A 72,089-nucleotide genomic window follows, 5' to 3' on the forward strand; every position below is an offset into this window, starting at 1 on the left:
TTCTTTTTTTTTTAGATTTTGACTTATAAAGTAAACATAACTTTAATGAAATTGATTGTATTTCAACCTAAAAACGAGCTTGAATAATCGTACCTGAATTTTTTTTCTAAGCCTAAACTATTGTTAACAAAATACAAGCAAATCACATCAAGTCAATTTTATACCGTATTTATAGATTCAAAGACAAAAGTTTCTTTCATGATATATATTTGTTGTGTAACTATGTATCCGTCCCATCGAGACTTTTTCGGCCAACTTATAGACCTAAACCACAATTGCACATGATGTTTGGTATTTGTTATTTAGACCCAGCATGAGTTGGTTATGATGCTTGTTAAAAGAGTAGGTTAAAATTACCTATCGAGAGTAAAAAGTTCTAATGAGATGCTAACAAAATTTGACTGGCATATCAATTTTGTGAAACACAAAACCGAACCCATGTCATTTATTCAGTTGGTTCAATATTTTTGTAATTATAAATGAAAATATGATTATCGGGTGAAAATGAACCTTTTTACAGATTTAGGGTTTATACTCATATCATAAATGTTCAACTTCAGTGATGTTTCGAGTAATAATTTTGCATCGAAACGGTATCGGTTTTTTTCGATTTTTGTTTCGTTGGACTCGTTAACTAAGATACTACTAGTTGGAATGAAAATTTCAAGTTTTTATTTGAAGCATTGTCCTAAAATTTGCCCTAAACCACAATAGCATCATGATAAACCCTAGTCATGACCATTCCACATTCAAAATCAAATATCTCTTCAATTTCTTAACCAAATGACATGAATAAATATTCATTAGAAAGCTAATGTAATAAGCTACGAAATGAAAAAAATCCCATTTAAATCTATTAAGTGTAGCCTAAGTTATGCTCATATTAATCAAGCTTAAAAGCACACTCAATTCATCTCAAACACCTCCCCATCCAAACTCCTCCATCAAAGCCACCCAAATCTAGCGCTATCAGCCGTCGATGACGTTTGATCGAACGACCATAATTTAAACTTGGAAAAGGTAGCGATCCGCGTGATAGGCGCATTGGCCAATCAGATCTCAGCTTCCTTGCGATGAACATGACAAGCCGACTATTTAAGCCTAAACATTTTAGCCAAATCCCTCAACGAAATTACCAGTAACATTTCATATAGCTCTCTCGTTTCTCTAGATCCCAATTTTTGTTCCGATCATCTTTCCATTTCCAAATTCTACTTCTGGTTTGTGGAATTTGATCTTGTTTCTACATCAATGGCTACTGAGGAGCCAGTTGTGGCGGTGGAGTCTGCGGCAGAGCCGGCCAACGCTGAACCAGCCGGAGAAAGTCCTGTGAAAAAGGCCGGGAAGTCGAAGAAATCCAAAGAATCTAAAGAGAAGAAGCCTGCTGCGCCTAAAAGATCTAGAAATCCCCCAACTCATCCTCCATATGAAGAGGTGTGTTGCTGAATTGAGTTTGGAGTTTAGAACAGAATTTTCTTTTGGATTCATGTCTGGTGTAATGGATCTGTTTTGTTGATTTGGTTTGATGTTTTGATTTCAGATGATTAAGGATGCGATTGTCACGTTGAAGGAGAGGACTGGTTCGAGTCAGTATGCGATTACGAAATTCATTGAGGAGAAGCAGAAGCAACTTCCTCCGAACTTTAAGAAGCTTTTGTTATTCCATTTGAAGAAACTTGTTGCTTCCGGGAAGCTGGTGAAGGTTAAGAGCTCGTTCAAGCTTCTGCCAGCGAAATTGGCAGCTTCGAAGCCTGCTTCTCCTGCGAAGAAGAAGCCAGTTGCTGCCAAGCCGAAACCTAAAGCGGCGGTGAAGACCAAGGCTGTGGCTAAACCAGCAGCAAAGCCGAAACCGGCAGCGAAGCCGAAGCCCAAGACGGCTGCTAAACCCAAGGCTGCTCCTAAACCTAAACCTAAACCTGCTCCCGCCAAGGCAAAGAGCAGTGCGGTTGCGAAGCCGAAAGCTGCAGCGAAGACTAAAGCTGCTCCCAAGCCGAAAGCCAAGGAGAATCCCGCCAAGGTAGCTAGGACATCCACGAGATCCTCACCAGGGAATAAGGCACCTGTTCCGAAACCGGCGGTGAAGAAAGCACCGGTGGCCAAGAAGGCTCTGGCGAAAAGTGTTAAGTCTAAGAAAGTGAAATCGCCGGCGAGAAAGGCTCCGGCAAGAAGAGGAAGGAAGTAAATGAGATAGAAGGAAACTAGCGGCGGTCCTGTAAATCCGTTATCCTTGTGTGGGTGTACAGAGCCTTACATCCCATGCTATAGAGGAATTTACTTCAGACTTTTCGAGTTTCTTTTACTTGTTTACTTGTAGACCTTTTTCCCAAGTTGATGTATCACTCAGCTTAGTTTTTAATGGAAATTCTGTGATCAATTAGGAGCGTCCATTTCGGTTTTCAACCCATGATTTCTACGGCCAGTCCAACTGCACCAATTATCTGGAAACGTTTCGTTTCTCTTACGCTAGAAATGGATATGGATTGCTTAATCGAAGTTTGAAGCTTGGTTGCTAAGCTTGGTAAATCTCGATCTTTTTTGTGCTTCTCGCCCTCATATCTGTCTGCGATGATTTCAAAGCGTATTTAATTCATTAGCTAGCTGTATTTGGTCATTGCTTAGATAGGTTGATTGGTTGATAGAGTTTGATCATACCAGTTCATCCCTTTTGCGATATGATTTATCATCTTTCTCATAATGTTTGGTATAATCTACTGATGTTTGCATTATTTCTCCCTTACAGATTGTTAGGTTTTTCGTGCTTGGATAGGTCACTGAGTGAGAAGCTATCATTATCGTATAAAATCATGAAGGTTATAAGACTGCTTAATAAATCTATCTGGGTATTTGTTGGGGTACAAGTTTATAAATAAGGAATATGTCTCCATTGGTCTCACGCCTTTTGGGAAAATCAAAAGCAAGGCCACGAGAGTTTATGCTCAAAGTGGACAATACATTGGTCTCACGCCTTTTGGGAAAATCAAAAGCAAGGCCATAAGAGTTTATGCACAAAGTGGACAATACCACGAGGCTTTTTGGGAAAACCAAAAGCAAAGCCATGAGAGTTTATGCTCAAAGTGTACAATATCATACTATTGTGGAGAGTCGTTATTCCTAACATGGTATCGATTTTGGTCTTATTCAAGTTAGTCTAGCACCAATGAGAGTTTATGCTCAAAGTGGACAATATCATATTATTGTGGAGAGTCGTTATTTCTAACATGATATAGAGTTATGCCCTTAACTTAGTCATGTCGAAAGAATCTTCAAATGTTGAACAAAGAAATTGTGAGCCTCGAAGGTATAGTCAAAAGTAACTTAAGTGTTGAACAAATGGTGTACTTTATTCGAGGACTCCAGAGAAGGAGTCGAGCCTCGATTAAGGGGAGGTTGTTTGAGGGCTCCATAGGTCTCAAGGAAGGTTCTATAATGTACTTTGTTCGAAGGGAGGATTGTTGGAAGAGAGTCCAGCTAATTTAGGGAATGATCATAGGTGGTAAGAAATACATTTCCATTGGTCCTTTTGGGGAAACCAAAAGCAAATCATGGGAGTTTATGTTTAAAGTGGACAATACTATACCATTGTGAAGAGTTGTTATTCCTAACGATATTTGTGAATTAGAGATTTAGGGCGATCTGTGAACGTTAATTATGGCATAAGATGTGACTAGTTGATAAACACTAGGTGTACGGAAATATGCAGAAACCAGCATAATTGTGAAAAACAAAGCTAGATGGTTATGGCTTTAGTTACTATTTTTCTATGCGATTCAACTATTGGTTACAAGATTTATTTGGTTTTCTAATTATACACTTGATTTTTGTTTGGACCAATTTTCATGTAACTCAATAGACTAACATCTCTTGCTGCTTGCTTGTATAGGTAGATGTCACTATGGCTTGAATTCATTCCTTCCTAAACTGTATATTTATTAGAATTTTCTGGATAATCTGTCAAGTTTATGTTTTTATTTCCTCTAGGACTTTCTGTTAGGATATTTGTCGGGTACAAGTTGACTACATATTGTCTTTTTGCTCGGAGTAGTATCAAATTAGGAGAGGGAACTTATCATTTAGTAACAAATTTCCTGCATACAGTAAAGGGGGAAATTCTAGGGAGTCAGTGGCTTACATGTATAAGGTATTTAAGAGAACGAATGTACTAATGAATCAGAAGGAATTGTTAATGGGTGGAGAATTCTGCTGTATATTCTACCTCGAATCTCTTCAATTCATGTGTGAGAACAAATTTGGGTAGAAAGATTTTTGTATGAAAACCAATTTGGTATGTAGGAGGAGAATCCATTAACCAGAACTTTTGCTATCTTTTCTGTTATCTATTCCAAATGGATGTCGACCCAACCTGTCAAGACTTGATTCCTAGAAACATATGAAGTTAGAAAAGAATCAGAAGAAAAGATGTAGGTGTAGGTTAGCAAGGTTGATTCGTTCTATAACTACTCATGCAGGTCACCTACTAGGATATCTATGGATTACTAGGATTTCAATAACTTAGCTGCTATCAATGTTATTACTCCTGAGTTGTTCTGAAGGCTCAAAGAAAATTAATCAAGTCTTCTGTACTTTCTCATTGGCCTTAGTACATGTGATTGAATTGAAAAGAAGATCCGTCTTGCTTTCTCTCTCTCTTTCTCCCTCTGGGTTGGATTTGTGTGTGCAGGGATGTCGAGGATTCAGATCGTTTTATTTTGTTTTGGCGTCCTTTTGATATCCTTAGTCTGAGGAAGCTCCATATTAAGCTTATGATATGTCTCTTTGGAACCATACTTTTCGATATACAGGTGCACTAGGAAAATAATAATATTATCAGTTGGCGATGTTTCTGGATATATCAGCGCCATCCTGTAAGATTAGGAGGTGATATATGTGATTAATTTGTTAAATCATGGTCACTCTTTTAAGAGGATATTATGAATTGGTGGATTTGCTACTGATTGAAGAGCATGGTTGGGAGATGTGCTTTATTTTTGGCTAAATCACTAGGAATGCTCAGGTTAGATCGTTCTTTGCTGTGTTGAGCAAGTCCTTCAGGCTTTAAGACCTCGGTTTGATTTGGTGCAGTCATCTGTAACTATTAGGTTCTAACTAGGATGATTTAAAGTTACATAATCGTTTTAGCTTGCATCATCCTTCTTCAGTCTGTTGTTAGGAATCACGAACCTCCATAATGAAATGTTATTGTCCACTTTGAGCATAAGCTCTTATAGCTTTGCTTTTGGTTTCCTCAAAAGGTCTCGTACTAATGGAGATGTATTCCTTATTTATAAACTTGTGATCAACCTCCCAACAATCTCTACAATCCTCCCCTCGAACAAAGTACAACATAGAGCTTTCCCTGAGGCCTATGGAGCTCTCAAATAGTCTCCCCTTAATCGAGGCTCGACTCTTTCTCTGGAGCCCTCGAACAAAGTACACTGTCTGTTCGACACTTGAGTCACTTTTGACTACACATTTGAGTTACACAATTTCTTTGTTTGACACTTGAAGATTCTATTGACATGACTAAGTTAAGGGCATGACTATGATACCATATTAGGAACCACGAACCTCACAATGGTATGATATTGTCCACTTTAAGCTTAAGCTTTCCTGGCGTTTGCTTTTAATTTCTCTAAAAGGCCTCGTACCAATGAAGATGTATTCCTTACTTATAAACCCTAACCCTTAGCCAACGTGGGACTTCTCTCCCAACAATCCTCAACACTTGCTCCCTCCCTCCATCCATCATTTCCTCGTCTCCCTTCCCCTTCAAGTGATGTGCAGACACGTGTAGCTGCAATATTTTGTATGTGTTCGTGATTTGTACAAAGCAATAATTGAACAGATCGACCATTTCTTATTTGGCACAATTCAGTAAATAATAAAAGTTTATTTATTCATTTTTTGTTTTGAATCCCTTTTAACTTCCTACATGGGTTTAACATTGTTATAATTTCTGCTGCCACCGTGAACATCAAAATGGTAAAGAACTCATGCTTGTTCACAGTGTCATATAATGTACGCCGGCATGTTTGCTTTTGCTATCTGTACATTTATGACAACCTTGCATCCTCTTTGTTGGCAACTGTGTGTGTCTATTTCTCTTGTACGGCACGGCGTTCAGCCCCTTCGATTTCCTTAATTGTGTTGTGGTATTTATATTCCACCTCTGCAAACTGTTTTAACCTTGAGAAGCATCGGTAATTATATTTGAATTGATTACACAATTTTCCTCTTTCCTTCAGAGTCCGATAAATTGAAGCTAGAATTTCTCCATCGAAATACTACATTGTCCATGTGGCCAAGATGCAACAGTAGCAAACCCCAGAATGTTTGAGGAGGGCCTATCATCCTACAACCTTGGCAGGGAGCTGCTTCATATTCCCCATGTTTCTGCTACTTCCATGGAAAATATGTCGTAAGTTCATATTCTCATTTACTTTAGTTATTAACTCTCATTTAGTTTATAACCATTTTGATTCCTACTTTTATTCATGTATGAGCATTAATATTGCTATGCTTATATAAAAGTTTGTTTAGCATTGTTTTGAGATGTGGACCCATTACTATTTTGTATTTGTCTAGAGACAATTGGGATAAACTTTGTTGGGATGTAGGAGAATTTTTTTCTCTCAACCATATAAATCTTTTTATCTGTTTGTGGGTGTGTGAGTGCGATCGATCTTGCTTCAGCTTTTGCTACAACAATTGGGTATTAGAGCATGGAAGGGTGTGGCATTACAGTATAGATACTGAAATCTTTCCAGGTCTGCAATTAAGTTTTAGGAGGAAAATGTTTTCTTTAGCCATTGAATTCTCTATTTGCTTTGCGGATGGTTTTCATATGAGCCATCATGATAAATAATATCACATGAGGATGATGGTTTGAATTGTTATCTAGTTATTACCAGTGTTCAATAGTTTCAAGCGGTACACGCATCACCTATGGTCGCCCGATGTTACGGGTTGTCTAGGTAGATTGCAAGCTGCCATATGGATTGCTTAGAGATTGTGTTATTTACTTCCTCATCATTGAAACCAGTTGGTAGTTAAGGTCTCATGGACATGTTTTTTTGAGTCTCAAAAGTTTGCTAGCTTCTTGTGATTGGTTTAGTCGGTATTTCTCCTTGCGTATTCTCTCTTTTATTCTTCATGCTTTTCATTTAGATCGATCATGCAAGTTATTTGATCCTCGATCCTATCAGTTTTGGAATGATTTTAGTTTTTTCAAAACTACTCCAAACAATAATATTTTCAGATCTCTATTGTTGTTCGACGATATGCCTAAAATGATATGGAGGGGACAAGAAGTTTGATGTTCATGGTAACCTTTCATGATTTTCATTGCTCTCAATCATTAATTTTGAATCTGTTCTCTAGAGAAAAAACATGAACATGAAGCATTTTGTCTTCTGCAGGAGAGAGAAAAAAAAAAAAAAAAAAAAAAAAAATTTCTGTATTGTTTTCTTGTAGGAAAAAATGGAGAAGAAACTATTATTTTCAGATGAGATGGGATGATGTCAAACTTCAAATGATGAAAAAGTTTGGTTCACAAAATGCCACGAATTCTGTTAGGGTTCGTAGATTCATGCGTGCAATTGTACTAATTGATCTACGATGATAGAGATCTTTTTGGTAGGTATGTACTAGTCTGGTCATCCTATTCATAGCGACTTAATTTCTACCCAATTTGTATCATTGCATTTGTTCAGTCAGTTTATCATATTCAGTCAAGCACATGTGATTGAGTTGCCTATATTTGAGCTCGAGAAAGATTCTTTATACAGATCGTGTTTGCTTCAACGTCACTCGTCACTCGTCACTCGTCACTTGTGTCATGTAGCATACTAAGGCTGCAAGTCAAATCTCAACAAGGAAGATTTTGAGCCCCAACGACGAAGGAATGGACATTTTCGGGGACTAGTCCGCTTCCCATTACCTGGCGAGGGGAATTCCTCACACATAATTAAGGGAGCCATTAAAAGGTGATTGAAACACTAGAAACGACAACCTTAGATAACCTTTTCTTATTTTTGCAACCTTCAAGTGACCTTCCACATCATATACTCCAATTTCATTGGAAATTCAAACATGGCCCGACTCTTAAATTCATTAGCACCCTAAGCACTAAACACAGTTTTTTCGATATTTTGCACCATTTCAAAATAAAACTAATTCAGATTCTTATATTGACGTAAATTTAAAAGTTTACGGTCTAAATTTATAACTTATTTTTTTTTTCGGCCCTCGAGCAATCCATATGCAAGGTAAGGTGTTAGGTGTTAGTTTCTAGGGTCACTATTGAGTCATGAGTGTGTTAAATGCTGGCTGGCTGAAAGAGCCATTGTTTCTTAGCATCCCAACATTACATGGAGTTTATGACCCACCTCTATTTATGACCTTCACATGTTACCTCTTTCTTATTTATTTTTATCATTATTTTCTTCTCAACCATACCATTTAATTTCCCGACCCTTTCACCCGACAACCTTACAAAAGCAACGACTGGAGCGGGGGAGTTAAGAGCTCAAATAGGGGATCCCCATGTCTTTTTCTCATTCAAAATCGTGCACGAGGCTTTCATCTAGCACGGCTCCTAAGCTCGAAGTCTAGTTATTAATGGACCACACTGACATTCATCCTCCTCTTTCTGCATACCCTGTAGTTAACTTCAGTTGTATTATAGTTTACATTATAGCCAATTTACACCATACCCATGTGACCATACCCTATTCATTATTGGCCCACAACAATTATATCAAAATTTTGTACTCGTAGAGCGCGCCATCACCTACAATCTTTTCTTTTTTTTGACCGGGGACTTCCACGAAATAAAATGGGCGGCATCATCGTATGCTCGAAATTTGTTGCCCTAGTGTATAATATTGGAGTACTACTATGGCCGATTTGTCACCCAATCTACTTAAACAGCCTAAAGGTTTTGCCCCGCAACGTTTGGAGAATGAGCGTATATATATATGCATGACTTAGTCAATTATTCTCGCAATTCAAATAAGATTCAGATCAGGGGTTGAGTTAAGTCTCTGAAAGCATGGTTCATACCTCCCTCCTTGGAGCTCGTCCATTCCTTGGGTGATCCCTTGCTCTCATGTTTGAGGGTTTGCTCGTCATTTAGGCCGGTGAGTGAGTTTTCTACTCATTACAGTCACCCGTGATTCTTCGCACCTGAATAGTATCAGGACCCTTGTGCTCCGACCCTTGATCAAATAAACCCCCCTATGACCCACTACTCGAAATGAACCTTGCAACAAGACGCTACATTACTCTTAGATCAAATGCGCATACGTATGTATCTATGTATTATATGCTTTTTACGAATAAATTTGGGACGGGGTTTTTGAACCTCCAACAAAGAATAAATGTCTTAACTAATGAACTATGTTTATATTCATGTATTTCTTTCACATGTCAGATGAAATTTGTGAATCAAACATAAATCGCCATGCAAAAAAAAAAAAAAAAAAAAAAAAATACACATTCAAATTCGTTCCTAAGAGGAAAAAAATCGAATTTACGCAATCTATTTGCTTAAGCTTCTATTAGCGATAGTAATTCAACGGGTATAGTTCATGAGATAAACGAACCAAAATCTACTATTAATCGTCAAGGGGGAAAAGTTGAGTTTCTCAACAAGAAGAAACTTGAGAAAAAACAAAGCAAGATTTTACCTTATTTCTTTCGAACTTCTCCAACACAACAGAAATACCTCACAAAATAGTAAAAGTTGGTGAATTAGAACAACCTTTCACAGACCTACATATATGTATGTGTCTGTAATCAACGCCGAAGACTCGTCGAGACGGGCCAATGGAACAACAAACCCGAGCTTTAGATTGAGAAAGAAAGCTAAGTTTCGACATCGAGACAAAGGATTTAACATGACGGGTGTTGAGGGGAATGAAGCCTGGTCCGAGATCATTCAAAAGTTGACGAGTTTGATTCCCGAGAGGTTGAAATTCAAAGAGATGAACGTTCTCGCACCAGACAACATTTCCCACAACTGTTCATGAGGAGAGAGAAACACAAAAATAGAGAGAAAAACAATAAATTGTAAACTTTCTTGGGGTCTTTTTATACTCATCGAATGATCTCTTTGTGCAAACTTTTCATACTCATTTTGTGAACAAAGAAACAATACATTGATTTAGTCATTTATGTTTGGTTTTTTTAATGTAACATTTTTGTTTTAAAAATTGGTTTTTTTTTTTTAAGAATAAAATGTTTAAAACAAATATAAAATAAAACGTAAAAGAAAATATAATTATTTTATTCTTATTCCTATCAAAAGGCACTGAGTCTTCATAAAATGATTAAACTTAGCTACAAACGACCCCATGACCTTCTCAACAGATACTATCAATTGTCTAGGATCTCGTCCTCATTACCTAAAAAAAAAACGTAGTTTGAAATTTTAGGAATCACGACTGTTTACAATGATATGATATTATCCACTTTGAGCATAAACTCTCATGGGATTCTCAAGAAGGTCTTATACCAACAGAGATTTATTCCTTGCTTATAAACACATTATCATTCCCTAAGTTAGCCAACGTGGAATTCCCTTCCAACAATCTTCAATATAAAAATGTTGAGTATTTAAAAGTACGAGCAAGTGACTTTACTATAGGAGTCGAAAAAGGCAACCATGTACAACATGTCTGATTATCATGACCATGGGATCTAAACTCATGACTAGACTTAGGCCCTACATGGCCGATGTATATGCACACAAAGTCACTAGGCGAGTATGAGTCCTATCCATACCTAACTATGGGTGTACACATGCTCATGCATACTATACCCATTGAAAATAATGAGATGCCTAAGGTACCACAAGAGAAAATTATAATTCACATCACAGTAATTCATAATCTTTAATTTATTCACACGTGACTCATTTTTCGAAACTCATAACAAATCATCGTAATAGAATAAAATGTGTTCACATATCATACAACTGTTGGCCTCAATAACTCATGATCAATATGGTAATGACACATACTGAACATATCTAATTAATACTTTAAGACGTTCTAATAATAAGTTTACTTACTTTAATGGGCCAAATTCAACCGTTTTATGCTCCTTTTAGCTAACGGCAGCGTAGGTTCAATCTCTAATCTCGAAGGAAAATCAATTTAAAATGCAATGAACCGAAGAAAAAAACTAGAGAAAAACCTTGAACCTTACTGAATCGAGCTTAGTCGAACAAAAATGTACTAATTTGTGGAACCAAGTTTTATGTAGGCAATGATCTCATTCATCTAAGCAAGATTTATGTTAAGTGGGATGAAATAAACCTAGGCCGTTAGAACAAGACCCACGTCGTCGACCTGCATCATTCGCAAGAGGAATGAAACTAAAATGATGAGTTATCATGGAAAAAAATGTTAAACCCAATTGATAGATTCAACCCAATTCGATCTTACAATATTTTATTAAGAAAAATAAGTTTGAATTAATCGTGTTAATTTTTTAAACAAACTACATCGACCTAACTCAGAATCAATTCAAATAAATTTACAATTTGACCTAAACCATTTGAATGATGAATTATTAGGCCATTGGTTGAATTTTGTTCCATTTTGTTCATCGAGATGCAATCTTTCCTTAGGTTCGTTCTCCTGTCTAAATCTATAGGCATCTTTTCCTAACTTGTTCTAATTTTTGTTTTTAAGCGGAAAATATGAGAAAAATTTCTTTTAAGTTAGGCTATTTGCCATAATTTGAGTGCATTATTCATACAATTTGATAAGGACCTTCCATTATTCCCATTAAAATATTAGGCCACCAACGAGCACGAGTAGCCAATTCGAGAAATTTGATTCTCAAGTTTGTGATTCGTACTCATCTTGTTATCCCATCAGCTACACCATTTTACGAGATCAATTAAATGAAAAACTTCAATCATTATTGACTTATCATCTACAAGAGCCCAAACTCATGTAAAAAAGATATTGTCTACTTTGACCCATTACATATCGTCGTCAACCTCATAGTTTTAAAATGCGTCTATTAGAGAGAGGTTTTCACACTCTTAAATTTCTTGTTCCTCTCTCCAGTGGATGTGAGATCTCGCAATAGTATCTCCAAAAGTAGAACATTATAATATTTGAACATAGATTTCTTGAATGATCACTAATGATCCAACTCACTCACAACATAATTATTCTCTCTCCATGTAACATCACACATAAAAACGTCAACAGTTGTTAAAAGGAGGCAATCGTCGAGGAGCTGAAATTGAATAGACGATTACTCCTTTTTCATGGAGGGTTGTCATTGAGGTAAAAATACTTCTACATTATTATAGCTATGTCGGGCACTAATAAAAGCAACCTTCAAATTCCCTAATTTGTAATACTTAATAATTAATATATAATAAAAAAAAAACCGCGGAATCGTAAGCCCCGTTCTGTTAACCATTTATGGCTAAGTGAATATCTGTGAACTCGGCCAGTAATATCTTCGATCCATCGGGGCTCTAAGGCTCCACACGTGTCTCAGCCCCCCGCATGGTGCAATGCGACGGCCTCGATGGAATCGTAGCTTACCCCGTTACCGGGTCTGCATCTCTGCAGTGAGTGGCCCGGGGACTTTCCTGAGCCCATTAAACCTTATCGGAACAACTGGCCCAATCACTTCGTTCCACGGTTGGTTGCACTTTACTTTGGAAACAGCACTTATATAGTAGCGCACATTCGCCAACCTTTCCGATGTGGTACAACCTAAGATAACAATTTAACCAATTTAATCCCTTATTCTTTATATTTGTGTTTATTTTATTTTTAAATTTTAAAAATTATATGATACGTTATTAAATTTTATACTCGATGATGGTCATAGATATATTTACATAAAATTCTAAATTTCAAATTTTATATTTAGTATTTCCATCAACTTTAAAATTTATTAAATAAGTTAAAAAAAGTACTTATTAAAAATACCTTTAAATTAATTTTTTTTTAAAAATATTTTTATTATTAGTATAAGATGAAAATTGCTAATGAAAAAAAAAAAATTGCTAATTATTTTTAACATTTATAAAAAAAAATTTACTAATGAAAATTGATTTTCTCATTTTTTTAATTAAAGTATTAATACTGTCCTTATTTGGCCACTCCGTACGAAGGAAATACAGTTTTCTCCTCCAACGGTTTTAGCCAAACGCTTCTTTCTAATTCCAATTCCATTGGAATCTGTCGTCCCAAATCAATTTTATCTCTCCTTTTCGTTGCTTCCCGATCATCCTCCACCTTCAAACAAGGTAACTATATTTCCATTACATACCATTTCATCATCAAAATTTGTATTGATTCATATAGCATTTGAGCTTTCTTCTGGGTTCTATTGCTTCTGATTTTTGTTTGGTGGGTTGCGATTCTTCTGATTACTCTCCCCAGTTTCATTGATTTTCTTCAATGTTCATACAAATTGGTATTTGGGTTTCTGTTGGATCAGGAAATCTTATGCATTGTCGTATTCAATCTGGTTTTTTCTGTTCTTTCTTGTTAACTTAATCGTTGGTTGATTCATGGCCTAATATCGAACGTTTTGAGATTGGGGTTGCCCTTTTTTCTTCTCATTTTGCTTTCAGATTACCTGCTGCATTCTAGCATGATTTGGAGGTCTGTATTGCCGTATTGTTCTTCAATCCACTTTTAGAGCGTTACATCTAGAACAACTTTAAATCAATTTCCTCTCTCTCCCACGAAGAAAAGAAAATTCTCTATGAGAACTCATTCTTCTGTTTTAGGTGTAATGAATATATTGTAATTTTTCTCCAATACCCACATGAATGAGGAGTCGGTTTGATTTGTGTTCTTGAAAATCTCTGTTTTCTTACTAGTTTTCCTTGCATTCATCTTATTTTTCCCCCTATTCTTTTTCTTGTAATGTATTCCATGGTAGGTGGATTTTTTCTGTAATGGTCTAAGACCATTACTAGCAGATATTGTTAGTTTTTAGCTTTCCTTTCTGAGATTTCGATTTCCCTTTTCTACTAGGGAGAGGTTTCTAGACCTTTATAAGAAATGTTTCGTTTCCCTCTCCAACGATGTGGGATCTCACAATCCGCCCCCCTTGGTGGCCTAGCGTCCTAACTGGCACATCGCTCGGTGTCTGGCTCTGATACCATTTGTAACAGCCCAAGCTCATCGTTAGCAGCTATTGTCCGCTTTGGTCTGTTACGTATCGTTGTCAGCCTCATGGTTTTAAAACCCGTCTACTATGGAGAGAGTCTAGCCCTACTTCGACTAGTGCATCGCACCGTTTGGTGACTGGTTCTAATACCATTTGTGCCAGTGAGGATGCCGAGTCTCGAAGGGGGTGGATTTGTTAGAAATCATGAACCTCCGCAATGGTATGATATTGTCCACTTTGAGCATAGTTTCTCAGGGCTTTGCTTTGGGCTTTTCCAGAAGACCTCATACCAATGGAGATGTATTCCTTACATATAAACCCATGATCATTCCCTAAATTAGCCAACGTGGGACTCCCTCCTAACAATCCTCAACAGGATTGTGAGATCCCACATCGATTGGAGAGAAGAACAAAACATTCTTTATAAGGGTGTGGAAACCTTTCCCCAGAGGACACACATTAAAACTTTGAGGGAAAGTCTGGAAGGAAAAATCTAAAGAGGACAATATTTGCTAGCGGTGGACTTGAACTATTACATTGTCCACTTCATTGCAATAATAGTGATCAGGATAAGCCATCCATTACTTTTGTTGATTCAAGGTCTTCACCTTTAGAACCATATGCTGTGCAGGTTGATGTGCAAAAGCCCCATGACGTGATATCTCTTGCTTGTGATGCTGCTACTTTTCATGGACTGAACAAGTTGAATTGGCTGCCTTGGCCAGCCAATCCGACTGCCAACCCTTCTACATGGGCTGAACTTATTTAGCTGAATGATGCATCTTCCCCTGCATCGCCTTGGAACTTTCTCGTGCGGATTCAATGGAGAAAAGCGAGCTTACAGATTCTCTCAACCAGGGGTCCATTCTTTCCCGCTCTCCTTGGTTCATCACATCACAACACGACCCTAAAATTGCGGGAAAGTTAACGACATGTAAGTATCTATCTCTATTCTTGTCTCTCCCCATGTGGTAATTCCTCCCATTCTTGCCTGATTGCTTGCTTTAACCCTGTTTATGTATGGCAGCTGAGACGACCGAAACAAACGACATGGAAATTCCATCTTCCAATGAGCTCGAGGATCATTCGACATTGAGAAACACTAACAATGATACAAATCATAGCAGTGATAGTGAGTCTTCTGAAAGTGACAAAGAAAACAAAGTTACTTCTGGAAACAAGAATGATGATTCAGATCGTAATAGTGACAGTGATTCTTCTGAGAGTGATAAGGAACATAAAGTCGGCTTTTCTGGAAAGACTAATGATGATTCGAATCATAATAGCGATAGTGAGTCCTCTTCTGACAATGAAAAGGAACATGATATCAATTTTGCCTCAAGACACCCTTTGGAGAAGGAAGCTGATATAGTTTCTAATGATTTGAAGCCACCTCCATTGATTAGTACTAAGGATGTGGTCTATGAATCTGCTATGAAGAACACGAATGATGATATGGATCATAACGGTGTTAGCAAGTCGTTCGAGAGTGATAACGAACAAGAAGTCATCAAGATCAACACAACAATTGAAGAGTGTCCTAAAATAGATGAGGTGGTTTATGTATCTGGTAATAGGAACACGGTAAATGATAGTGTAAGTGAGTCCTCCTTCGAGAGCGATAAGGAACGAGACTCTGATTTTGCTATAGGAAAGTTTTTGGAGAAGGAAATTGATATAGTTAATGATGATTTGAAGCAGTCTCCATTGATGAACACAGTAGTTGAAGAGTGTTCCAAAACTGATATCACTGCCTATGAATCTGCTATTAAGAACATTAATGATGATATCGACAATGCTAACGAGTCCTCCAAGAGTAATAAGGAACATGATATCTCTATTGAGCAATCTTTGAAGAAGGAAACAGATCTAGTTGAAAATGATTTGAAGCTGTCTCCATTGATTAGCACCATAGTGGATCCCTATGAATCTGATATTAAGAACATTAACGATGATATCGACGTTGTTAGCGAGTCGACCGAGAGTGATAAGGAACCAGCAATCTTCAATTCTTCTGTAGGACAGTCTTTAGAGAAGGAAACTGATCTAGTTACCAATGATCTGAAGCAATCTCTATTGATTAGCACAACAATTGATAAGTGTCCCATAGATGAGGTTGTCTATGAATATGCTGTTATGAACACTAATAATGATATGGATCATAGAAGCATTAGCAGGTCTCCTGTGAGTGATAAGGAACACGTCTTCAACTTTGATGAACCTGATATTGAACTTGTTAATCAATCATCCTCGAACGATGAAGGCCACAATTATAGCATTTCGTATGACGATTTACAGGAAGAATTTGTGTCGGGATTCGACGTAATACCGGAGTTTCATCGGTCGGTCTCAATGGAATCAGTAGAATCAGTTGATGGAAGCAATGTAAGTGAGATCGAAGGCGAAAGTATTGTGGATAGATTAAAACGGCAAGTCGAATACGATAAGAAATGCATTAATTCTTTGTATAACGAGCTGGAAGAAGAACGAAGCGCTTCCGAGGTTGCGGTTAGTCAAGCCATGGCTATGATTACAAGGTTGCAAGAGGAGAAGGCAACAATGAACATGGATGCTTTTCATTACTTGAGAATGATGGAAGAACAAGCAGAATATGATGTAGAAGCTTTAGAGAAAGCAAACGAACTCTTGAATGAAAAGGATCGAGACATCCAAGAGTTAGAAGCCGAGCTCGAATACTATAGGTCGATTTACACGGTCGACATGATAGTCGAGGATGAACATGAAAATAGTGATGATTCAAATGAAGAACACCATGAATATGATGGGAATCATTCCTTTAAATCAAGAATTTTAAAGGCATCAAAAGAAAGCTACAGATCTTTGAATAATCCAAATTTATGTTTAGAATTTGAAGATGAAAAACACTACATTCAGCTATGTTTGAAGAGCTTAGAGGATAAGATCAGCAGAATATTCACTAATGGACAACAAGAAGGGGAAGAGAGTATTGAAGAAAATGGCTCATCCATGCACATAGACCAAAGCAACTGTAATGGAACAGCTACACCAGAAGGAGAGCTGGCTAATGTTGAGAAAAATGGTCATTTTGGCTGTGAAGAAAGCTTTTATGAGGTGAAAGATCCAATAAGTTGTGCAAATAAACTAGAGGAGGTTGACTTCCTTGCTCTTGAACATAAGATTTCAGAGCTTACTGGCAGGTTGGAAGCACTACAAGCTGATCATGATTTTCTTGAACACTCTCTTAATTCTCTTCGATACGGTGAGGAGGGGCTGCAATTTGCTCGGAATATCGTTAATCAACTACAAGAATTGTGTAAAATCGGCATTCGGCTCGATCGTCGACCTCGCTCCAAAGTTCATGCAGCATGATATGGTAAGCATTACTAACAAAGCATGGTATGAGCTCTAAATTTCTCATATGAACATGAATGTCGGTAGATATAATTAGTGATTCTCATGCACAATCTCTAATTTGAATCTATAGCCATTGGACGTTGCCCAGCAGAATTGGTAGAAATCAAGTAGTGGATAACTTGTTGAAGTAATTTCAAGCTTAAATCATTGAAACTTCAACCTCATAACCTCATAACCTCATATGTGTGAGATCCCATAATGTTGGAGAGGAGAACGAAGGATTCCTTATAAGGATATGGAAACCTCTCTCTAGCAGACGTGTTTGAAAACCATGTGGCTGACGGCGATATATAACGAACCAAAATGGATAATATCTGTTAGCTGTGGGCTTGGGGTGTTACAAATGATATCAGAGACAGACACTGGGTGGTGTGCCAGCGAGGACGTTGGTCCCCAAAAGGGGGTGGATTGTGAGATCCCACATCGGGTTAGAGAGGAGAACGAAACATTCCTTATAAGGATGTGCAAACCTCTCCCTAGCAGACGCGTTTTAAAACCATTAGCTTGACGGCAACACGTAATCGATAATATTTGCTAGTTGTGGGCTTGGACTATTACAAATGGTATCAGAGACAAACATCGGGTGGTGTGCCAGCGAGGATGTTAGTCTCCCAAGGGGGGGGGGGGNGGGGGGGGGGGGGGGGGGGGGGGGTGGATTGTGAGATCCCACATCAGTTGGAGAGGAAAACGAAACATTCCTTATAAGCGTGTGGAAACCTCTCCCTAGCAGACGTTTTAAAACTATGAGGCTGTGAGGTTGACGACAATATGTAACGGGCTAAAACAGACAATAACTTCTAGCAGTGGGCTTGAGCCGTTAGAAATTATATCAAAGCTGGACACTGGATGGTGTGCCAGCGAGGGACGCTAGACCCCCAAAGGGGGTGAATTGTGAGATCCCACATCGGTTGGAGATGAGAACGGAGCATTCCTTATAACAGTGTGGAAACCTCTCCCTTGAAGACACATTTTAAAATCGTGAGGCTGACGACGACACGTAACAGGCCAAAGTGGACAATATCTGATAACGGTGGGCTTGGGCTCTTACAAATGGTATCAGAGCCAGTCACCCGGTAGTGTGCTTGCGAGGATGTTGGTCCTCCAAAGGGGTGGATTGTGAGATCTCACATCAGTTGGAGAGAAGAACTAAATATTTCTTACAAGAGTGTAGAAACTTCTCCTTAGCAGACATGTTTTAAAACCGTGAGGCTGACGGTAATACGTAACGGGTCAAAACAAATAATATATGCTAGCGAGGGCTTGGGGTGTTGTCAATGTTTAAATGTGGCAAGTACCCTGGTCGTGTGCTGTTGTTCCTTAACCATTTATTGGTCTTGCTTATGCAGATATGCACAACTTTAAGTGGAAGAAGGTATCTTAAAATGGGAATCAGCCGTCAGTTTGAACCATGGTTCATTCCTTTTTGTTGGGCTGCAAGGAATAAGCTTGAGCATGGCCATAGCAGAGAAGGTTCAGATTAGAGGAAAAAATATGATATGTTAGTACAAAATTGTACCATCAAATCAACCATGGAAGCTGAGTCTTCCACCTATTTAGCTTTTCATTTTTGTGAGGGTCAGTGAGAGTTTTACTTAGACAGGGAGCTCATGATTCTTGTACCTATATATATATATATATAGACACACACATCCATTGGCCTTTCTAAAACCAAATAAATTATTCGTTCATGGCACGTGTCAATGTCTCGTAAGTCGGTTGAAAACGAGGGAAATGATCAGCAACGGCCCAGCAATGGCCAATTAATGTACAAATTAATATACAAAGTTCATGACATCGTCTTTAAATATTTTAAAAGATTTGTTCGCAATTGTCATGAATACGGTAGCAACTTTATTAAAGTAAGAAAATGAGGTTGCAAAGCCTTCGATTCAATCTGTTTGATAGTTCTATATTGTTGAATAATGCCCCACAAAAAGTTAAAAGTTGAAAATTAATAAGAAAAGAATGTTTACGCATACCAAACATGTTTATGCTAAATATTTATATCTTTTTCTTATCTTAACTTTTGTGATGTCCCTATTATCTCCTTAGAGTTTATTTAATATTCTATTAGATTCGATAAGGTCGTAATCGTCAATCAAGACAAAATTATCTATTGTCTCATAATATCGTCTTCATCGTAGGAGGGAATGTTTGTCGTCTCTGCCAACTATTATATTTACTTGTGTGAACCATTACTCTTATTAAACAAGTTTATGATTAAGAGACACTTGTAGATATCCTAATTGGTTCTATGCACAATGATCTTATGGCATCATAAAACTTATGCATATAAGGCATGATATTATCCATACCAACTAAAAAAAAAAAAAAAGCTTAATTTTAAGCTTGAATAGTAATCGAAAGGGAGTGACCTTACGATCCTAGTCAGTTACTAAAAGAACTATCGATGGCTAAAAGAAATCTACCTCGAACAAAAACCGATGGCAACCAAAAGGAATCTTCCTCGAACAAAAAGAATAACGGAAAAAGAGAGAGAATATTTGATTAATACCGGTGATTATTTCTCATGTTGAATACTTCAAATAACAAATATTTGACTTTTAATATGGGAAGTAGTGGGTGCAAACTTGCACTCAAAAATTACGCTCTTCCAAAAATTACGCTCTTCCACTAAACCGTAAGTGTTGATTCAGATTTTGAAATGGGAAAAAACAAGAGGAAACTATAGCTTTTATCTAACAGAACAACTAGGAGGAAGTGTTGGATATTGATATGCTCTATCGTATCGGACTTCGATGTATTACAAGCTTACGTGCAACTTCGGGAGCAGTCTCGAGGCGTCGTACAATGCTGGTAAGACTATATGGGCTTCGGATTCGTCGAGTTGTATGCGTAATTACTAATCGAGAGGGTTCTTAGCTAAAGTGGCTGGTTTGCAGACGCTGATCTTTGTACCTGTAAAGTTGGGAGTTGTTGAACTTGGGTCCGTTAAATCAATGCCTGAAGATCAGGGTGTTCTTCTTAAAGATTTAATCAGATACAGAAATCTAAACAAATACGTGATCTTTAACACTCTTCTTGTTTAGATGTTGCAAACTCCAAGCTTTTTTCTAAAATCTTCAAAGTGGCAAAGATTTGGTAAGGACATCTGCAATTTGATCTTCAGAACACCCCTCTTTTGATTAACTGGTGCGGTTGCGGCTATAAATTCTGCCTCAATAGTGGATTGAGCTACAGTTTCTTGCTTTCTTGAGCACCAAGAAAACATGCTTGATCCTGTGCAAAAACAGTAACCCGATGTACTCTTCATGTCATCGATTGAGCCACCTCAATTAATGTTAGAGAAACCAATTAGCTTCAATTATTTGTGCTTTAAGAACTCCACTCCATAATTTCAGGTCCCCTTGATGTATCTGATAACTCTCTTTGCAGCTTTCATGTGAGTCTCATTGGGATGATAGCGATGCAAAGATGCGTCCAACCCAAGAAATTGTTGGTGGTTTTAATGCTCAAACCCGACTCTCGACTATGGAGTTACCGAGGGACGAGCCGTCTCCTCAAGGAGATGACAGAAAGCCTAGGAAGAGAGGGAGAAAGCCTCCTGCTAATGGGAGAGAAGAGCCACTGAATCACGTCGAAGCAGAGCGACAGAGACGTGAGAAACTTAACCAATAATTCTAATTTCTTGGTCTGTTGTTCCTTGACCATTTCTTGGTCTTGCTTCTGCAGATATGCACAACTTTAAGGGGAAGAAGGTATCTTAAAATGGGAGTCAGCCATCAGTTTGAACCATGGTTCATTCCTTTTTGTTGGGCTGCAAGGAATAAGGTTCAGAGTAGAGGAAAAATGATACGTTAGCTTCCATGATTGATATGACGGTACAATTTTGTACTGAGTTTTCCATCTTTTTAGCTTTTCATTTTTGTGAGGGTGAGTGAGGGTTTTACTTGCCAAGGAGCTCATGATTCGTGTACCTATATATATACACACACATCCCTTGCCCTTTCTAAAACCAAATAAATTATTCTTCATCAGAGTCGACACGTGTCAACGTCTTATAAGTCAGTTGAAAACATCGTAAAGAAGATTATGTCGGTCTCTGTTGCATTTCCTCGTTTTCTTAATATTTTTGTTACTAAAATAAGAAAACTAAGTAGATTTGTTAAACCCATACTGAGAGGGCACGAGAAATTACATAGGTAAACTTAGTAGTTAGCCATCACACGAGGTCTCTCCACCAGGGTTAGTGTGACTTTATAAACCTGTGATAAGAGTCCGCAACTAATTTAATTACATAAATGAAGATTAGATGAGTAGATGTTATACTGTCCTACCAAATGTAATGAGGTAGAGCCTCCGCAACTAATCTTACAAACAAGCTAACAAAGTCAAAAGAATAATAAAGATAGTTCACTCCTGATTCTAGTATTGCAGTTGCGAAGATTCACAATGCCAAATTGTTCGAAACTTTCTAGAGTTTAGAAAAAGTCTACGATAACTTACTATGATAACTTATTAGGATAAGAATGCTATAACAACCCAAGCTAGCAGATAGCGTCCTTTTTGGGTTTTCTATTCTTAAAACACCTCTGCCACGGAGAGGTTTCCATCCACCCTCCTTTTGGGGTCAAGTGTCCTCGCTGACAGTTGTTCCTTTCTCTAATCGATGTGGGACCCCCAATCTACCCCCTTCGGTGCCTAGCATCCTCGCTCGCACTCATTCCCTTCTCTAATCTACGTGGGACTCCCCAACTTACCTCCTTTGGATCCTAGTGTCCTTGCTGACACATCGCCTCGTGTCCACCCCCTTCAGAGCTCAGCCTCCTCTCTGGCACATTGTTTGGTGTTTGGCTATGATATCATTCGTAACGGCTCAAACCCAACGCTAGCAAATATTGTGATCATTGAATTTTTTCTTTTTCAGGCTAGAATGTTTTGTTCTCCTCCTCAATTGATGTGGGATCTCACAAATGCAATGATAACATACAAATATATTCTTTATTAGTATATTTATACTCACTAAATTCTAATTTTCTTTTCTAGGTGATCGCTAACTGCTAGTCGAGGTTGGTGAATTCCAACTTGTGAAATTATGTTCCCAACTCCCTATTTGGTAAAATACATATTGAATTCAAAGAATAAATCCTCACTAATAAAAGTTCATATCTCACTTAGGATTAAGATTAAGTTACATAGGATCATTGCAAAACATTAATTTTCTCAATTAATAAGATTTTAAATTAGTTATTTTGTGAGAACATGAATTCCCTTAGTTAGAAGAAGGAGGAGGCGACAATTCTTTTGTTCTCAAGAAATATGTTAATAGGGAAAACTTTGCCTTGAACAACTTTATTATGAACATGTAAGTCAATGACATCGTCTTGAAATGTTTTAAAAGATTCTTCTGCATTTCATAATTAAGTCATGTAGTAACAACTTTATTATAATAAGAAAGTAGAGACGAGACAATACATATGCATCCATCAACATCTTTTGGATAGTTTTTTTCTAACTAATCCCTCGTATGCGAACAACTATATCATTTATATTAACAAACAATCGAACTCGATGGCAGCTAAAATCTAACGGCACAAAACTTCCCGCTAATAAAATTTCAACAATCCCTACATTGGAATTTTCTTTCTTGATGATTTTCTCGTAATCTTTGCTTCTATTCCAACAAGTTCGAATCACCTATTCTTTCCTGATAATCCAAATAAAATAAACAAATCAATGATTGTATAAACAATTTGATTTTCAAAACTTAATTGAAACTATTTTAAAAATCGTATAGTTTCATCACAAAGCGAATCTCGAGGATAGAAGTACTAAAACAGAGAAATGGTGAGAAACCCACCCGGAGGACAAAAATCACCCATTTTTGGATGAAGTTGATGGATGGATATGTATTTGTTGAAGGGTAGTGTTTGGATAATGCAAATATCAAAGGAGTTTGTATGTCCATTTATAGGAAATAAGTTGATGGAAAAGTTGATAGGTATTAATATTTATAGGGAATAATCTTATGGTTGGACTATGAACTTTGAACACGTTACAATATTTAAAACTCGTAAAGTGAAAGAATGAAATTTTAATACACTTAGAAAATGGGGTTGCTAAGCCTTCGATCCAATCTATTTGATAGTTCTATATTGTTGAATAACGATCCACAAAAAGTTAAAAGTTGAAACTTAATTAATAAGAAAAGAATGTTTATGCATACTAAACATGTTTATGCTAAATACTTTTGTTATTTTCCTTTGTTCTTAAGCACTATTATCTCTTTAGAGTTTATTTAATATTTTATTAGATTCGATAAGGTTGTAATCGTCAATCAAGACATATTATCTATTATGTCTCATAATGTCGTCTTCATCGTAGGAGGGAATGTTTGTCGTCTCTGCCAACTATTATATTTACTTGCGTGAACCATTACTCTTATTAAACAAGTTTACGATTAAGAGACACTTGTAAATCTCCTAATCGTTGCTATGCACAATGATCTTATGACATCATAAAACTTATGCATATAAGGCATGATATTATCCATACTAACTCAAAAAAAAAAAAAAAAAAAAAAATTTAAAAACCCTTGTCAATCNAAAAAAAAAAAAAAAAAAAAAAAATTTACAAACCCTTGTCAATCGAAACAAATTCATTATTAAAAGTTAATTTTAAGCTCGAATAGTAATCAAAAGGGAGTGACCTTACATCATAGTTAGTTACTAAAAGAACTATCGAACACTCAACAATTGATATAAGTTTAGGTAAAAAATCCTTAACCATTCCGACGTAGCAGAATAAATCATATATATTATAGGTAGTCCATGGTAAATTGCTTAACTAAATTACTTATCAAGTTCATAATTTGCCTAATATCACATGGTATTTGGTAAATCATTGAAATCGGGCATACACATACTTTAATCATCCATCATACTTTCAAGAGTTTGTCACTTTAAGGACCCAAGCCTGCTACTTGCTATGCTCTGACTCGCTCAGCCTCGGCCGGATTCGTCTGCCGACCTGAACCACTCGCGAGACCCGACTCAATACAATATGACTTATCTAGGCCAGCCACATGTCATGCAGAGACCACAGGTCTGCTTCTATGAAGCGCACTTGAGACGTGTCACGGTCTTGTTTGTCCAAGACATGTTGCCTATGGTCGCATGTTAGATGTCCTGGTGGTTGTGTTTGTTCAGGATGTGTTGTTCATGACTGCATGCCTGTTCCAAACCCATTTTTACTTACTTTCATTTTAGATAGACCTATACTAGTTTTTGTTTGTCAATACGGGGTATATGAACAATTATCAAAATCATGTCTATACGCGCTAGGGCTAAAATGCCCCAAAATATAATAGAGAGAATGTGGCTAGTTGTCAATTCTTCCTACTCGGATTATACACTATCAAAGTTGTCATTGTTGCTTGCTCGCTTTTAGCTTATAAAACCATCTTATTTTGTATTGAATATTAGTGTTTCACTAAAGTTGTAGAGTTCTAATCTATTAAGTTAAATCAAACACAGAGAAATATTCACATCAAAGTGAGTCTAAAATATAAAACTTACAAATCTTTCAATTTCTTGATATTCGTCTGAACTCCACTTTTTGGTGCGATTTAGCATGAGATGGGAACTTGTGTGAAATTCCGAACACCAAACAAAAAATTCAGAACCTAATCCGAGGAAATCCTCTTGGATCAGAAAGAAAACCAAAACTAAGTACCCAAAACCATACTTTCTCTTCTTCTTCTTCGATCTTCGATGAATTTGAGTGATTCAAAAGCTTAGAATGGTTCTTCCATGACCATGTGAAGGAGCTCTATCATTAATTCATCGTTTTTTTGTTTATTTTTTCATCTTTATTAATATTCTATTTAGAAATAATCTAGATACTTAAAATACGTGAAAATTGAAGTGCTATTATAGAGAATTCTCAAATACCATGGAGAAACACAAAAGCAAATGAAATTGATCATTAAAATGGTAGAATTCTCATATCTTATTCGCTTACAATAACCCTTAAAGAAACCAATACATATCAATACATCAACATGTTTGGATAGTTTTTTTCTAACCGATAGTTGGAATTTCAACGATTATTCCCTTTATATTAACAAACATCCTAACTCGATCGCACCTAAGATCTTCAGTCACTGCACTCCCCGCTAAGATAGTTTCAACATGTTCTACATTGGAATTGTCTTTCCTGATGATGTACTCTGCAATCGTTGATTCAATCCCGACAAGTTCTGGCCACCTATTCTTTCCTGATAAACCAAACCAAATAATCAAATCAAGGATCATACAAGTAACTTAATTTTCAAAATCAAATCGAAACTATACGACCTTATGAAGCCTAGTAAGGTAAACATACCGGGAGGACAAAAATCAGCCATTTTTGGATGAAGTTGATGGATGGGTTTTTGGATCTCTATGTATTGGTTGAAGGGTAGTGTTTGGATAATGCAAATATCAAAGGGTTATGTATGAATATTTATAGGGAATAATCTTATGGGTGGCTACACAAATTGGCAAGGAACTAAGGTCAGGCCGCCTCAAATTTGGAGCGTATAATAAACTTAATATATAATTAGGTCTAAAGTTGACCACGTTATCTTATTGCAAAAGACATGTGGGATAGAAGGAGGATGTCTAGTTCATCTCTGAAACCGATAAGAATGAATTTTTAATGAATTGAAGAGTGAGGCTGCCATGCCTTTGTTTGTTGTATTTGGGCATGAGGTGTTAAAACAAGCCGTTTTTAAGGGAAGATTTCTACACCTTTATACTCCACCCCCGTCATAACTCAGCGTTCGCTGACACTCGTTCATCTCTCTAATTGATGTGGGATTTCACAATCCACCTCTTTTCGAGGCTTAGCACCCTTACTGGCGCTCGTTCTTCTCTCCAGTTGATGTGGGATCTCATAATCCACTCCTATTAGGGGTTCAACATCCTCACTAGCACACCGCTCAGTATCCACCCCTCTTCGTGGCTCAGCGCCCTTACTGACACACTGCTCGGTGTCTAGCTCTAATATCATTTGTAATGGTACAAGTCTATCGCTATCAGATATTGTTCTTTTTGGGCTTTATCTTTAACGAATTCCCCTCAAAGTTTTTAAATGCGTCCGTTAGGAAGAAGGAAGAAGTTTTCACACCCTTATAACAAAAATGCTTTGTTATTCTCTCCAACCGATATAAGATCTCACATTTCTCACAAAAATGATTTTGAAAAATAAAAATATATCCTTTTCTCTAATAAAATTATAGATTCTTAATGGATAACTCATATTTAAAATATACTATTTGGTCAAACATTTATATTTTAATTATGAAATAGGAGGCTTTTTATTTTCTAAGTTATCCTATTTCTATCTCAAACGTGCTTTTCTAGGACTCCATTTTCAAACATTTCACATTTATTAATTACTAATACAAGTTCCCAATGTAATATTCAATTTGATTGATTATTTAAAAGTCTCCAAGATCCAAATTAGATAATGAATATCAATATGAATGATTTGAATATAAAATATGATTGGCTTCTAAATATTTATCTCCGTCTTATCTCAACTTTTCTTCACAATTCAATGATTTGTTTTGAGTTTTTGTCTTCACCACTACCCACTCCTTAAAACTCATCATAATGTCATTATCGTCGTTGTCGTTATCGTCATCGTCAGAGGAGGAAATAATGCCATACTTGTGAACTACTGCATACATTTTTGTAGATTATTTCTCTTATTTAAATAAAGTTCACGTCTCGACCTGGTAGATCTTGTAATCATCCCTACACATAATATCTTTAAAGAACCATGAGACTTTTGCTTATCATGGCACGATCTTATCCGTACCAACTCATAACTACAAAAAAATATAAATTCGGAATTTAATCAATAAAAAAAAAATCACTATTGAATGTTAAACTTTCGATCCTCTAATAATCCCATATTATATAGTCATAAAAGTGGAGCGACCCCACATCATAGTGAGCCACTAAAAATATTATACAAACACTTATGAACGAGATAAATTCAAGAGTGGTTTGAGAATAAATAATATAAGAGTCTAAGCACTACCAGTAGATATTATCTATTTTAGTCCATTACGTATTGTCGTCAGTTTCACGACTTTAAAACGCATCTACTAGAAAGAAGTTTTCACACCTTTATAAGACCCCTCTCCACTCGAGGTAGGATCACACAATCCACCCCCTTAGAACCCAATGTCCTCGCCAGCTTACCGCCCGATATTTGGCTCTGATACCATTTGTAACAGCTTAAGCTCACTGCTAGTAGATATTGTCCACTCTAACTCGTTATGTATCGCGGTCAACCTCACAATTTTAAATTGCGTCTATTAAAATTTTTTTTGTGGAAGACCAAAATTTTCGGTAATTTTTTATATTTTTTTATATTTCTATTTAACAAATATAAACCATCCTAATAAATTTAATACTTCTTGAGAAGCAAGAATATAATACATTATTCACCATAATCTCTAAAAAAAAACATAAATTTCTCAAATACAAATGCGAAGGGAATTGATTATTGAAATGGTAGAATTCAATAGATATGAATACTTCTACCCTTATTGCTTATAATAACACTTTAGAAAACCATTGTCAATACATCAACATTTTTGGATGGTTTTTTCTAACCAATCCTTGGAACTTCAACAATTATTCCCTTAATATTAACAAACATCCTAACCCGATCGCATCTAATATCTTTAGTCACTCCACTTCCAGCTAAGATAGTATCAACACGTTCCACATTGGAATTGTCTTTCCTGATAATATACTCTGCAATCGTCGATTCAATCCCAACAAGCTCTGGCCACATATTTTTTCCTGATAAACCAAACCGAATAATCAAATCAATGATTCTACAAGCAACTTAATTTTCAAAATCAAATGGAAACTAGAAAGGGAAACATACCAGAAGGACAAAGATCAGCCATTTCTGGATGAAGTTGATGAATGGTTCTTGGATCTCTATGTATTTGTTGAAGGGTAGTGTTTGGATAATGCAAATATCAAAGGGTTGTGTATGAATATTTATAGGGAATAATCTTATGGGTGGCTACACAAATTGGCGAGGAACTAAAGTCAGGCCGCCACAAATTTGGACCGTATAATAAACTTAATATACAATTAGGTCTAAAGTTTGACCACGTTATGCTATTGCATAAGACATGTGGGAGAGAAGGAGGATGCAAAGATGAGTTCATCTCTTAAGACGATAAGAATGATTTTTCAATGCAATTGAAAAATGAGGCTCCTAACACATTGAATGATTCAATTATTTAGAAAATTCCTCATACATATTCATCGAATCCTCCTCCATTGCTTATAAAGAAAGATAATCCTAATGGGAAGGCAGCCGTGCTACTAGCGAGTGAGTAAAGTAAAGATATAAGACTCGATCGAGTTCGAATTTTTGTTAATATAAACGATAAGGTAATTTGTTTTCATGGAAGGAAATTTGTTCAATAAGTTTTGACAATGTACTTAATCGTTTTGTATCGTTTATCTAATGCAATATGACTATCGTTTATATGATGTAAGGACGACTACCTTAAATAATATCACTTTTCTAATGTATTATAAATACAACTTTATCAACCTAATGTTAGGATGACACAATTTATATACTTGATCGAGATGAAGAAAACGAATAATAATGGAGAGAAAATGTAAAAAGAAATACAAGTGGTACTCTAGGGCGGCTATGAGTTTATTTGGTCTAAGTTTATCCTATTTCTATTACCAAGTTGTTTATGTAGGACTCCATTTTCAAACATGTGTTTACATTGGGATACTATCTCTCCAAGAAGCTCAACTCTGTGGAACTGACCAATCTTTCGTACCGTTATCTTACTTTTTGATATGGAAATCACTATAAGGGAAGTAAGATTCAGATGAACTTGTGGATCGAATATCTCAAGACAAGAACATTGTTTGAGATTTGCATCACTCCACAAGCAAGATCGATCATGTCTAACTTGAATGATTCTTGTTGATCAAATACCTCAATGCAAGAACACTTGTTTGAGATTCGAATCACTCCACAAGCAAGATGAACCTAAACTACATAGAATTGCAAAGAAACTTAGTCATGGGCTAAAGAAAGCACAAATGCTCATTTTACTATATTTTCAAAGACTACCTACAAATACAACATACATGGTTTCAAAATGAAATTATTAAAGAACATTCCAAGAGTTGTAACATTAATAATTAACCATGATGTAATTGTAACCTAAAGTAAATTAAAAGTCTTAAAATACAATAACTCTAAATTACTCTAAATTGTAATCCACCCAAAATTTATAACAATCAAACTTCATTCTTCTTCAATTTTACATGAATTGCAACATCTTTTGATAATTTTGACAACATTTTCTTCACATCTTCATTGGAGTATATTGTATGATTGATGCCTCTTGGTTCATATCATTCTCCACTTCTTTAAGAGGATTCGTCCTCGAATCTATTTGTGAAACTTTGAATCTATTTGTGAAACTTTGCTGCAAAAAATAAGATATGGAAATACAAAGGACCTCATAACAATCTCTCACATGTATACACTCAAGGATTATTTTAGGCCACGCTGCTTGCACTCATTTACACATGAAGTTCTCATTCTCACCTCTCAAAATTTTAAATAGAGCAAAAATTGAATTTGGAATTCTGGGTCGATTAAAAACTATAAAGACAAAAGTAAATAAAAATCAAATTGAAAAGAAATGCAAAAGAAACATACCTTCGATCTTGAGCCTGAAGCTATGATGTCAAATGATATGTGGTAATCAGTACAAGGGTGAAACACAAATGCAAAGAGAATTCAAGATGAGTTAATACTTCTATCTTTATTGGTTTCGTAACATATAATTGTGTTGACACTACATTTCAGTCAATTTATCATCTAGGCCACCTTCATGTGCCAAAACTGCACAAACACTTCTCAGTCTTGTTGCAGTTTTGTTCTCTATGTCATTCACTTCCAGCCTAATGCTCTCTTCTCATGTAGATGTTGGTCTCGATAACTCCCGTGAAGTCATCCACTTTAGGCACGAGGTGATGACTCAGTAATATATGTGTGCTCACTTCTCGAAGTACTTCTACAAGGTAAGCAACCCATTTTCTCGTGCTTTCCCTGCTCAATTCAATTGCTCTCACTGGGATGTCGTCCACCCATATGGACTTGCAATTTGGAACTTGGCTAACACGTCTTATTTCACACTGACTTCTTTGGTTGCAACCATTGACACTATTTCTCTATGTGAATAACTTTTTTGTAGGCTGGTACCTAGTACACCTTTTGATTATCGATTGCCCAATTTGAAATCACAAGCTCTTGGCAAATGAGCTTGGTTTGGGCTTCTGACGAGTAAGAGTCATCTTCAAGGAGTTTGACTTCAACCCTCGTTTTTTATATTTTATATTGTAATTGAATTTTATATTGTATTTAATTGTAGTGTTCTTTTATCATTATTTAGATTTAAATATATGAGATTTTCATCTTTGATTTTTATTTTCTGGTTGGTCATAGTCCAAACTCTAAAAAAATCAGATCATGACAAATTCCCACCTCCGTCAATGGTGTCACAAGTTTCACCAATTTATTTCTAAATTCTTATCAGTTTTTTACTTTTTTCCTTCTCTTTCAATTTTCATATTTTTCTATAAGTAACTTGAACAAATTTAGTTCTTTCACGAAAGTTAGCTCATTCAACTTGAGATTGCTTCAAGGAACTTATGTGAAATTACTTCCAGAACAACAAACCAACCATTCAAAAACTAGTTTCAAGAAATTCTTTTGGATCTTACCGAAAATTAGAAGTAAGAACCCAAAATCTATACCTTACATTCTTCCTCCATTCTTGACATATTTGAGTAATTCAAAAGTCTATAATGGTTCTCCCAAGACAATAAAGAACAACAACAAAATTTTAACTCCAAACCACCTTTTGGAACAAATTTGAGTTTCTCTCCACTTCTCTATCAAAACCATAAACTCCATTCTTAATTGCAAGGAAGTAAAAATGAAGATTTGGCCTCTTCGTTGACCTCTTTACTTCAAATTTTTCTTGAGTTTTTTTTTTCTACCTCATCTTGATATTCGATATCTAAGACCGTCAACAAAATTTTGGAAGTTCGAACTTAAAAGAAATATATGATATTTAATTTCTTACTGGGGCTCGAGTATTATAGAGAGAAGTGGGGAGTGAGAGTTAGAGAAAGAGAGAAAAAAAAGAGAGTTTGTGGGAGAAAAAAAAAGGACGAACTTGAAGTGCCATTAAAGAGAATTCTCAAATACCATGGAGAACACAAAAGAAAAGGGAATTGATCATTGAAATGGTAGAATTCAAGAGATATGAATACTTCTACCCTATTGCTTACAATAACACTTAAAAGAAAACCAATACATATCAATACATTAATATTTTTTTTATAGTTTTTTTCTACTCAATGGTTGGAGTTTGAACGATTATTTCCTTTATATTAACAAACATCCTAACCCGATCGCACCTAAGATCTTCAGTCACTGCACTTCCAGCTAAGATAGTCTCGACACGTTCCACATTAGAATTGTCTTTCCTAATGATATGCTCTGCAATCTTTGATTCAATCCCAACAAGTTCTGGCCACTTATTCTTTCCTGATAAAACCAAACTAAATAATCAATCAACTATCATACAAGCAACTTAATTTTCAAAATCAAATTGAAACTATACCCTCGTGCAGTCTAGTCTAGTAAGGTAAACATACCAGGAGGACAAAAATCAGCCATTTTTGGATGAAGTTGATGGAGGGGTTCTTGGATATCTATGTATTGGTTGAAGGGTAGTGTTTGGATAATTCAAATATCAAAGGTTATGTATGAATATTTATAGGGAATGATCTGATGGATGGCTACCCAAACTGGCAAGGAACTAAGGTCAAGCCGCCCCAAATTTGGACCTTATAATGAACTTAATTTATAATTAGGTCTAAAGTTTGACCACGTTATCTAATTGCAAAAGACATTTGGGAGAGGAGGAGGATGCGATATGAATGAATTTTTAAGTGAGGCTGCCATGCCTCAGTTGTTTTTGGCATTTAATGCAATTTGTCCTCGTGGAGGAAAATTTATTCAACAAGTTGTGACGATGTACTTAATTATTTTGTAACGTTGAACTATCGTTTATCTAACACGATAAGACTATCAATTAATGATGGAAGGACGACTGCTCGTACAATTCAAACACTTGATCGAAATGAAGAACACGAAGAATAAAAGAGAGAAAATGTAAGGAGAAATATGCTTGGTACCATCGAAAGGGTCGGTATGAGTTTATTTGGTCAAACAATTTATATTTTATTTATAAAAGAGGTGGCTTTTATTTTCTAAGTTTATCTGATAGGACTCCAATTTCAAACATGTGTTTACGTTCCATATTATCTCAAACTTTTTTTGAGTTTTAAATGAAGGTTGCCAATATAATATTCCATTTCATAGAAGAGCCTCCAAGATCCAAACTTGCTATAAATATCACTACCTAATTATCAAACCATCTCATTCAACTTTGAGCAAAAGTAAAAGGGATTGAAGAAGATGGATGAAGAAATCACTCTTCCTTCACGTTTGTAGAACTCCTTCTCACTCGGGCGTTTCATGAACTCTTTTTTGTTCCCCTTTTCTTACACGATTCAATTACTTAGGTAAATCTTCGTGGCCGGAACTCGTATTCATCGAATCCTCCATTGCAGTTCGTCTTATAAAGAAAGATAATCCTGATGTAAAGACAATCGTGCTATTAGCTGGGACTGGAGGGACTAAAGATTTCAGACACGATCGAGTTCGAATTTTTGTTAATATAAATGATAAAGTCGTTGAAGTTCCTCAAATTGGTTGAAATAATTTGAATATCTATATTTGTTTGGTGATTAAATAAGGTAGAACCTACCTTTCCACCCTAATATTTGATTTATATGTATGGTTTATTTGAATGTTTGTGTGGCATTTAAATATTTGTCTGCTCATGGAGCAACTATTGGAGCAACTTTTCTTTTAATGGCTTAAAGCTTTAATTTCAACCGGAATAATTCCAATTCATCTAGTATTCCATTACAAATAGTAATGTTATCTTTGTCATTAAAAATAAATTATCTATTAGATCTTATAGTGTTATTATCATCAAAAGGAGCTATCTTTGTGCCTACTATTACAGTATATTTTTGTCTGGATACTTGTCTTTTAAATACACCCACGATTGAGAAGTAGTTGGAGATATCTTAATTGTCCCCACACATAGCATTCTTATGATACCACAAAACTTATGCTTATCGGGGCAGACTCTATCCACACTAACTTATAATCATGAAAAATTCAAATGTAGACTCTTATCAATCGAGACGAGTTCATTATTAAAGATTAATTGACGATCTTTAAATAGTTCACATATTATATAGCTTTGATGTCGAAAGTTTAAATCTCTACTCCAATCCTCCAATGAATTCATCTTTATTCGGCCCTCAAAGATATAATGAAAAAAAAGGGTGCAAACTCTTCGTGAAGATCAAGGGGGTATACTTGAAAAACTGAAATGCCATTTGAGCATTGAAGTGGTAGAATTCAAGATAGGTTAGTCTGCCTTTATTGGATTTCAATAATACTTTAGAAAACGAAGGTGAATACACCACGGTGATCATCTCGATTTATCGAATCTGCCCTTCTCTCGAACTCAGTCTGAGATTCACCTGATAAACCATGATAAAACTAGTAACGTCATCTCTTCGCTTGAGTTAGGGGAGAGCACCCTGAACATGGCCGCTTTGACCTCAACTATCATATTCTCGGAGATTTATTCCTTACTTAAAAACTTATGATCATTCTTTAAATTAGCCATGTGAGACTCGTTCCCAATAATCCTCATCACTACATTTACTCATTGGGACTATAACCCTTTTCAGAAAAACACTACACTGACACTTCTCTAGGTTTAGTACAGTTTTGTTCTATATGTCACTCACGTCCAGCCAATTGCTCTCTTCTCGAATGGATGCTAGTCTCGACAACTATTACGAAGTCATCCACTTTATGCACGAGAGGATGACTCAAGTAATACTTGAATCCCTTCTACAAGGTAAGTAATCCATTTTCTCGAGCTTTCCTACTCTCCACTCATATGGACTTAGCAATTTGACACGAATGCCTTAAGGAAATGATCTTCCAACTCTGCCAAGTTAAATCCACGTGATAGAGGCTGATTGAGAGTTTTTTGGAGAGGGAACTCCAAGGGTTTGAGGAATTTTTTCCTTGATTGTTACTGCGTCGATAAATCCTCGACTGGATAGAGTTTTGCTGATGCCAAATAATGACACGTCTACCGTTATCCACTAGCATCACTTTTAAGTTAATAATTCATAGGGTTTGCAAATCGCTATTTTAACTTCAAATGTTAACTAAATTATCTCATAAAATATATAATTTTTTTTCATTCTAAACATCATTCAACTTTGTGTTTTTAACCCATGAATAAAAGATTAGAATACATATTTAAATTTGTGAGTTTCGTTGTTGTGGAGGAGAACAAAATATTTTTTATAAAATATGGAAACCTCTTCCTAATTGATACTTTTTAAAAACTTTGGGAGGAAGCTCGAAAAAGAATACTTAAAGAGGACAATATATGTTAGCGGTGAGCTTCGGCTGTTACAAATGATATAAAAGTTAGACACCGGGCAATATGCCAGCGAGAAGATTGGAAGGGGGTGGACATGAGGCAGTGTGCACCGGGCAATGTACTAACGAGGATGCTGAATCCCGAAAGGGGGTGGATACGAGGTTGTGTGCTAACAAGGATGTTGGACCCTAAAGGTGTGGATTGGGAGTCCCACATCGATTGGAGAAGGGAACAAGTACCAGCAAGAACGCTAAGCCCCGATGTGGGTGAATTGTGAGATCCCAAACTCACGTTATCTAGCATCTCTACCCCTGTCTGAGCATGCTTCACAAGTATGGTGTCACACTCATGTGTGAAAATAGACTTCTACTCTTTGTAATCCAGATAACCTAAATAAGGGTTGGTTCTTACTAACATGCATCTGAACTTTCTCCTCCAGACGACGAATGCATGACCATAGCTTGATTGCTTTTCCTACTATTCTCGATCCTAAGGTTCACTGGACTACCTTAACAGTTTTCATGTTTATAAGTATGCTTGTTCTAACCTAAGAATAGGTTAGAACACATTTATATGATACTGATAACCACGTGCTGCTATTGGACTCGGTCCTCTACACCAAGGTCCAAAGCGACTTGTCATTCATTAGGTGATCCATCAATAGGAATATCCTACACCCCATATCTCATTAGTGGCATAAAATGGCACATCACAGTTTTGGAAGTCCATAAACATGAACTTAGCTCATGAAGACTCCAACCAAACCTTGAAGTCATGACTTCCATCGCTTCACTCTCATTGGTGAATTTTATCTCTTGACTTCCCAACTTAACTAAAACTCAGTTGAGGTAATAGTTTGTTTGAGGGGTATTTAATTCCAATAGTGATCGTCTTTGGTTGTACGGACAATATTGCTTGGGTCTACTTATGTGGTTTGTACCAAGGCATGCTCTATACTGTCTAGGCCTACTACGTGCTCTCCACGAAGGCATGCTTGCCATCTAGAATTATGGTTAGAGGAGGCTAGGTCCTAGGTAATTCACCTCGTACTAGACCTTAGAAAGTCTCATGTTCATCTTTGGACGTCTCGCACTATGCTGCGTCATCTCTCTATCTTCCTAAGGCTAGTAAGCTATAACATGACCCCTCTAGGCCTCCTCACAATAACTCGCATCTAGCATTGATGTATAGAGTGCTCATTCATTATTTATCGCCCTAAGTCATAATCATAGCTACCACATAACCCAAGACAAACATCAAATTCACATGCTTTACATCATATCATAACCTACTAAACAGGGTTAAACTGCATACCTGGTCGCGACGAGGCGTGTCGTCGAGCTGAGCCACAAAGGTGTACGACTCTCTATCCTAAAAACAAAGTCTACAGAATCTAAAACCTGACTGCTCTGATACCAATCTGTCAAGACCCAAATTTTTGAGGCTTCGAAAATCAGACCGTGACCCAAAAGACAAAATCGAAAACAAACAAAAAGAAAATAAGAGTAAAAGATAAGATAAAGATACCAATTAATTAAAACAAAAGAGAGAAATTTTGTCTCGAAATTATTACAAAAGTAATTACAAATATAAAAGGAAATACAATTATGAAGAAAAATACAAAAGACTCTAAAGATCGACAAGGGACTGACACTCCGGAATGACTCCCTCTGTGACCGCACAGCTCTCGAACGCTTCTCCACCTCGACCGGTACTTGAAAAAAAAAAAAGAGTAGAAAGGAATGAGTATAAAAATTATACTCAGTAAGCCACCTATTTGTAGACTCTAGGCGTTGGCCTTTTCGCCTTGGATCTCACTGTAATTAATTTCAATCAATTAATTGATTGATGTTTTGATGATAACAAACCTACTCTTCATTATTAACTACTTTAAGTATTTTGAACTATCCACAGTATAAGGTCGGGAATAACGATTACAACGACTTTTCAATTACTCAAATCAGAGCTAAAACGAAGAAATTAGAGTCGAGACAACATACCCGACGTGATGATGTGGCATGATGATGTGGCAGCAAAATCAAAATATATCAAAATATGACATTTATAATTTATAATGTTGGAAGAGTAACAAATGGTGTAGTTTTTCTTATTATTATATTTCTAAATAAAATTATTTTTACAAAATATAAATTTAAATATAACGGTTACTCATATCGATTTTTATTATTATATTATTATATTTTAAAATTTTGGTAGTTACTCACATCGCTTTTATTGTTATTATATTATTATATTTATAATAAATTTTGAATTTTCATTTGACCGTTATTCACATAACTTTTTATTATTATTATATTAAAAATTTTAAATAAATAAATTTGGAAAATTTTCTTATTTATTTACTTTTAATCTCCACCTTCCATTATTCCTAACACAATCCAATTGGTCAATATTAATTCCTACATTTTGCCATTCTTTTCCACTATATAAACTCATCTTCCCCACATTTTAAAACACACAACTTCCATAAATTCTCCAATCTTTATTTGTTCAAAGTCTCCATTGTTTGTTGCTCTCTCCAACGTTACAAGTTTATTTCTCTTCATCTTATTCTTGAGAGGGATTATTATTGTATTGTAAGGAAACAGTTGTGAGTGTTTCAAATTGTAAATCTACTCTTTGAGAGAGTTGTGGTGTGTTATTATCAAACTCAAATATTTGTACCGGTTTGATCTTGCACCGTGGAAAGGATTGAGTTTGCTCTTGAACTCGTAAAAAGAGCGGTGTAGCGTTTTGACTCTGATCCGTGGAAAGAATCGAGAAAGTTCTTTATTCAAATTCTCAAGAGACGCTTGGTAGTAGAGTAGGTCGAGTTTGACAAAACCACTATAAAACTGCGGAGTCATTTTCTCTAACTCTTTCCTATTTAATTTCAAAACTATTATTGTGATTTATTGCATGTTCTACTTGATTATTGTTTTGACTTGAATTATTTTGTTATAGTAATTATCATCTTCTACTTATTTGTAAAAAGTTTCATCATTAGAAAAATTAATCACGTTTAAACAGGTTAAAACCCTATTCACCCCTCTAGGGTTGCCATACAGATCCAACCCTAGGAAATCTAGTTCTGGTCTTATGACTCTAGGAAATCTAGTTCTGGTCTTAGCTCTTTAGAACTTGTCCTATGGGGTTCTTTGGTTCTCAGTCCTTTCATTTATACCCCTAGAGTTCCTTTTATGCTAACCTGTGTTGGACTAGTGACTTGCGAATGGCTACCTCGCTTGGTGTCGGGCTTTAATATCATTTGTAACGGCCTAAGCCCACCGCTAGCAGATATTGCCCTCTAGTAACTTTCCCTTTCGAGCTTCCTCTCAAGGTTTTTAAGACGCGTCTGCGGGGGAGAGGTTTCTACATCCTTATAAAGGGTGTTTTGTTCTCCTCCCGAACTAATGTGTGATCTTACATCGACGAAACGCCCAAACATTCCTCTAATTGTTTTTTTGTTGCCATTCAATTCTAATGGGAAAGAATGAATAACTTTGTCAAATAATTATGAATTCTTGAGCTTCTCAAGCTCCGTTTTGATAATATTAATGTTTCTTGTTTTTTTTGTTTCTCGTTTTTTGTTTCTCGTTTTCACGTACTAAAAATATAAATATATTTGATAATTATTTACGTTATCGTTGAAGAAAAACTTCTAGCATCAACATTGGGTGCCTGCGTCGTGTTGCTACGTAATATTTTGGCACGGGCGACGAGCTTTCTCGGTTTGTGTTGTTACTCCTCCCAATCGAAACAAAGGTATTAGCTATAGGTGAATACAAATTAGAACAACCCATATGTATGAATTTTTCGAAGCCTTTCAAGCTTTTTTTATACGTTTTTGTCGTTATTAATTAGTTTTGAAATGAAATTTCATATTTATTTATTAGATATTCATATAATTGAGATTAAGTCTAGAAACACACCTTAATTTATTTTATTCAAGTAGTGAGGTGTTACATATTGTCAAGGGTATTTAGCCAATTCGAGGGATCGAATTCACCTTTCCACTTTCGTCATTAAAGACTCGGACTCGATTTGGCCTATAATCAAGAGTTGCCCAGTTTTGGCCTCGTGGCATTAGAATTACGTCGAGAGAAGGATTCTCTTGTTGGATTATCTTCACTGCTTCCTCCCCATCCTTCCCCACTAACTCTGGCCAAGACGACTTTTCTAAACCATTCAAAGAGACCAAGTTAATAAAAACACATACTAACGGTTCTAAGCTATTTTAAAAACTAAAAATAATTTTAAAAAATGAAAAATTAGGACTAAAATATATATTATATATAATAATAATAATAAAAAAAAGTATAAATAAGGATTTACCTGACATTTCTTTTTGTTGCGAGTTTGCCCTTCTATATTTGGAAGTTTGGTTGTTTAAGTTAACAAAAATCAATATCTATTTATAGCCTATTTTGGAATAACACATTTCACTTTTTTTTCCCTTTATTTTTAAAAGAATCAATTCTAATTTCAGATTTGAAGGAATAAATTTGGGTAAAATCATTTTTAAATTCTAATATTGTTATCTATATTACAATCTCGAATATTTTATAAATATAATGATTTCACACGAAATTTATAATAATTTGAATTCAAAATTTTACTCATCTATATACACATAAAATATTATTTCTCACTAAAAAAAAAAAATCTATCTTCTTGAATATGAGAATTAAATTTAAAATATTTCAATATAATTTGTTAAAAGAAAATCTAATCTTGCTAATAAGAATTAATTGTTCAGTTCTTTATTTTATATATTATTACTTATATTTACTTACTAATTATTTAAATTATAATTTAAACAATATTTGCAATATTTATCAAACCAAAAGTAAAGCATAAGAATAATTCAAAAGAAAAAAGAGAGTGAACTGACCCAATGAGATAAGAGGTAATGTGACACGCGAGTAAAGGATTACATATGAATAAGAGTGATTTTTAAAATATGATAAATAAAAAAAACTTGGAAATAATTGAAAGTTAATGTCTACACTAATAAGGTGCATTTTTCTTTTCGATGACTTAATCACACATACTCCAAATTTAAGCGTATTTTCCTTTGATCAATTATTTGTTGGGTGACTTTTAAAGAATTTTTCTAAGATGCATGTGAGTGAGGACAAAGTATGTGGCATAAACTCATGTTGGTCTGTGGTAATAGTTTTCACTCTTAGAACTGAGGAGTAAGTAACGTGATTGTATCATAAGGGAATGTTGGGGGCTATTAGGAGTCGAATTTGGATTCCGAGTTTTGATCCGACTCTTGGGTATAGGTTGTTACAAATGGTATTGGAGTGTTACCTCTTCTGGGAACGAACCAATGCAAAACTTTGTGGGCATGTGACACTAAAGTAAAAGAGGAGTACATGAATGAACCGAAATCATACCTGAATGCGAGCTATCCTGATGATAAGATGACAAAAAAAGGCTTAAAAGAATTGAAAATCATTAAGAACTCCAAAGTCTTTTCGGTGACTCGATTATGGAAACTCCATAGTGTTGGATGGCAATAGATGTAGAGGAATGTCTGGACCCTCACGCTTCGAATCCTCATTTGAATCTTAGGTATGAATTGTGTTACAAATGATTACAAAAGCGGTACCTCCTAGTAAGATGTGGTTTAGAGATGAATTAACGATGAAGTTGGTGTCGCCACCTCTTAGATTTATTAACCTTCTCAAACAATCCGCCATAAGAAAAAAAAAAGGTTGGAAACCGACTAAAAAAGACTAAACGTCGATAAAACACGACCAAAATGGGAGAAAACACAAGAAAACAAAAGGAAAAGAAAGAATCTTAGCTTTGAACCCAAACTAGAGACTCAAACCTCAAACTGGTTAAACTCGGCTTGCGTTAGTTCCTCGACTTAGTGGCTCCGACTCAATTTCCTCTACTTAGATTGCTCGAAATGAAATCTCGGGACCTTTCCAACCATATTGAACTTTTCGAGCCGTTTTTAGGTTCCTAGAAGCATTTGAGGTCAGTATAACCGTTGTTTGGTCAAGTTAAGTTTTTTTAACAAAAAAATAAAAAATAAAAAATAAACTGATACACTTACGTGAGTTGAATTGTTTATTATGTCTTAATCCGATGTCATGGACCCACGTGTATTGAAATGGGTTACAAAGGACAGAATTAGACTAGCAGAAGGATAAATTAGTGACTTTGGCTTAGACCCACCAAGTAATTAACTTTGTTGTTGGCTTGATTGGATGACTTGTTTGCTATATGGATGACGAGCTATGACCCTTACACATATCATGTTTTATAACTGCTAGACGTGTGTTATGTTATGTTTATACAATGATATATGTTATCAATTATATTATGTTACATTCATGTTATTATGCATGAATCCCTATGCCTATGAGACATTAGAAATCCATGTATGTTAACTATGAGAGATATGACAAGTAATACGTTTATATATTTCATAGGTACGTCAGAAAAAAGAAACGGAAGAATGACTTGCGTTCTAAGTATATCATGTTTTGATGTCATGGGACCTCATGCATCGAGATACAACCGTCATTTATTTAAGTATTCAAATTCATGAAATCGTTTATCAAATAAACTCGATTTAAACAATTAGCAGTATATAATTAGTGATTTTGAACACAAACAAATGTCGATAAAATAAACCTTAATTTACATGGAATTTATATACTTCCAAAGTTTTTACTCTTAAAATTTAGTAAGGTCCGTAATATTGCCTAACACATAAGAATCAAATGCTATTTAATTTTATAAGTAATGTGATTTATAGTCAATAGCTATTTAATTTAATTGGACTAAAAAAGTTATTTAGAATCAGATGCCATTTAATTTTGACTAAAAATGTGATTTAGAATCCGATCCTAATTCATTTTACTCTATAAGTTATATATGGTAAATGACATATAAAGAAAATTTAAATAGCTAGTAAAAAAACTATATCGATAGATAGTTATATATATATATATAGTAGATGATAGCTATATATATAGTAAACCGAACCATATATATATATTCCCTCGAGCAAAGCTATGAGAATGTACTTTCTATATTCTATGTATTCTCTCTTACTACTGTACTATAGTCATTCATACAAAACTTTCTTACATTTTCTCTATCATATTTTTTGTGTTCTTCTAAATCGAGTGTGTGCGATCTTAAAATTATCACTAGATAATTATCAAAGCATCTCATTGTCACCAAAAGTAAAAGGGATTGAAGAAGATGGATGAAGAAATTATTCTTCCTTCAGGTGTGTAGAACTCCTTCTCACTCGTGCATTTCATTAACTCATTTTTGTCCCTCTTTTCTTACACGATTCAATTACTTGGGTAAATCTTCATGGCCAGAACTCGTATTCATCGAATCCTCCATTAGAATACGTCTTATAAAGAAAGATAATCCTGATGTAAAAACAATCGTGCTATTAGCTGGAACTAGAGGAGACTAAAGATTTCAGACACGATCGAGTTCGAGTTTTTGTTAATATAAACGATAAAGTCGTTGAAGTTCCTCAAGTTGATTAAAATAATTTGAATATCCATGTCTGAAATAATTAAGACCTAGAATCTACCTATTCTACCATAATATAATATTTGAATGATATGTATGATTTATTTGAATGTTTGTGTGGCATTTAAACATTTGTATGCTCATGGGATCAACTTTTCTTTAATGGCTTATAATTCAAATCGTCATCTTCCTCGTTTAAAACAAATTATCTATTAAGTTTCATAGTGTTATTATCATCAAAAGGAGCAACTTTGTATCGCTTCTATCAATTTTTGTTTGGACACTTGCCCTTCTTTAAACACGTTTACGATTAAGAAATAGTTGGAGAACTCCTTATTGCCTTACAAACAGCATTCTTATGGCTCCATAAAATTTATGCATATCAAGAAACGACCCTATCCATACCAATTCATAATCATAAAAGAATACAAATGCAAATTCTTGTCAACCGAGACAAGTTCATTATTGAAGGGTAACTGACAATCTTTTAATAGTTCCTATATTGTATAACTTTGATATCGAAAGTTTAAATTTGTGCTCCCTCGAGTGAATTCATCTTTCTTCTGCCCTCAAAGAAATAATGAGGAAAAAAAGGTGCAAACTCTTCGATAATGGTAAAAAAGAAGATATATTAGAAGAGTTAAAGTTTCATTAAAGAGCGTTATCAAATACAGAATAATAGATGGAACATAAATGCAAAGAAAATTCAAGATGAGTTAATACTTCTGCCTTTATATATAAACAAAGGTACATATATAATAGTGATCAAGACAAACAAAAACATCAACCTTTTTTTTATAGTTATTTCTGATCAATTCTCGAAGTTTCAAAGATTACACCATTGTATTAACATTTGATGCAAATAACTCTTTTGTAGGCTGGTACCTAGTACACCTTTTGATTATTTGTTGCCCAATTTGAAATCACAAGCTCTTGACAAATGAGCTTGGTTTGGGCGTCTGACGAGTAAGGGTCCTCTTCAAGGAGTTTGGCTTTAACCCTCGTGTTTTTTTTTTTTTAACTATTTTGTCCGACGACTATACACACAAAGTGTAGCTTTGATGTCAACAGTCTATGTCACATTCTTGTTCATGGAACTTATGTGAAATTCTTCTAAGAACAACAACAAACAAAAAATTCAGAATCTACTTCTAAGAAATCATTCTGGATCTTACCGAAAATCAAAACTAAGAACCCAAAATCTATACCTTATGTTCTTCCTCCATTCTTGACAGTGATTCAAAAGCTTATAATGGGTTTTCAAGACAATAAAGAACTCCAACCAACGAATTTCAGCTCCTATCCACCCTTTGGAATAAATTTGAGTTTCCTCCATTCTCTTTGGTTGAAATACAAAGGAATGAGAAGGAAGAAGAGCACGTCATCGGTTGCTTGCTCGATCGACGTTGTCTAGTAGAAAATTAGGGATTCGTTTCAAAGGATCTTTAAAATATGTTGAATTGCCATTAAAGAGAATTCTCAAATACCATGGAGAAACACAAAAGAAAAGGGAATTGATCATTGAAATGGTAGAATTCAAGAGATGTTAATACTCTACCCTTATTGCTTACAATAACATTTAAAAGAAAACCAATACATATCAATGCATCAACATTTTTTTGATAGTTTTTTTCTAACCAATGGTTGGTGTTTGAACGATTATTCCATGTATATTAACAAACATCCTAACTCGATCGCACCTAAGATCATCAGTCACTGTACTTCTAGCTAAGATAGTCTCGACACGTTCCACATTGGAATTGTCTTTCGTGATGATATGCTCTACAACCTATTCTTTCCTGATAAAACCAAACTAAATAATCAAATCAACCATCATACAAGCAACTTAGTTTTCAAAATCAAATCGAAACTATACGACCTCGTGCAGTCTAGTAAGTTAAACATTCCAGGAGGACAAAAATCAGCCATTTTGGGTGAAGTTGATGGATGGGTTTTTGGATATCTATGTATTTGTTGAAGGGTAGTGTTTGGATAATGCAAATATCAAAGGGTTATGTATGAATATTTATAGTGAATGATCTGATGGATGGCTACCAAAATTGGCAAGGAACTAAGGTCAGGCGGCCCAAATTTGGACCTTATAATGAACTTAATATATAATTAGGTCTAAAGTTTGACCACGTTATCTTATTGCAAAAGACATGTGGAAGAGAAGGTGGATGCGATAAGAATGAACATTTAATGAATTGAAAAGTGAGGCTGCCATGCCTTAGTTGGCATTTAATGCAATTTGTCCTCGTGGAGGGAAACTTATTCAATGAGTACTTAATCATAAGGGATTGAAGAAGATGGATGAAGAAATCACTCTTCCTTCGGGTTTGTAGAACTCCTTCTCACTCGAGCGTATTATTAACTCTTTTTTCGTCCCTCTTTTCTTACACGATTCAATTACTTAGGAAGGGGGTGGACATGGGGCAATGTGCACTGGGCGATGTGTCAATGAGGCAATGTGCTAATAAGGATGTTGGGGGGTGGATTGGGGGTCCCACATCGATTGGAGAAGGAACTAGTGCAAGCGAGAATGCTAAGCCCGAAGGGGGTGAATTGTGAGATCGCACATCGGTTGGGGTGGAGAACGAATCCTTCTTTGTAGAATGTGAAAACCTCTCCTAACAAGCACATTTTAGAAACGTTAAGGGAAAGCTTGAGAAGGAAAACCTAAAAAGGATAATATGTGGTGAATTACTTAATTCTTATTGAAATTTTGTTTATTACCTCCCAAAAAAGATCGAATATAGGAAGCCTAGCAATACAAACATGTTCCACTTTATTTAAATGTTGTGTATTTTGACCAAGAGCTCAAATGATTTTGCTTTTATTTTTCCTAAAGGTTTTATACCAACCAAGACAGCGTTCTTGATATACTCATAATCTTTCTCACTAATTTAAGTTAATTTTAGGATGCTTTAATGACAGGAACCTTTTCGACCTTCCCCTCGACGTCAAGAACGACTTCAACCACAGCAAGGCCGGGAGGAACTGCGTATGGTGGTTGGCCTGAGACTGCTTGGTAGCCTATGATACTGCCATCGGGACCATATAATGGTTTGGATATGATCTCTGGTCCAGCTTGTAAGACTACGACCACATTCGGATTCTCTTCCTCTATGATCTTTACAGCCTTATTCCCATCTTCGCCCACCAGCTCAGGCCAAGACCTCTTTCCTAAGCAAATGAGGCATTTAAAAACTTAACCAAAAAATTGATTGAAAAGAAGTGGGTGTATTATGGGCAGTTGGGCATACCTGAATTTCCATCCTCAGACATAATTTTTGCTTTCTTCCTTCTGAATTCAGGCTTGGTTAGTTGGTTAAGTTAATGAAGTGATTATAAACAGGCCATTTTGGAATAAATTAATGTCACTCTTTTCTTTGATTGATTAGAGAATATATACTCTTATTCCAAAATTTAAGAACTCAAGAATAAATTAATGTAGCTATTAATCTAATTCAATGAATGCATAGTTGAAAGATTATTTTTGTAAAATAAGGTGGATTCCACATTGATTAGAGAAGGGAACGAAGCATGTTTTATAGAGGTGCAGAAACTTCTCCCTAGTAGATGTGTTTTAAAATCGTGAGGCTAACGGGGATATGTAACCGGCCAAAACGGACAATATTTGCTAGCAGTGGGCTTGAGGTTTTACAAATGGTATCAGAGCTAGATACCAGGTGGGGTGCCAACGAGGACGTTGGGCCTCCAATAGAGGTGGATTGTTAGATCTCATATCGGTTGGAGAGGAGAACGAAACCCTCTTTACAAAGTTGTGGAAACCTCTCCCTAGCAAAAATGTTTTAAAATTATGAGACTAATGGAGATTTGTAACCGGCTAAAACGGACAATATGTACTAGCAGTGGGCCTTGACTATTACAATGGAAAAAAATAATATTTCTTTAATTCAATCAATTCATAGATAATTGAATCAAATAGATATAAATCAATATGAACGGACAAAGGTTATTAGATTTTTATACGAATTTTTTAATGTAATTTTATCCCTTCGAACTTTAATCTTATTTTGAAGTCATCTAAATAAACTCTAACCATTGTGGATTTTTACATCCGAGAGTCGTTTACTTATACTTTTTGTGTCTTTTCTCTTTTGTTCTTTTGTGGATTTTAATGGGAGCTGTGTGATTCTAACAAATGGTATCCGAACTAGGAAAGATTTATTACAATCTGTGAAGATGGAAAGTTTAAAGATTGGGATCAAAAGATTTGATGGACCCAGTTTCAATTTTTGTAAGATGCAAATTGAAGATTTTGTGTACCAAAAGATTTGATGGACCCACTTTCTGAATGTAACAGATGTTTGACAACTTTTATTTTCTTTTTAATTTTGGGTCAGAGAAGAAGAAAAACTCGAAAGGGTATAGAGTCTGGTGGCACTGGAAATGCTACCGATAGGATTTACCTATCTCTGCCTATGGACCTCTCTAATACGACGAAAAATTTAGAAGGACAAATTACTGGTCTTACGTACTTATTTCAACTATATCGAACATCTTGGAATCGCGGTCTATTTGTTGATCGAAGATGGGATGAGATGTTTTGTATTGGTTGAATAATGACACATTTATATAGCAATATTTGATGGTATAATTTGAAATTTGTGACCACGTTTCGTATATATTTCCGTATTAAAAAAGTGAAACCACTCGGTATATATTTTTATATAAACAAAGTCAAATCTTAGACCAAAAAGAAAACTTTTATATTATAATATAAGATAGATTTTTAAGAAAATGAAGTTTGTTGAGCGTATCAATGAAAGTACATAGTGAAGCGGAATATTTTTTTCGTCAATGACATATAGTTTAACACATTGAGCTAGTTAGTGAAACTTCATATATCCACTTTATTTAATCCAATAACGAATTGTATTAGAGGCAATTGCAGGAATGAATTCTCATCTTCATCTCCACTTCTTGTTTGGAGTGTTCATGGGTTGAGTTGGGTCGGATTGAGACAATTTTTAGACTCAACCAAATTGTTCGAGTTGTAAATTTATCGATAGAAACAACCTTATTAAATAATGAACCAAGCCCAACCTCCTATAAAATCTTTTGAATTGGATTATTCACATATCTTTGTTTAATTTTATTAAGAATTAAAAAGAAAGCATTACAAACAGTACCTTTCCAGAAACCGTGTTGGACAAGTCTCTCGAATATTTTCCTAGATATGAAACTCCTTATTCGTCCCTAACTTAAAACATCCTCCCAAGATACGTAATATACATTAATTATTTACAATAGAGTTACTTTATTGTTAAATCATAGTTGGCCGATTACTGCAAGTTTTATGATTTGACTCGAAGGAATGATCGGCATCACGAAAATGGTCATTTTAGTAAGTTATGTTCTTCAATTCCTTTTTGTCAATTGTGTTAATTTTCATAGTAATTGTTTAAATGTGTTTATGGAATTTTTCATATTGTTGGTCCAAATTAGAAATTAGGAATTAAACACTTAGTTCTTCCACGTGTTCGCCCAAACTTAATAATCGTTCTTCTAGTTGGTAATAGGAAAATATGAATTATCGTAAAAGATTACATATCAAATTATCTATATGAGTATTTTAATTTTTTATGTGATAGTTCTTTTAATTTTAACGTTAGAAAAATAAACGTCAAAATTAGCAATTTTTTATAGGAATTTACAAGGCAAAAGCATGTGATATGTGAACTCTCTCAATAAACAGGGTTCAAAAATGGTATTAGATAGATTAGTAATACAAGAATGTGCCTTAAAACGCATGTGATAGGCAATGTCATCAAATTATTATGTGGAGGCTGTTTAGAAAATCTTCGACTATTCTTTGACTATAAACTTGTTCTTATAATTTACAATAGTTGACCGACACCAAAATTACTCCCACATAATTATAACTGGGAATTGTTATAGAGTCGTCCATTACTCTTTAATAGTGATTTTATCTTGTATGACAAGATTTGAATATATCATGGAGTTAGGCTATTCGGGAGGTCCTCACACACACACATACATACTTTAAACCGATAACTGGTAAAAATAAAGAGTATAGCTAGAACATTTGAACAATAGAGAATCCAATCATTGTGATAAGCTGATTTCAAGGGTGCTTAGAGGTGCTAAGCAATGTGAATCCAATCATTAATATAAGCTTTGAGAAGTTCGGTGACATGAATACAACAATTGATATAAGCTTTTAAGAGCTAAATGACGAGTAATAAGTGGTTAAAAACTCTATTATGAGTTTAGGAGTTACGTGAATTAGAAGTAATATTTCTTTAGTATTAATAATCTTTGAGAGCTACCCGAGTCTTAACCACAATATAATTATGATTGATGGTGATCTTAGAGAGAAAATATAGGTTAATACCATTAGGAAACATGAGTTAGATATATGGTATATAGTTTCTAAGTATGGTTGGAGTCGATTTGTAAGCCTACAAGAAAGATAATGAGTATTTTAGGCTCGTTCGTTCTACCCTTTTCATTTAAGATAATATTTGAAGCTACTTGATTGGTGATGAGGGCGTTTTGATCGGAATATAGTTCAAACTATATAGTACAACAAAAAAAAAATGCATAAAATTATAATAATCCTACAAAATTTAAAACTTTAGGTTAATTCCTAGACTAAACAACTCTAAATTTAATAATTCGACTAAAACAGCTGAAGCCCACCTCTAACAAATTTTGTACTATTATGGCTTCCTCTCAATGTTTTTAAGACGCATCCGTTAGGGAGAAGTTTCGACACCCTTGTAAAGGATGTTTCATTCTCCTCCCCAACCGATGTGTGATCTTACATCGACGAAACGCCCGAACATTCCTTTAATTGTTTTTCGTTGCCATTCAATTCTAATGGAGAACGAATGAATAACTTTTTCGAATAATTATGAATTCTTGAGCTTCTAGTGCTCGGTTTGATAATGTTATTGTTTCTTGTTTCTTGTTTTCACGTACTAAAAATATAAATATATTTGATAATTATTTACGTTATCGTTGATGAAAAACTTCTAGCATCAACATTGGGTGCCTGCGTCGTGTTGCTGCGTAATATTTTGGCACGGGCGACGAGCTTTCTCGGTTTGTGTTGTTACTCCTCCCAATCGAAACAAAGGTATTAGCTATAGGCGAATACAAATTAGAACAACCCATATGTATGAATTTTTCGAAGCCTTTCAAGCTTTTTTTATACGTTTTTGTCGTTCTTAATTAGTTTTGAAGTGAAATTTCATATTTATTTATTAGATATTCATATAATTGAGATTAAGTCTAGAAACAAACCTTAATTTATTTTATTCAAGTAGTGAGGTGTTACATATTGTGAAGGGTGTTTAGCCAATTCGAGGGATCGAATTCACCTTTCCACTTTCGTCATTAAAGACTCGGACTCGATTTGGCCTATAATCAAGAGTTGCCCAGTTTTGGCCTCGTGGCATTAGAATTACGTCGAGAGAAGGATTCTCTTGTTGGATTATCTTCACTGCTTCCTCCCCATCCTTCCCCACCAACTCTGGCCAAGACGACTTTTCTAAACCATTCAAAGAGACCAAGTTAATAAAAACACATACTAACGGTTCTAAGCTATTTTAAACAATTTTAAACTTGGTATTAACGGTTCTGTTTATATACTAAAAGTTTTTTTTTTTTTTAAGTAAAAAGGGTATTTTTCAAAGAATATTATTGAAAATTTTTAATTTTTAAGAAAAATACTATTTCCACTAATTTAACCCATTTAAGAACCTATTGGTCACATAATTGAGATTACGCTTTTTAAAATTTTATTAATAGGGTGTCATTATTTTAATATATATTTAGTGCTTTGTAAGAAATTATTAAACTAAAAATATTTTTAAAAAATGAAAAATTAGGACTAAAATATATATTATATATAATAATAATAATAAAAAAGTATAAATAAGGATTTACCTGACATTTCTTTTTGTTGCGAGTTTGCCCTTCTATATTTTGAAGTTTGGTTGTTTAAGTTAACAAAAATCAATATCTATTTATAGCCTATTTTGGAATAACACATTTCACTTTTTTTCCCCTTTATTTTTAAAAGAATCAATTCTATTTTCAGATTTGAAGGAATAAAATTGGGTAAAATCATTTTTAAATTCTAATATTCTTATTTATTACGATCTCGAATACGTGGGATTACATAGAAATAAAAGAGCGATCCTGAAAATAAGATAATTAAGAAAGACTTAAATTAGCACAGGATGTTGGATAAATTTAAGTCCTTTTAGCCAAAAATATATTTAACTGGTACCGTTAGGTGAGTTGAATCGTTTATTATGCCTTGATCCGATGTCATGGACCCACATGTGTTGAATTGGATTCCAAAGGACCGATCTAAACTAGCACAAAGATAAATTAGTGACTCTGGCTTAAGCCCACTAAGTAATTAACTTTGTTGTTGGCTTTGGATGACATGTCTATGTTGTCAGTTATAGTATGATACGTTTATGTTATGATGCATGAACCCCTACATATCATGTAAATCATGTTAATACATCTGATCTATGCCTATGAGACGTTAGAAAGTCATGTATGTTAATTGTGAACGATATGACAAGTAATACGTTTATATATCTCATAGGAACACTATGTTAGGAAAAAAAAAAATGGAGGAATGACTTGCATTACAAGTATATGTCATGTTTTGATGTTTCGGGACCTCGTGCATTTTGCTTGTCACATGCATCGGAACACAACTGATTTAAACAATTAGCCGTGTATTTTTAGTGATTTTGAACATGGAATTTATATGGAATTCATATACTTCTAAAGTTTTTACTTTTAAAATTACAGATTTAGTCACAATAGCCTAACCCGTTGACTTCTAAATTTATTTAATTTGATTAAAAAAGTGATTTAGAATCAGATGCCATTTAATAAAATAATTTGATCTCAAACATATCAATTATCGATCAACTAGACTCACATCAATAAATTCGTTGAGGATTAGACGCTCTGATGTAAATATTTTTATAATCTTTTGCATCTAATTCCTTATTATCAATGATCTTATCTAATAGATTTGAATCTAATATATGTATGTTCGTCCTTGTCTTTTTTGTTACCGCTCAAAATTTAAAGCCTCAAAAATTGGATCGTGACAAAATTTTATATATTGAAATTAATGATATTTTGTTCGGTAGGAAGATTTTGGATATTAAAATGAAAGGGCATATTATACTTCTTTCAACCTATGAGCGGTTAGTTTGCAGTTCTTAATTTAGATTTGCCGGTAGAATTATTCAAAATATTAAAATTAAAAGTTTTAGAAATAAATTAAAAAATTCAAGAAGTAAGAACCGACCCAATACGGGTTTGTTCAAATGGGTCGAACTGAAATGCTCACGATTCACGAGATATGCGCGAACCACACCCAAAAGTTGGGGTTCGGTGTTCTACAGCAGATCTGTGAATTTAATTTCCCGGCATGTTTTTTATGCTATTCACATGAAAAACGCTAAGCTAGCTGCATTTTCAGTGGATGATATTAAAATAAAATTGTTCAAAATCAAAATTATATGTATTCCAGCTTCAAGCGAGCGACGAATCGAGTGAGAAAAATCCAATCCCTTGTTTATCTTCCGTCTTTTGGACGAAATTGAGGCGATCTTCGATTACAATTTCAGATTCCACCTTAATTTCAGGTCAGTTCTTGATCTCTTTTCTTCGAGTTTCTTTTTAGATTTGTGTGGGCTGTCGATTATTTTGTTGAAGCTGTTAGCGTAGATCTGTTGTTAGCGAGCCATTGATAGGGTTTTAATTGTTTGTGTTCTACTGGAATTTTCTTTGCTTACTATGGGAAGGCGATTTTAGAAGTAGTGGAGGTTGGATTTCTTTGTATTGTTGGAAGATGGGTGAGAAATTTTGGGCCAACGAAGAAAACAGGGTTTTGGTCGAATCAGTTCTTGGTAGTGAAGCTTGTGAGTTCTTGATCTCGTTGGCATCTAGCAATATCATACCACCCGAGGCCTTCCAATTTTCGAGTGTGAATCAGGGGCTAACTCAACTTTTGGATGGTTCAAATTGGAACTATGCAATCTTTTGGCGTGTGGTTACCTTGAAATCTGGTGGTTTAGCTTTAATTTGGGGCGATGGGGCTTGTCATGATTCAAAGATTGGTATTCAAATTTCTGGTAGGGATACTCAGGGAGAGAAGAACGAGGAAATGAAGAAGCAAGTGCTTCAAATGCTTCAATCCTCTTTTGGAGGGTCTGATGAAGATGGATTTGGAGCAAGGAAGGAGGAAGCGTCGGATATCGATATGCTCTATCAGACTTCGATGTATTACAAGTTTACGTGCGACTCCGGGAGCAGTCTCGGGACGTCGTACAATGCTGGTAAGACTATATGGGCTTCGGATTCATCGAGTTGTATGCGTAATTACGAATCGAGAGGGTTCTTAGCTAAAGTGGCTGGTTTGCAGACGCTGGTCTTTGTACCTGTAAAGTTGGGAGTTGTTGAACTTGGGTCTGTTAAATCAATTCCTGAAGATCAGGGTGTTCTTGAGTTGGTCAGAGCTGCCTTTGGAGGGTCGGACACTGCCCAATTAAGGGCCTGCCCAAGGATCTTTGGACATGAATTGAGTTTAGGTGGAGCGAAACCTCGATCGCTTGGTATTAACTTTTCGCCGAAGTTGGAAGATGAAACAAATTTTCCTTCAGAAGGGTATGAGCTGCAGGGTTTAGGTGCTAATCATATGTTTGGAAACTCTTCGAACGGGTGTCGAGGTGATGATAGCGATGCAAAGATGCGTCCAACCCAAGAAATTGTTGGTGGTTTCAATGCTCAAACCCGACTCTCGACTTTGGAGTTACCGAGGGACGAGTCGTCCCCTCAAGGAGATGACAGAAAACCCAGGAAGAGAGGTAGAAAGCCTGCTAATGGGAGAGAAGAGCCACTGAATCACGTCGAAGCAGAGCGACAGAGACGTGAGAAACTGAACCAACGATTCTATGCATTACGGGCTGTTGTCCCAAATATCTCGAAGATGGACAAGGCTTCGCTGCTCGGCGATGCTATTACTTATATTACCGATCTCCAAATGAAAGTCAAGGTTATGGAGACCGAAAAACAGATCGTTAATGGCAGGGTGAAAAATGCAGAGATCGATTTTCAGGCTAGAGAAGAGGATGCTGTTGTGAGAGTGAGTTGTCCGTTGGACTTGCACCCTGTTTCTAGAGTAATCAAAACGTTTAGGGAACATCAAATTGAAGCTCATGAATCAAACGTTACGACCAGCACCGACAACGACAAGGTTATTCACTCGTTCTCCATTAGAACTGAAGGTGGTGCTGCAGAACAATTGAAGGAGAAGCTGGTGGCTGCCCTATCAAACTGATATCATGTTTAAAGCCTCAATATGTTGATTTTCAGGTAGTTTTCTGTACTTTGTAGCATTAGTGTGTAAAAACCAAGCTACTTTCTTCCTCTGTATGTTTATAATGTCTAAATGTGCCATACTCTGCATTGGATTGATAACTGATATGAGTTATAGCACCAGTTATGAGTTTAACTCTGTTTAAATCTTCAGATTTCTTTGTTTCGTTGTGTCTTGATAGTACTTTAATTTAAGCTACCGCTAGCAGATATTGTTCGCTTTGGCCTGTTACATATTGTTATCAGCCTCACGGTTTTAAAACGTGTCTGCTAAGAAGAAGTTTTCAGATTTTTATACCCTTATAAGGTATAGATTTCCATCGATAGACAATCCCAACCAAAATAGAAGCGAGTGACTTCCGGTTTTGTTTGTAGTCGTTGTCTTTTAGCTTATGTAGTGGTCGGCCTTCCTGTCCTACACGCACGCACTCACCAGAATGCCTCCTTGATTTTGCACGAAGTTGCTTCATTCTTTTCTCCAACCGATGTGGGATCTCAACAGAACTGTAAGGTTTATGTTAAGAACTCTAGAATGCAAAAAGTGTGTTAGATTTCTACTTCATATGCAGTTTTGAAAGTTTAATCAAATATAAAAATACAACTTTTAAAAGAATATAGGAAGGTTTAAGTTTAGAGTACTTTCTCTGATTAACAAAAATAGACTAAGTACGAATTTTGGGCTAAATATTGCCAAAAATTACGATTCTCTGCAATGGTATGATATTGTTCACTTTGAGCATAAGCTCTCGTAATCCTCCCCTCAAACAAAGTACACCATATAGCTTCTCCTGAAGCCCATGGAGCCCTCGAACAGTCTTTCCTTAATCGAGACTCGACTTCTTTCTCTAAAGCCCTCGAACAAAATAAACATTTTGTTCAATAGTTTAGGATTCTATTGACGTGACTAAGTTAAAAGCATGACTCTAATACCATGTTAGAAACCACGACTCTCCGCAACAATAGTATCATATGAGGCTACTCCTTTCTCGTGACTTTATTTTTAGTTTTTCTAAAAGGGCTCGTAATAATGGAGATAGTGTTCCTTATAGACTCATGGTCTTTCTCTTAATTAGCTAACGTGTGACTACGCCTTTCAATGATCCTCAACAAATACTTCCAAAATTCGAAAAGAAAGTCCGAACCAATGGTTGAGAATCAAAATAAGAATAGCTAAGGAACTCGGGTTATTCTTGGAGTTCTTTTTTCTTTGATCTCAAGTTTAATTGGTTAGCAATTGAATAATCTTAGGATGTTTGCGAACAATTTGGGGTAAGGAACATGCAACGTGTTTACTTGATTCATTCCAACGTTGTTTTCAACCTTCAAACAATATTATTGTCAAACTAAGAACCCTTCAAAAGTCTTTCATTAGTCTATACCTAACAACAAAAAGCAAATAAACGGTTAGACACGGACACTTGTTGGATTGGATTGAGTTTGAGATATATTTTTGACCAATTCGAAATTTCGGATTCGTTGGACGGGTGACCTAAATAACTTGAATAGAGTCACAACCCAACTCAACCCTCTATGTTCAGGTTGGGTTGAGTTGTCGGGTTGTTCTTTTGTAAAAAAAATCCTACTTATTTATATATGTTACATTAATAACTAAAATCTCATAAAACTTAAGGACCAAACATTCACAAATCGCAATGCATTATTAACATCCATTACAAACATAAGATTACTTAAAAGTAGGTTGAGTTGGGTTGGATAGTAATCTTATTTTCGCGTTGGTCGGATTGATATTTAATTAATCCAGTCAATCTAACTCAATCCAACCACGGGTATTCGGATTGATTGAATTTTTCAGTTCATATGAACATTCGTATTCTATCCACTCAATTGTCGATTCTTCCTCTCATTCTTATTTAATAAATGATAAAAACATTTAAAACCCCAATAAAACGATAAATATTTTATAAATAAATGCAATAGTTGAAAGGGTAAAATACTTATTTTTTTCAACCCATAACTTGAAGCATAAGGTCTTGAGAATCATTAGCAATAATAACACATGAAAATCTATATTTTTTTCAAGACTTTTGACTTTGACTCAAATAAATATATGTATTTTTTGTTTTTGTTTTCCTTGCTTTCCTTTATAGAGACCAATTCAACTCTTATTCCCTTCACAAACCATTTACACGTTTTATTAATTAACTTAGCTAAGGATTCAAATTCTCGATGTGACTTCATAAAAGAATGAAAGAATACAAATTCCCTTCACACACCCCTTTGGGCCTGCTGGTCGGACTAGCTCCTCTAGGCTGTAGTCGAACACCTAGTGGTACAACGACCGTTGTGCACCATGCTAAGCATGCTTGTCATTTCAGTCTCATAGTGTACTCGTCCATACTCATCATATAGGCGAAGTATCCTGATGCATGAGGTCCCCATACTTTCCATTTTAAATAAATCATGTAGGATAACCTCATTCATTACTTACATATTACACTCAGTAATATGCATGCATAAGCTTTCATAAATCATATCATTCATACCATAACTTAGGGATTATGTATTTTAAAATTCCTCATTTCAATACGTATTATAGCATGTCATTGCCAAACATATTCATATCATAGTACATTGTCGTATCTCATAACATAACATAATTAATCAGGAATAATATATCATATCATCAAACTATTTTTGGTATATCTTAAAACCTGAGAAGCTATGACATGCATACGATAGTGACTATATGCAAATGTATGCAAATATTACTTTCAAATATTTCTTATAAGGGTGCGAAAACCTTTCCCCACATGTTTTAAAACCTGAGATTCATTTTAAGTGGACAATATCTACAAGTGATGGACTATGAGGGTGACAGCAATATGTAATGGGTCAAAGCTGACAATATGTACTTACGATGGGCTTGGACTATTACAAATGGTATCGGAGTCCGTCACCATCATGACCTGTTACGTATCGTCTTCTGCCTCACGGTTTTAAAACACATCTACTACGGAGAGGATCTAGCCCTACTTTGACCAGTGTATCGCACCGTCCAATGACTGGCTCTTGTACCAATTGAAATAGTTCAAGCTCACCGCACGTAACACTCTTATAAGAGATGTTTAGTTACTGGGGATAGGTTCTCGCACCTTTATAATAAATGTTTCTTTCCCATCTTCCACCGACTTCAAATGTAACAATTATTTTCTTAAAACCAAGAAAAAATAATAAATATTTCTTATTTAGATTATTCCTTTAATATATATAGACACACTTCTTAAACATAAATAAATGAATCACAAATACACTCTCCGACATGACACACTATTTGTTTATATAAAAATTGCACAAAGAAAAACCCCATGCATGTTGTTTAAGCGTTTATTAGTTCGTCTTCATGGCCACACCAAAAGGAACAGGAACTTGATGATGGTAGCTGTGTGCCGGCGAGGGCGTGGATTTTCTGACGAAAGCTCTTTGCCCGAGCGGTACCGGAATAGTAGTGCCGCCATTTTGGGCAGAGGGAGGAACCGGAGCTCTCTGAAGAGACTGCTGAAGAAGAAGGATGGACCATTTTTGTGGATCCTCTTTCATGGTTCTGCAACTTTGGAGAAGATGAGCGTTGGCAAGAACAACCAAAATGGCCAAAAGGAATGCAAATTGGATCTTCATTTTGAGAAAGGAGAAGAGGGTTTTGTGGTGATTGAAATGAAAGATTAAGGGAGATTGTTGAATTTGATAGTTATGGTGAAATTTGATGAAATGGTTTGTGTTCTATTTATACAAAACCAAATATTGAATATTAAGTCTAGGGCATTTGAGAAGGTAAAACAAGCCAGAATTTGGTTGGGTCAAAGTCCAAGAAATTGAAGGTTTAATTTCTTGGGAAAAAAATTACACACGATAAAACGAGACTTCTAGACTAGTTTTGTAATTCGTTTTGACTTGATAGGTATCGTTGTATTGTAACAGCTCAAGTTTATAGCTAACAGATATTGTCCGTTTTGGCTTGTTACGTATCGCTATCAGCTCAAGGTTTTAAAACGTGTCTACTAGGGAGAGGTTTCCACAAGCCCATAAGAAATGCTTCATTCTCCTCCCCAAACCAACTTGAGATCTCACGAGTTTTGCACCAATTTTTTTTTTTTCCTCTTTTGCTTGGATCCTTTATTTGGAATCAACAAAGCTGAAGAATATTTTGAATCTTGCTATTTGAAATTTAAAATTAGGTTAAATTACATGTTTAGTACCAAAGTTTATATCTACCTGGTTCGTGAATTTTCAAAAAAAAATTGATAAAGTTTCTCTATGAACAACGGTAATTAAAATTTTAATTTAATATTTAATAGACCTTTAAGCTTTAACCTATTCAACCTATTTTAAAATGCATGAACAAGACATAAATATTGATAGTTCGGAGTTTCGTTCGAAATAAATTTCAACTTTATATCATAGATATATCAGTTATTTTTTTATAATGTTGAACATGTTAAAGATGTATAAGATACAAAATTGAAAGTTGTGGACTTATAGACATTTTTTAAAGTTTAAGATTTTAAGAAACACAACTCTTATAATTTAACCTTAAAATTGGGAAACAGCTTTTGGGTTGGCAACCTTAAAATTGGGACTTCTCCTTTAGACTTTCTCTCAAGGTTTTAAAACACATCTAGTACGGAGAGATTCTTCACATAAATTATTAGTTTCTCTCCAACAGACATGCGATCTCACAATCTACTGTATTGGGAGCCCAGCGAGGAGGGGAGCCTAGCGAGTGTCCTCGCTAGAACACCACCTGGTGTATGGTTCTAATATCATTTGTAATAGCCTAAGTCCACCGCTAGCAGATATTGTTCTCTCTGGACAAGTGAGATCCCGCTTCGATTGGAGAGTGGAACAAATCATTTCTTATAAACATGTAGAAACTTCTCCCTACAAGACGTGTATGACCTGACGGCGATACGTAATGAACCAAAGCAAACAATGTTTGTTAGCTTTTTAAGTTAAGAAGCTAGAATTTTTATTGGGTCAAAACTCAGAGAAATTTTTTGTTAACTTTCTTCCACGAAACACATGAGCCTATGAGACTAATTTCGTCAGCATTGGTTCGACTCTTGACAATTTTAACGTCAAGGCTAGACTCAGTCTTGGACAAATTTATTATTTTTGCAAAGTAGGAACCAAAGTAGGCTATCACATGCATAACGCTGGATATCAAATATGGGAAATGGTTGCATAGGCACTATTTCTATTCACTAACAAGAATTGACGACGAGGATCAAAGCATTTTAAAGTATAAATCGCAGCCAAAGTGGTTTAATGGTTTAAATGTAAAGTTCTATGGAAAATTGTTCGAACTTGTAATGACCATTTTTTGAGAAATTTGAGCAACGTACCGCCACACATTGACACTGGATTCATGAAAAAATATGATAGAACTTTTTTTTAAAAATATAAGACAACTGAATAAGAAAACCATAAATGCGCACGTGCACGCGCACCCGTTCGAATTTGTAATAACCTGCTTTTGAGAGATTTGAGTTACAAATTGACATGGGACGTATGAAAAACTCGATCGAACTGTTTTAAAAAAAAAAACAAAATCAGATATGTGTAACTGTTCTTATTTTTTTTTAAGGAAATTCCAAAGCTTTTAAAATTTTAAAATCTTAATTATTTTTTATTTTCAAAATTTGTAAGTCGTAAATCGCAAGATATATATATATATATATATATATATATATATATATATATATATATATATATATATATATATATATTATATAGCAATAAAAAACAATAAAATATTATCAAATCATATAGTCATATACATGGTTTAAAATTCTTTCCTTCTTGTTCCTCTATTGTTTCATCCCGAGAAGAATAAAACATTTCTTATATATGTGTGAGAATGAAGTATTTATTATTATAGGTGTGGAAACTTCTCTTCAGTGGGACATGTTTTAAAATCGTGAGGCTGCCATTATGAGTATACGTGTTTTAAAATCGTGAGGTGGACGACGATACATAACAGGACATGACGAGTAGACACGTTCTAAAATAGTGAGCTGGCTATGATACGTAACGAGCCAAAGCGAACAGTATTTACTAGCGGTGGGCTTGGGCTGTTACAAATGGTATCAGAGCCCGTCACTGTCATGACCCATTGTGTATCACCGTCAGTCTCAAGGTTATAAAACACATCTACTATGGAAAGGTTCTAGCCCTACTCCAACCAGGGTCTTGGATCGTTCGGTGACTGACTCTGATACCATTTGTAATAGACTAGTGACTAGCTTTGATACGGTTTGTAATAGTCTAAGCCCACTGTATGTATTGCCGTCAACCTCACATTTTTAAAACACGTCTACTCGGAGAGGTTTCCACAACCTTACAAGGAATGATTAGTTTTCCTCTACAACCGAGATCTCACAATTATTTTTTAAAGACCAAGAAAAAAAAATAATAAATACTTTTTTTATATATAGATTATTCCTTTAATATATATATATAGATTACACATAAATGGTTCTTCCTGGACATAAATAAATGAATCACAAATACACTTCCCGACATGACACACTGTTTGTATGTATATAAATTGCACAAAGAAGAATCCCATGCATGTTGCTTAAGCGTTTGTTAGTTCGTCTTCATGGCCACACCAAAAGGAACAGGAACTTGATGATGGTAGCTGTGCGCCGGCGAGGGCGTGGATTTTCCGACGAAAGCTCTTTGCCCGAGAGGTACCGGAATAGTTGTGCCGCCATTTTTGGCAGAGGGAGGAACCGGAGCTCTCTGAAGAGACTGCTGAAGAAGAAGGATGGACCATTTTTGTGGATCCTCTTTCATGGTTCTGCAACTATGGAGGTGATGAGCGTTGGCAAGAACAACCAAAATGGCCAAAAGGAAAGTGAATTGGATCTTCATTTTGAGAAAGGAGAGGTGGGTTTTTCGGTGATTGAAATGAAAGATTAAGGGAGATTGTTGAATTTGATAGTTATGGTGAAATTTGATGCAATGGTTTGAGTTCTATTTATACAAAATCACATGGCTTCATTTTTCCTACGTCTTCTTTATAAACTCTTTGAATATTGTGTGAAGTCTTGGGCATTTGAGATGGTAAACAAGCAAGGATTTTGATTGGGTCAAAGTCTAGGAATTGATGGTTTAATTTCTTGGAGAAAAAAATTACACATGAGAAAATGAGACTCCTCGGGCTAGTTTTGTAACAGTCTACCTTGTTCGCTTTGCTCACCAGCTTTACGATTTTAGGTTACGTCTACCAGGGAGAGGTTCCCACACCTTTATAAGAAATGTTTCATTTTCTTCTCCAATCGATGTGGGGGATCTCACAATCTACCCCGCTTGAGAGCCCAACGTCCTCACTGACAAACTATTCGGTGTTTGACTATGATACCATTTGAAACAGCTCAAGCCTACCGCTAGCAAACATCAGTCTCATGGTTTTAAAATACGTCTATTAGGGAGAGGTTTCTATACCCTCCTAAAAATATTTGGTTTTCCTCTCCAACCGATATGGAATCTCACAAGCTTTATTATCAACTCAAAATTATTTTAAATGTGATGATTTTGTATATTATTTATTATCCGTTCATTGAAATGAGACCTCGTAAATCTACCTGTATGACGACATGTTTATGTAGAATAGATGATTTTTGAAACTAACTATTTATTATCATGAGGCAATTTAGGGTCATCCCAATTCCATTGATTGAGTATCAATTCTCATTTATTGGGGAAAAACTCTCCCTTATATACCAATACTTAAACCATGAACCTCATTAAAATTGGTTAATACTCCAATTAGCCAAAAGAAAAATGGCAAGTTTAGACTGTAAAAATTTAAGTCCCGCATTTCTTCGTTATATGTTCTTGTTGTATTTATGCATGCCTACAAAATACCACCATTAAACGGATATAAACATGCTTGACTACATTTTCTTAACCGCTATGGTACGTTTATAATAGTTACTATAAATGATAGTAATGTTCATCCAGTAACCAAATGTTACGGTATATAATAGTTATGGATTGAAATATTCGTCGATATTATATATCTATAAATTAAAGAGCTCAGAATGAATATTAAAAATTAATCGATACATCTCAAATATCTTTTATAAATACACACAAACATAGAAAGAAGCAAAATTGAAATTTTACCGTACAATCTAGATATTATCTATGTTATGTTTCTTTAGTACAACCATTATTATAAAGTTGCTCGTGTTCTTCAAACTCAAGGAGAGATACCGAAAGGTGATAGGCCAATTTTCATGAATATTAGAGATTAGGTTGATAGGAACAACGAACATCCACAATAAACGATATAGTCCATTTTAAGTATAAATTGTAACGTCTGTACTTTTTGTTTTACCAAAATGTCTCATACCATGATATCAAAATTTATGTTTTTTTTTTTTCGGTTTTTTTTTAAGGTAGCTCAAAATGGTCCCTTTGTTTGGTTGATGTTGAGATATATTATTTATGGAATATCTCAATTCTATTTTTATTTCTATTTCTCATTCTTAATCGTTCCATACGTTTTTAAGGTCGTTGTTATTAAGGAAGACTGGTTGGATGGTAGATTGTTTACTCGGACTAAGACTAAGATATAGAGAATGTTGAGACGAAGGACGTTTGAAACAACGTAATCAAAGTCTTTCTGGATCCAACACAATCAACTCTCTGTTAACCATCAACCACGTTCTTCACAAAACACAAACCATGGCCAAGGAATAATAATTCTAACTAATATCATGTTTTTTTTTTTCAGTACAACAAAAATCGAGTATTAAAATTTATAACGACCCACACCCACGTTTTGGATCAAGATTCGAAATTTGGGTTTTAGCTTGTGATAGCTTCGGTATTCTCCTACGACATGATCACGTGACTTACTTCTCACTTCTAAGAATGAAGACTATTCTCATAGACCAAGACAAATCTTTTCAGCATATTTTGTCTTTACTCACATGCATCCTAAAAAAAATTTCGGAGGTCATCCAATGTAGAATTGCTCCGAGCAAAATACGTTTAACCATGAAATTTCTATGATTTAGCCATAAAAAAAGGTGCACCTTGTTGGTATATGTATTTATTAGTCATCCTATATGAGGATCGCCCTCATTCAAATGTAATCTATGTTCATTCATGTTCACCTCATTTACTCAAGTGTCACAAATTTTGTAATCTCTGTTCATTCATGTACACCTCATTTACTCAAGTGTCACAAATTTTGAACCTTTGACCTCAAATGAAGAATCGAACTATCGTTGAGTTATTTTACTTTAGATCTACCTATGGTTAATATTATATTAGTGTAAATAATTTCATGTTTAAACTCCTCATTTTAATACATATTACTGCATGTCATAACATGTCATTGCCAAACATATTCATATCCTAGTACATTATGTTATCTCATAACATAACATAATTAATCAAGCATAATATGACATTTATTTATGTTCTAATATTACTTGGCATATCTAGACATATTATATAGTAAATTATATCATATCATCAAACCTAACAAACATATTAAACATATGACTCCTGCCCACTAACCAATACATAAGGAGACAAAGCCAACAATATTTGTTAGTCGTTGGTGGGTTCAACCTAATTTAGTTTTAGGAGGACTCATCAACCATCTGATCTCATATTTTTTCCTCGCATTTGTCCTTTTTTCTTTATTTTTTTTCTCCTTTAATTATTGATTTCATTGATCTCATATCGGTTGAAAGGGGAACCAACATTCCTTGTAACGGTGTAAAAATCTTTCTCCACATGTTTTAAAATCTGAGATTCGTTTTAAGAAGACAATATCTGCAAGCGATGGACTGTGAGGCTGACAGCGATATGTAATGGGCCAAAGCAGACAATATCTGCTTACGATGGGGTTTGACTATTACAAATGGTATCAGAGCCTGTCACCATCATGACCCGTTACGTATCATCGTCCGCCTCACAATTTTAAAACATGTCTACTACGAAAAGGATCTAGCCCTACTTTGACTAGTGTCTTGCACCGTCCAGTGACTAGCTTTGATACTATTTGTAACAGTTTAAGTCCACCGCACGTAGCGCTATCACTGTCAGCCTCACAGTAGAGAGATGTTTTCACACCCTTATAAGAAATGCTTCGTTAATAGGATGAGGTTTTCAAACTCTTATAAGAGATGTTTAGTTACTTGGATAGATTTTTACACCTTTATAATAAATGTTTCGTTTCCATCTTCAACCAAGTGGAATGTCACAATTATTATTTTAAAACCAAGAAAAAATAATAAATATTTTTATTTAGATTATTCCTTTAATATATATAGATACACTTCTTAAACATAAATAAATGAACCACAAATACACTTTCCGACATGACACACTATTTGTTTATATAAAAATTGCACAAAGAAAAACCCCATGCATGTTGTTTAAGCGTTTATTAGTTCGTCTTCATGGCCGCCACACCAAGAGGAACAGGAACTTGATGATGGTAGCTGTGTGCCGGCGAGGGAGTTGATTTTCCGACGAAAGCTCTTTGTCCGAGCGGTGTCGGAATAGTAGTGCCGCCATTTTTGGCATTGGGAGGAACGGGAGCACTCTGAAGAGACTGCTGAAGAAGAAGGATGGACCATTTTTGTGGATCCTCTTTCATGGTTCTGCAACTTTGGAGAAGATGAGCGTTGGCAAGAACAACCAAAATGGCCAAAAGGAATGCAAATTGGATCTTCATTTTGAGAAAGGAGAGGTGGGTTTTGTGGTGATTGAAATGAAAGATTAAGGGAGATTGTTGAATTTGATAGTTATGGTGAAATTTGATGTAATGGTTTGTGTTCTATTTATACAAAACCAAGCAATTGAGATGGTAAAACAAGCAAGAATTTTGATTGGGTCAAAGTCCAAGAACTTTGAAGGATTAATTTCTTGGAAAAAAAAAATTACACATGAGACTTCTCGACTAGTTTTGTAATTTGTTTTGACTTGTTAAGTATGGTTGTACTGTAACAGCTCAAGTCTATAGCTGACAAATATTGTCCGTTTTGGCTTGTTACGTATCGTCATCAGCTCAAAATTTTAAAACGTGTCTACTAGAGAGAGGTTTTCACACGGTTATAAGAAATGTTTCATTCCCTTCCCCAAAACCAACCTCGGATTTTTTATATCTATTTGGTTCCTGAATTTTTTATAAAAAATTTGATAAGGTTTCACTAAACTTTTATTTTATGACAAATGACGTGAGATCTCACAATCCACCGTATTGGGAGCCTAGTATCCTCGCTAGCACACCACTTAGTGTCTAGATCTAATACCATTTGTAACCGCATAAGTTCACCACTAGTAGATATTGTTCTTTCTAGGCAAGTGAGATCTCACCTCGATTGGAGAGTAGAACAAATCATTTCTTATAAACATGTAGAAACTTCTCCCTACAAGACGTGTTTGAAAAACTGTGAACCTTACGGCGATACGTAATGAGCCAAAGCAAACAATGTTTGTTAGTGTCTTTTAAGTTAAGAAGCTAAAATTTTCATTGGGTCAAAACTTAGAAATTTTTTTTTGTTAACTTTCTTCCACGAAACACATGAGCGTATGAGACTAATTTCGTCACCATTGGTTCGACTCTTGACAATTTTAAGTCAAGACTAGACTCTGTCTTGGACAAATTTTATTATTTTGGTAAAGTAGGAACCAAGATAGGCTATCACATGCATAACGTTGGATATCAAACATGGGAAATGGTTGCATAGCTACTATTTCTATTCACTTACAAGAATTGACGACGAGGATCAAAGCATTTTAAAGCATAAATCGCAGCCAAAGTGGTTTAATGGTTTAAATGTAAAGTTCTATGGAAAATTGTTCGAACTTGTAACGACCATTCTTTAAGAAATTTGAGCAACGTACCGCCACACATTGACACGAGTTTCATGAAAAGATATGATAGAACTTCTTAAAAAAAAAAAAACGAGACAATTGAATAAGAAAACCATAAATGTGCACGCACACGTGCACCCGTTCGAACTTGCAATGACCTGCTTTTGAAAGATTTGAACTACAAATTGACATAGATGTATGAAAAACTCAATTTAATATGTGAAATTAAGTTCATTTCAAACGTATAAGTTCATTTCATTATATTTAGGTTGATATGTGAAATTTTTTCTCTATTTGTTTTTTTTTTTATTATTTGTTTACTTTAGTTTCAATAATTTAATCATCGAGTTTTGGTCCGTAACAGTTTAGTTTCTATACGTTCAATAGTGTAACAATTTAGCATTTGTATTTAAAAATTTGTAATGATTTATTCACTATCATAAAAATTAACATTAATAATTAATGAGAACCTCTCGGAAACTTTCATTTATTTGAACCTATTTTGGCTATACTCCATACGGCCTTGTTTTGGACGGTAGAAGGGGAGAGGATATGATGAAATAGGATGAATTGAGACGGTTCTTGGTCACGACCAGCTAAATCTAAAGTTCCAAATTCAATTCAAATGGTATGGGTTAGGTTGGATGGATCGAAACTAAATCATTATAATAGGGAAATGTTTGAATTTTCATTTTATATGTATTGATAATAATGATTCAATTAAATATTAAGTTCATAACACAATAAGAAACCATCGGAGTCATTTTTTTTCTATTTTAAAAATATTAAAACTAGGTCAACGCGTTAGAAGGTGTAACCGTGTAAATAATTGTATTATTTTTTAAAAGGAAAAATGTTTGCTAATGAATTGATATTTTTAAGATCATAGTCCATTCTTTTTTTTTTTTTTAAATATTTTTTTAAAGAAATTCCAACGCTTTTAAAATTTTAAAATGTTAATTATTTTTTATTTTCTAAATTTGTAAGGCGTAAATCGCAAGATATATATATATATATAGCAATAAGAAACAATAAAACATTATCAAATCATATAGTTAAATACATTGTTTAAAATTCTTTTCTTTTTTTTCCTTATTGGTTTTGTTGGTTTTGTTGTTACGAGATCTCACTATCTTTTGAACATGAAAATGAAACCGTTCTTATATGAGTGTGAAGATGAAACATTTATTATATGGGTGTGGAAACTTCTCTCCAGTAGATATGTTTTAAAATTGGGAGGCTAACGACGATACGTAACGGGCCATTACGAGTAGACATGTTTTAAAATTGTGAGGTTGACGACGATACGTAATAGAACATGACTAGTAGACGCGTTCTAAAATTGTGAGTTGGCGACGATACGTAACGAGTCAAAGCGGACAATATTTGTTAGCGGTGGACTTGGACTATTACAAATAGTATCAGAGTCTGTCACTGTCATAGCCCATTATGTATCATCTTTAGCCTCACGGTTATAAAACACGTCTATTATGGAGAGGGTCTAGACATATTCCAAAGAAAAAAATAATAAATACTTTTTTAATATATAGGTTATTCCTTTAATATATATATATAGATTACACATAAATGGTTCTTCCTAGACATAAATAAATGAATCAAAAATACACTTCCCGACATGACACACTATTTGTATGTATATAAATTGCACAAAGAAGAATCCCATGCATGTTGCTTAAGCGTCTGTTAGTTCGTCTTCATGGCCACACCAAAAGGAACATGAACTTGATGATGGTAGCTGTGCGCCGGCGAGGGCGTGGATTTTCCGACGAAAGCTCTTTGCCCGAGAGGTACCGGAATAGTCGTGCCGCCATTTTTGGCAGAGGGGGGAACCGGAGCTCTCTGAAGAGACTGCTGAAGAAGAAGGATGGACCATTTTTGTGGATCCTCTTTCATGGTTCTGCAACTATGGAGGTGATGAGCGTTGGCAAGAACAACCAAAATGGCCAAAAGGAAAGCGAATTGGATCTTCATTTTGAGAAAGGAGAGGTGGGTTTTTTGGTGATTGAAATGAAAGATTAAGGGAGATTGTTGAATTTGATAGTTATGGTGAAATTTGATGCAATGGTTTGAGTTCTATTTATACAAAATCACATGGCTTCATTTTTCCTACGTCTTCTTTATAAACTCTTTGAATATTGTGTTAAGTCTTGGGCATTTGAGATGGTAAACAAGCAAGGATTTTGATTGGGTCAAAGTCTAGGAATTGATGGTTTAATTTCTTGGAGGAAAAAAATTACACATGAGAAAATGAGACTCCTCGGGCTAGTTTTGTAACAGTCCAAGTCCACCTACAGCTAATAGATATTGTCTGTTTTGTTCGTCAGCCTTACGGTTTTAGTTTTGTAACTTTTCTCATATCTTTATAATGAATGTTTCATTCTGCTCTCCTACTGATGTGGGATCTCACAATTCACCCCGCTTGGGAGTCCAACGTTCTCACTGACACACTATTCGGTGTTTGACTCTGATACCATTTGTAAACTCTTAAACTTTTAATTTTATATTTAACGACCTTTAAATTTTTTAACTTATATCTATTAGGTTCTTAATCTATTCAACATGTTTTAGAATTCATTAACTCGACACAAATATTGATAGTTTAGAGTTTGGGAGAAAATTCTCTCAAGACTCTAGCTTATACACTAATACTAAATTGATAAACTTCATTAAAATTGGTTAATATTTCAATTTAGCCAAAAGAAAAAAGACACTTTTAGACCCTAAAAATTTAAGTCTCGCATTTCCTCGTTATACGTTCTTGTTGTATGTATGCATGTCTACAAAATACCACCATTAAATGATAGTAATGTTCCTCTAGTAACCAAATGTTATGGTATATAATAATTATGGATTGAAACATTCGTCGATATTATATATCTATAAATTAAGGAGCCCGATATTAATATTAAAAATTAATCAATACATCTTAAATATCTTTTATAAATACACACAAACATCGAAAAAAGTAAAATTTTACTAGTGCAATCTAGACACCATATATGTTATGTTTCTCCTCTACAACCATTATAAAATTGCTTGTGTTCTTCAAACTCGAGGAGAGATACCTAAAGGTGATAAGCCCATTTTTTCATGAATATTAGAGATCAGGTTGATAGGAACAACGAACATCCACAATAAACGATATAGTCCACTTTAAGTATAAATTCTAATGCCTGTATTTATTTATTTTTTTTTTCCAAAACGTATTGTACCATGATATCAGAAGTTATGTTTTTTTTTCTTTTTTTCGGTTTTTTTAAGGTAGCTCGAAATGGTCCCTTGGTCGGGTTCCATACTTTTTTAAGGTCGTTATTAAAGAAGACTGGTTGGATTGTAGGCTGTTTACTCGGACTAGGACTAAGACTAAGATATAGACAATGTTGAGACGAAGGACGTTTGAAACAACATAATCAAAGTCTTGTTGGATCCAACGCAATCAACTCTCTGTTAATCATCAACCACGTTCTTCACAAAACACAAACCATGGCCGAGGAAGAATAATTCTAACTAATATCGTGTTTTTTAGTACAAGAAAAATAAAGTATGAAAATTTACGACTCATACCCACGATTTGGATCAAGATACGAAATTCGGGTTTTACCTCGTGATAGTTCCGGTATTCTCTTACGGCATGATCACGTGACCTATTTCCCACTTCTAAGAATAAAGACTATTCTTACCGACCAAGACAAATCTTTTAAGCATATTTTCTTCTTACTCACATGCATCTTAAAAAAATTCTTCAGAGGTGCACTTTGTTGGTATATGTATTTATTGGTCATCCTATACGATGATCTGTTTATTCATGTACTTCTCATTTACTCGAGTGTCGCAGAATTTGAACCTTTGACCTCAAATGAAGAATCGAACTACCATTGAGTTATTTTATACTTTAGATCTACCTATGGTTAATATTATATTAGTGTAGATAATTTCATGTTTAAACTCGAATCGTGTTATTCTTTTTTATTTTACATAAAGATTCACCCATGAACATACATGCTCATTTTTTTCTTATAGATTATATATATCTAACGAAATATCGTGCTTACGATCGTAGTGGTCAAAAAGACTTATTCTATGTACAAGATGAACTATCAATTAGTGTGAATTTTCAAAAAAAAATTTACAAAAACAATTATAATTGAACTTTGACGAATTAAAGAAAAAAAAAGTGTAATATGGGGTTATGTATAATTATGTGACCATAAACTATATGACTTCGTCAGCATTTAAATTAAAGCTTTGTTACGTACGTTTAAAGGATATCTTGAGTCGTGAGTATTGACTATTTTAATGCCAAGTCAAAGCTATAGACTCAAAGCTTTGAATAGATTATTAAAATATAGTAGAAAATAAAGTGAGTCCATTATCCCTGGTTCGGTTTGTTCGGACTGAGACATTTTTTAGACAAAATCTAATTATTCGGTCTGTAAAAACTTTTAACCCAAACAATCTTTTATTAAATAACGAACCTAATGTAACCCATAATAAAACATCTATTTAACTCATTTTCAAACGTTTAGCTAAAATTTGCTAACACAAATTTCAATATATATTTTCAAAAATTATCTTCTAATAATTAAAAAAATTTTAAAAATAAAATAAAAATATGCATATATAATTGTATATTGAATTTAATTCGAAGTAATTCTAAATCAATCTAGTTCATAAAATTTTCATTTGTTTGGACTCAACCCAACCCAACCCAATTCAAATAAGTTCGTGACTCAACCCGAATTATATGAGACGAATTGGATCGTGAGATCTCTCATTAGTTGGAAAGGGAAACAAAGCATTTCTTATAAGGACGTGGAAATTTCTCCAAGCAAACGCGTTTTAAAAATCGTGAGACTGACAGCAGTATGTAACGAGCCAAAATGAACGCTCAACTCCCAAGAAGGTGGATTGTGAGATTTCACATTGGTTAAAGAGGAGAATGAAACATTTATTATAAAGATGTGGAAACATCTTCCTAGCATACGCGTTTTAAAAATCATGAGACTGACGACGACACGTATCGTGTCAAAATAGATAATATCTATTAGCGGTAGACTTGAACTGTTACATGAATTAATCGAGTTTTTCAACCGATCCATTTATAAAATCACAACAAATGAATTACAAGATATCGTATATTCATACATTTCTCTTAAGAATAATGATGAATGCCATTAGAAAAATATGAATAAATGAATTAAAATACACAAAAAAAAAAAAAAAAAAAAAAAAAAAAAAAAAAAAAAAAAAAAAAAAAAAAAAAAAAAAAACAAAACAAAAAACAAAAAAAAAAATGAAAAGAAATCAAAACCCATGAATATATATATAATTTTGTTGAATTAATTTGTGTTCAAGGCCACGCCAGAAGGAATCATCAGATGATCTGGATATGCATGATCTGCCGGTGGCGCCATGAATTTTCCGGCAAAGGCCCTTTCCCCGAGCGGTACTGGAATAGTGGTGCCGCCATCTTTGCCGGAAGGAGGAACCGGCGCCCTCTGCAGCGACTGTTGAAGCACCATCGACCATTTTTGTTGATCAACTTTCATTATTCTGCAACTTTGGAGCCGATGAACGTTGGCAAGAACAAGAAAAATGGCTAAAATGAAAGCGAATTGGATCTTCATTTTGAGAAGAAAGAGGAGGGTTTTGAGGTGATGATTAATGGAGATTGTTGAAAATGAAGGTGAAATTTGAGGAAGTTGGTGGGTATATTTATAGGCCATTTGATTCACTTTCATACGTGTTCTTCAAACTCTTTGAATAATTGAATAATTGAGTGTTTAGGCATTGACAAGATGAACAAGTAGGAATTTTGATCAAGTCAAAGTCGGGGAAAGTGAGGGCTAACTTTCTTGAGAACAACAATTCTTTTGATTACCTAATTTTCCTCGTACCTTCTTCTTAGATTGAGTCTTAAAACACACCATTTTGAATGGGTATAGGTTACTAAATTACAGCCGTGGTTCTCTTTCTTTCGCTTGAATGGCTCAAAGTCAGTCGGATAATACATTTTATGACAGTTCTAGGTCGGCTTTTCTGGCTTGTGTTTGATATG

At 35.0% G+C, this 72,089-nt stretch overlaps 3 protein-coding genes and 8 long non-coding RNA genes across 13 annotated transcripts; 6 read left to right on the top strand and 5 right to left on the bottom strand.

The window, feature by feature from the left end:
• The first annotated feature begins 1,114 nt into the window (after positions 1 to 1,114).
• Positions 1,115 to 2,387, top strand: LOC111466948 (histone H1-like). Its single transcript, XM_023111643.1, has 2 exons — positions 1,115 to 1,434; positions 1,541 to 2,387. Exons 1-2 carry the CDS (start codon positions 1,252 to 1,254, stop codon positions 2,180 to 2,182), a joined length of 825 nt encoding a protein of 274 aa, XP_022967411.1. The 5' UTR covers positions 1,115 to 1,251; the 3' UTR covers positions 2,183 to 2,387.
• A 3,542-nt stretch (positions 2,388 to 5,929) lies between these two features.
• On the top strand, positions 5,930 to 7,322 carry LOC111466960. The gene is made up of 3 exons (XR_002714461.1): positions 5,930 to 5,979; positions 6,243 to 6,415; positions 7,256 to 7,322. It is a non-coding gene; the product is annotated as an uncharacterized LOC111466960 (long non-coding RNA).
• Positions 7,323 to 8,312: 990 nt separating this feature from the next.
• Positions 8,313 to 10,143, bottom strand: LOC111466959. The gene is made up of 2 exons (XR_002714460.1): positions 9,687 to 10,143; positions 8,313 to 9,183 (listed from the first exon to the last, which is right to left on the bottom strand). It is a non-coding gene; the product is annotated as an uncharacterized LOC111466959 (long non-coding RNA).
• Positions 10,144 to 13,180: 3,037 nt separating this feature from the next.
• On the top strand, positions 13,181 to 21,323 carry LOC111466944 (myosin-binding protein 1-like). Of its 2 annotated transcripts, none has more exons than XM_023111639.1 (6): positions 13,181 to 13,285; positions 14,792 to 15,094; positions 15,188 to 15,397; positions 15,482 to 16,145; positions 16,203 to 17,515; positions 21,250 to 21,323. In XM_023111639.1, the coding sequence occupies exons 2-5, from the start codon at positions 14,983 to 14,985 to the stop codon at positions 17,509 to 17,511; spliced, it is 2,295 nt and encodes a 764-aa protein (XP_022967407.1). In that variant the 5' UTR covers positions 13,181 to 13,285; positions 14,792 to 14,982; the 3' UTR covers positions 17,512 to 17,515; positions 21,250 to 21,323. The 2 variants fall into 2 exon arrangements, with proteins under 2 accessions (XP_022967407.1, XP_022967406.1); XM_023111638.1 differs by lacking the exon at positions 21,250 to 21,323 and adding an exon at positions 18,903 to 19,328.
• Positions 21,324 to 22,928: 1,605 nt separating this feature from the next.
• Positions 22,929 to 23,481, bottom strand: LOC111466955. The gene is made up of 2 exons (XR_002714457.1): positions 23,378 to 23,481; positions 22,929 to 23,224 (listed from the first exon to the last, which is right to left on the bottom strand). It is a non-coding gene; the product is annotated as an uncharacterized LOC111466955 (long non-coding RNA).
• Positions 23,482 to 28,053: 4,572 nt separating this feature from the next.
• LOC111466958 lies at positions 28,054 to 32,361 on the bottom strand. Its single transcript, XR_002714459.1, has 2 exons — positions 32,307 to 32,361; positions 28,054 to 28,382 (listed from the first exon to the last, which is right to left on the bottom strand). It is a non-coding gene; the product is annotated as an uncharacterized LOC111466958 (long non-coding RNA).
• A 707-nt stretch (positions 32,362 to 33,068) lies between these two features.
• On the top strand, positions 33,069 to 33,690 carry LOC111466957. Its single transcript, XR_002714458.1, has 2 exons — positions 33,069 to 33,160; positions 33,240 to 33,690. It is a non-coding gene; the product is annotated as an uncharacterized LOC111466957 (long non-coding RNA).
• Positions 33,691 to 39,117: 5,427 nt separating this feature from the next.
• LOC111466953 lies at positions 39,118 to 39,623 on the bottom strand. Its single transcript, XR_002714455.1, has 2 exons — positions 39,539 to 39,623; positions 39,118 to 39,382 (listed from the first exon to the last, which is right to left on the bottom strand). It is a non-coding gene; the product is annotated as an uncharacterized LOC111466953 (long non-coding RNA).
• Positions 39,624 to 42,373: 2,750 nt separating this feature from the next.
• On the top strand, positions 42,374 to 42,771 carry LOC111466961. Its single transcript, XR_002714462.1, has 2 exons — positions 42,374 to 42,467; positions 42,565 to 42,771. It is a non-coding gene; the product is annotated as an uncharacterized LOC111466961 (long non-coding RNA).
• A 7,440-nt stretch (positions 42,772 to 50,211) lies between these two features.
• LOC111466954 lies at positions 50,212 to 50,716 on the bottom strand. Its single transcript, XR_002714456.1, has 2 exons — positions 50,677 to 50,716; positions 50,212 to 50,273 (listed from the first exon to the last, which is right to left on the bottom strand). It is a non-coding gene; the product is annotated as an uncharacterized LOC111466954 (long non-coding RNA).
• Positions 50,717 to 52,058: 1,342 nt separating this feature from the next.
• LOC111466945 (transcription factor bHLH3-like) lies at positions 52,059 to 54,308 on the top strand. Of its 2 annotated transcripts, none has more exons than XM_023111640.1 (2): positions 52,059 to 52,410; positions 52,570 to 54,308. In XM_023111640.1, exon 2 carries the CDS (start codon positions 52,617 to 52,619, stop codon positions 54,102 to 54,104), a length of 1,488 nt encoding a protein of 495 aa, XP_022967408.1. In that variant the 5' UTR covers positions 52,059 to 52,410; positions 52,570 to 52,616; the 3' UTR covers positions 54,105 to 54,308. The 2 variants fall into 2 exon arrangements, with proteins under 2 accessions (XP_022967408.1, XP_022967409.1); XM_023111641.1 differs by having other exon boundaries at positions 52,580 to 54,308.
• The last annotated feature ends 17,781 nt before the right edge of the window (positions 54,309 to 72,089 follow it).

This window comes from Cucurbita maxima, unplaced genomic scaffold (genome assembly GCF_002738345.1).
Source record: "Cucurbita maxima cultivar Rimu unplaced genomic scaffold, Cmax_1.0 Cma_Scf00032, whole genome shotgun sequence".
Classification (NCBI taxonomy): Eukaryota; Viridiplantae; Streptophyta; class Magnoliopsida; order Cucurbitales; family Cucurbitaceae; genus Cucurbita; species Cucurbita maxima.

Excerpts from the sequence above, each read along its gene's own strand:
- LOC111466948 (XM_023111643.1), top strand. The coding sequence starts at position 1,252 with ATGGCTACTGAGGAGCCAGTTGTGGCGGTGGAGTCTGCGGCAGAGCCG. Across the intron at positions 1,435-1,540 it reads CTCATCCTCCATATGAAGAG|ATGATTAAGGATGCGATTGT; the intron begins GTGTGTTGCTGA and ends TTTTGATTTCAG.
- LOC111466944 (XM_023111639.1), top strand. The coding sequence starts at position 14,983 with ATGGAGAAAAGCGAGCTTACAGATTCTCTCAACCAGGGGTCCATTCTT. Across the intron at positions 15,095-15,187 it reads TGCGGGAAAGTTAACGACAT|CTGAGACGACCGAAACAAAC; the intron begins GTAAGTATCTAT and ends TATGTATGGCAG. Across the intron at positions 16,146-16,202 it reads GTTAGCGAGTCGACCGAGAG|TGATCTAGTTACCAATGATC; the intron begins TGATAAGGAACC and ends AGAGAAGGAAAC.
- LOC111466945 (XM_023111640.1), top strand. The coding sequence starts at position 52,617 with ATGGGTGAGAAATTTTGGGCCAACGAAGAAAACAGGGTTTTGGTCGAA.